At 41.7% G+C, this 72089-nt stretch overlaps 1 protein-coding gene across 1 annotated transcript; it reads left to right on the top strand.

The window, feature by feature from the left end:
* The first annotated feature begins 22965 nt into the window (after nucleotides 1-22965).
* LOC118363123 (cholecystokinin receptor-like) lies at nucleotides 22966-62010 on the top strand. The gene is made up of 5 exons (XM_035743827.2): nucleotides 22966-23236; nucleotides 36518-36766; nucleotides 47750-48011; nucleotides 51593-51720; nucleotides 52139-62010. The coding sequence occupies exons 1-5, from the start codon at nucleotides 23065-23067 to the stop codon at nucleotides 52711-52713; spliced, it is 1386 nt and encodes a 461-aa protein (XP_035599720.1). The 5' UTR covers nucleotides 22966-23064; the 3' UTR covers nucleotides 52714-62010.
* Nucleotides 62011-72089: the final 10079 nt, after the last annotated feature.

The following is a 72089-nucleotide window of genomic DNA, read 5'->3' as shown; positions in this document are numbered from 1 at the left end:
TAAGTACCTAGGTGTCTGGCTAGATGGTAAACTCTCCTTCCAGACTCATATCAAACATCTTCAATCGAAAATCAAATCAAGAGTCGGCTTTCTATTCCGCAACAAAGCCTCCTTCACTCACGCCGCCAAACTTACCCTTGTAAAACTGACTATCCTACCGATCCTCGACTTCGGCGATGTCATCTACAAAATTGCTTCCAACACTCTACTCAGCAAATTGGATGCAGTTTATCACAGTGTCATCCGTTTTGTCACTAAAGCACCTTATACCACCCACCACTGCGACTTGTATGCTCTAGTCGGCTGGCCCTCGCTACGTATTCGTCGCCAGACCCACTGGCTCCAGGTCATCTACAAGTCCATGCTAGGTAAAGCTCCGCCTTATCTCAGTTCACTGGTCACGATGGCAACACCCATCCGTAGCACGCGCTCCAGCAGGTGTATCTCACTGATCATCCCTAAAGCCAACACCTCATTTGGCCGCCTTTCGTTCCAGTTCTCTGCTGCCTATGACTGGAACGAATTGCAAAAATCGCTGAAGTTGGAGACTTTTATCTCCCTCACCAACTTCAAACATCTGCTATCTGAGCAGCTACCCGATCGCTGCAGCTGTACATAGTCTATCGGTAAACAACCCACCCATTTTTACCTACCTCATCCCCATACTGTTTTTATTTATTTACTTTTCTGCTCTTTTGCACACCAATATCTCTACCTGTAAATGACCATCTGATCATTTATCAGTTTTAATCTGCAAAATTGTAATTATTCGCCTACCTCCTCATGCCTTTTGCACACAATGTATATAGACTCCCCTTTTTTTCTCCTACTGTGTTATTGACTTGTTAATTGTTTACTCCATGTGTAACTCTGTGTTGTCTGTTCACACAGCTATGCTTTATCTTGGCCAGGTTGCAGTTGCAAATGAGAACTTGTTCTCAACTAGCCTACCTGGTTAAATAAAGGTGAAAATTAAAAATAAATAAATAAATGTCTCCTTATATGGCTGTGTATGGATCACGAATGAGCTTAGACTTTCTGTCGTTTCCCCAAGGTGTCGACAGCATTGTGATGTATTTGTAGGCAAATCATTGGAAGATTGACCTTAAGAGACTACATCTACCAGGTGGCCGCTTGGTGTCCTCCATTGCAATTATTGCGTAATCTCCAGCTGCGTGTATTTTTCGTTTGCTTCGAGGAGAAACACAGCTGCCACGAATGATGTATCATCGAATAGATATGTGAAAAACACCTTGAGGATTGATTCTAAACAACGTTTGCCATGTTTCTGTCGATATTATGGAGTTAATTTGGTAAAAAGTTTGGCGCTGTAGAGACTGCATTTACGGATTTTTTTCTTAGCCAAACGTGATGAACAAAACGGTGTGATTTCTCCTACACAAGTAATCTTTTTGGAAAAACTGAACATTTGCTATCTAACTGAGAGTCTCCTCATTGAAAACATCCGAAGTTCTTCAAAGGTAAATTATTTTATTTGAATGCTTTTCTTGTTTTTGCGAAAATGTTGCCTGCTGAATGCTGAAGGCTATGCTAGGCTTAATGATATGCTCACTATGAATACTCTTGGTTCTCTATGGTTGAAAAGCATATTTTGAAAATCTGAGATGACAGTGTTGTTAACAAAAGGCTTAGCTTGTGAGTGAATATATTTCTTTCATTTCATTTGCGATTTTCATGAATAGTTAACGTTGCGTTATGGTAATGAGCTTGAGGCTATAATTACGCTACCGGATACGGGATTGCTCGACGCTAAAGGTTAAAACCCCACAAAGGAACACATACGTGAGAATGCTGTTCATTGACTACAGCTCAGGGTTCAACACCATAACGCCCACAGAGCTCATCACTAAGCTAAGGACCTTGGGACTAAACACCTCTCTCTGCAGCTGGAGCTTGCACTTCCATGATGGGCTGTCCCCAAATGGTAAGGGTAGACAACAACACATCTGTAGAACTAATCCTCAACACGCAGGACCCTCACGGGTGCGTGCTTAGTCCCCTTCTGTACTCCTGGTTCCCCCACGACTGTGTGGCCATGCATGACTCCAACATCATCATTAAGTTTGCCGACGACACAACAGTGGTAGTCCTGAGCAACAAATACGATGAGACAGCCAATAGGGAGAAGGTCAGAGACCTGGCAGTGTGGTACCAGGACTACAACCTCTCCCTCATTGTCAGCAAGACAAAGGAGCTGATTATTGACTACAGGAAAAGGAGGGCTGAACATGCCCCCATTCACATCAACAGGGCTGTAGTGGAGCAGGTTGAGGGCACAACAACATCTATTCCCCCTCCAGGAGACTGAAAAAATTTGGCATTGGTTCCCAAATCCTCAAAAAGTTCAATAACTGCACCCTCGAGAGCATGGTTGCATCACCCCCGTCAATGGGACGGGACAGTTGTAAATCATGCAGCACCTTTTAATTTTTTTTTAAATTTTACCTTTATTTAACCAGGCAAGTCAGTTCAGAACACATTCTTATTTTCAATGACAGCCTGGGAACAGTGGGTTAAATGCCTGTTCAGGGGCAGAACGACAGATTTGTACATTGTCAGCTCGGGGGTTTGAACTCGCAACCTCGCAACCGGTTACTAGTCCAATGCTCTAACCACTAGGCTACGCTGCCGCCCCACCTTGTGTCACGATCACAGATTGTAGAGAAACAACAAATATCGGTACTTGTGTCTTCGGCTGAAAGCTTCAATTCTTGTTAATATAACTGCACTGTCCAATTTACAGCAGCTAATTTACAGCAGCTATTACTGCAAAAAAATGACATGCAGGAGAGTTTTAATAAATTCACCTCTGAAGGTGAAATGTGTACTTTCATTCTGAGATCTTGCTCTGATTTATCATCCAAAGGGTCCCAGAGATAACACGAAGTGTCGTTTTGTAAGATTTACAATCCTTTTTCATATCCGTATTCGTAATTTTGTCAAATAAGCACCAATCGAGGTCAAACAAAGCTAGTTCGATAGCTAATGAGCTGGGCTTTAAGCGAGTATCCGGAAACCCCATATCTGTCACAAGATGTAGCTGCTAACCTTGTGCGATAGCAAGACTTCAAACATTATGGATGTCATAAGGTGAATGCACCAATTTGTAAGTCGCTCTGGATAAGAGCGTCTGCTAAATGACTTAAATGTAAATGTAAATGTAAATTATACGAATATGGAGAGTTATGAAGTTTAAAAAACTTGTTGTTTTGCAAATGCTTAACTTATAATATGGCTTCTAATACTGGAAAAGCTGAATCAATGTCCAAGTATACAGATTTGATGATATTCTTCCCGAAAAATGTAATGTGAATGCAAATGTCTCCTTCACGATTTGCCCAAATGTACCTGGGTGACTTCAAACTAAATGTCATGTAGTTTTCTCATACTTCAAGTTATCCATCTGAAACATGACATACACTGCTGCCATGTTGTGGACACCATCAGAATTTCGACCAGAGTGATGGCTTGACGTGGAACCTTTCTGTTGCATTTCAAAGATGGTGGTAGAAATAAAATAGAAAAACTGTAGTTTTTTTCTTTGTATTTTCTTCTACCAGATCTATTGTGTTATATTCGCCTACATTCAATTCACATTTCCACAAATTATAAAGTGTTTTCTTTCAAATGGTACCAAGAATATGCATATCCTTGCCTCAGGGCCAGAGTTAGAAAAAAACAAATCGCATAATAGGTTACATAGACTCACTGTTTGTGAAATAACATGGGTTGACATGATTTTAAAAATGACTAATTCTTCCTATATCTTCCTTACATGCAACATCTGTAAGCTCCCTCAGTCAAGTATTGAATTTAAAAAAGATGGTGGCGTACTGGATGGCCGCCGTTTTTGCAAGCTCTGATCCAACTTTGCTATTTTTCTTACAACCACCAAAGTCTTTTGAACATCACATTGGCAGTTACTTACCTCAATTCCGGCTTCAAATTAGAATTCCGACCAAATTTTTGGGCTTCCAAAGAGGCAAGAGAGGTGAGGATCCTGGCGAGAATTCCACGTCATTAAGACACGTGATGCCCAACTTCTATCAATACATCTCCTTTACCACTAGGGTTGATAGAGTCATAGACCACTGTTATTCTGCACACAAGCAAGCATACAAGTTCCTCCCTCACACACAAACACTCTCTCTCTCTGCACACACTCACTATCTCTTTCGCACTTTCTCGCACTCTCTACCCCTCTTTCTCCCTCTCTCTTCATGTCCTCTCTCGCTTCTGATGATGCAGTTGACCACATCTATTCATTTGTTTTCCTCCGAGTTGTGGAGGCCGGAAGTTTCAAAGTAGAGTTAGCAGACATGGTAAATACCACACATGAAAACAAGATGCTTACTGCTGATGGAAAGGGGTGGTTGGTTTTAAACTTTGTGTCCTGGAGATTCTCCATATTTTAATCCTAATGAACTCCCGTTGTGTATGCTTTCACACACACATATACAACACATGTTTTATTAAACCTTACCAACACCAATGCAAATCACTACCACTTCTACTACTACCACTGTCTATGGGTTGCGGTCCAAACACTTAAAAGACACACCCTATCCCCTCAGCCCTCAAATTAAGTTAACACTTCTGATGACGTATCATGACGTCTGACGAGAATACACTTGCAGGGAAAGGGGTGAGGGAAGAAGGAATGATTTTTAAATGGACCACCCCTGGACGGAAATTCGTCACTCGTTCATCCCGCAATAATTGTGATTTCACCGGTAGTTTGTGGTTACTTTATATGCGCTACAGTCAATTATGAGTGCATGTCTACTTATGTTAAATATATAGGTATTATATATGCCTACTGTATGATAGCTAGCAAATTAATTAGCTAACTAACATTAGCCTGCCTAGCTGGAACTTCTGAAAAAGGAAAATGTTTATTTATACAATTTCTAAAAGTTAACCAAACAAAAAACATTTACTTTTTTATTTAAAAAAATAAATGGTATTTCATCTTTATTTAACCAGGTAGGCTAGTTGAGAACAAGTTCTCATTTACAACTGAGACCTGGCCAAGATAAAGCAAAAGAGTGCAACACAAACAACAACACAGAGTTACACATGGAATAAACAAACATACAGTCAATAATACAATAGAAAAAGTCTATATAGAGTGTGTGCAAATGAGGTAGGATAAGGGAGGTAAGGCCATAGTGGCGAAATAATTACAATATAGAAATTAAACACTGGAGTGATAGATGTGCAGAAGATGAGTGTGCACGTAGAGATACTGGGGTGCAAATTAGCTAAATAAATAACAGTATGGGGATGAGGTAGTTGGGCTATTTACAGATGGGCTATGTACAGGTGCAGTGATCTGTGAGCAGCTCTGACAGCTGGTGCTTAAAGTTAGTGAGGGAGATATGAGTCGTGTTTGTGCCGACATGTGCATTAGTAGCGCAATTTTGAACTTGTTTGCATTCGTATGTTGACTTCACTATTAATGTTATTTTTATGTTTTCGCAGACTTTTTCTTAGCGGATGTACAATCTCTGCTAATTGAATTATGGTGGAGTTTGAACATAATTGTACACTCGCAAATCCGACTAAAAACCGAGGGCTGAGGGGCTTACATTGCAAACTTCCTTTGCTTGGCTAATCATTTGGACCACCCTCCAAGATGGCGACAGTGATTCCCCCGAGGACATAAGGCGAGGGTAAGTGGACAATGTTGTGTCTTTTAAGTGTTTGGACTGCAGCCTATGATTTATTTAAGTGATAATGCCCAAAACGCCCGTGTTTAGAGGATATATTGGAATGGTTGTTGTATTGTCGCAGCAAACGATGCCAATATATCCTGTAAAGACCGGGTTCGAGGGCATTATCACTTTCATACAATGGGTTACCAACATCTTCAAATAATGATTTACATATTTTCATTAAAAACGTTATTTTGATGAATTTATTCATACTATTTCATCCTTCCACAAGATATAGTTGACACAAATCTAGGGTTGCTACCCAAGCCGGCTGGTCGTTCGTTCTATCGGTTTGTTTCCGAGAGACGAGATCCAGTCGTTTAGTATTTTTGCTCTGTATCTATGGACGCGACATTGACGTTCGTTCTAAATGTTCTATTGCCATGCTGGCTGGCTGGCAACATTCTTGTCTCTTCCTTGCTAGCTAGCCCACTACAGATAACTTACAGTCACATCAAACAGTGCAGCTAGAATAAGAACAAAGTAGCTGCATTCGCATTTGTTTCAGCCGTTTTCTAGTGACTTTTATTTGGATACATAAAAACAAGCTTATAAAGAGCAATTTCACCTGGCATAGAAAATGTGCTCTGTCGTCAGGACATTGTTGTTCAGAGGAGCTAGCCAACAACACAGCTAACACATTCACTTCTAACTGAATCTGGAAACACTGAAAACTAGCTGCACTTAATTTCATTTGACCTGTTTTCTATTGATATTTCTTAGTATATAACCATAAAAATTATGCTGATTCGTGATTTCGACTGGCTGAGAAAAGCTGCCTGCCTGTCTTTTTCATCCCGTCTCCTGACACATTCATTTCTATGTGATAGCTGGAGATCGAATTGGAACATCGAATTGGAACATTGAAACAATGTTGCAAATGTAAGATAGACAGACAGCAAGGTTCACACAAATCTCCTCTGTTGAAAACTAAATGTTAGTCTAAAAGAAATGTGAGATAATGTCTACATGTTTTTATATTGGAGATCAAGTTGATAAGTTGCCTGGCTGGGCTGATGAGACAGTGTATTGCGCTGTCAGATGGAACAGAGTAAATAGGCATTTTAACATCATAGATTTAGCCGGAAAAGACACTGGCTGGAATGAGGTTTTAACCAATCAGCATTCAGGATTTGTTTCACCTGTCATTGTGATTGTCTTCACACTCCTCCAGGTTTCTCCCTTCTTCCCCATTGTCCCCTGTGTATTTATAGCTGTGTTCTCTGTTTGTCTGTTGCCAGTTTGTCTTGTTTGTCAAGTCAACCAGCGTTTTTGTTCTCAGCTCCTGCTTTCCCCAGTCTCTCTTTTTCTCGCCCTCCTGGTTTTGACCCTTGCCTGTCCTGACTCTGTGCCCGCCTGCCTGACCACTCTGCCTGCCCCTGACCCTGACCCTGAGCCTGCCTGCCACCCGGTACCATTTCCCCACCTCTGGATTATTGACCTCTGCCTGCCTTGACCTGTATATTGTCTGCCCCTGTTGTATTATTAAACCATTGTTAGTTCGATGTTGTCTGCATCTGGGTCTTACCTTCATACCTGATAGGATTAGACATGATAGGATTATAAATTCTTATATTAAACAAAATCTGAAAATCCATCATTATAGTCTCTCCATGTCTACCCTGGAGGAAATCATGAGAACAGGGGCAATTACATATTTTTTATGTTTAACATAACTAACAAATTACATTTAACAAAAATGTACCCTTGATCCAATATAAACGAATGTACAGAATGTATTACACGAGACAAAATTCAAAAATTCAACAGCAAAATGGCAGAGTCATGTTTTAAGAGTAAAACTAACAATTACTCAATAATCCATGCCTTCAGGGAATGCTATAAAGCCCAAAATGTATGGGCAGTGTTAGAAGGTTGCCTGTCAGAATTATTACAATGTACTTTTAATATGCCTGTTTGCATATTTCAAGACATGGCATTTTAAAGTGCAGTCAGATACCCGATGGGTTGGACTATACTATCTCGACAATAATCTTGAAAAAAATGTAAGTTAAAAACTGTAAATCAACTAATCCTCCACTGTTAACACAATGGAAGTATCACATGCTTTATTATCTAAATGTTCAAAGTCTGTGGGTGACAGAGAAACTAAATTGGAGAGTAATGCAGGCGCTGGAGATGGTGTAATAAGCAGGAGTAATGTTGTGAATGTTTGTGTGCTGTTGTGTATGTTGTTTTTTGTATGTGGATGTTTGTATTGTATATTAAAAAAATCTAAAATAAAAAAAAGTTTTGTTCCACAGAAAACATTAAGATGAAGAAATTAGCACTGTTTCAAATACATACATATAATGAAAATTACTGTAGTGTTACCTAAACACATCGAATTAATAGCGATTACAGTAGCAATTAACAATGAGTTTACATGTCCACACACATGAGTGTCTCAGTTAAAATCACATCTACAAGAAGTCTATTTTAAATGATCTCTTCCGCCTTACGGCATGTGGAGGGGGCAAGTATGCTGTGCATTCAGATACCATTTGTTATCACGCTAACGAACAACCAGGGCCGTACTGCAGGGGCCACGTCAAGACAATGATCATGTTGAATGCCTTGGTTGGTATCATCATCTTGTTAGGAAACCAAATTCAAGGTAAACATTTTAGTCTTTCATTGTATCCAAGTTGTATATAATGTTCTAATTTTGCATATGTATTTTTGATGTATTATAAGTAATTAATGCACGAATGGCACCATTTTTATATTCTTGTTAGTAAAAAATAATGTTGTTTATGTAGGTCTTTATGTTTACTGTTAGAAAATATTATATTTGTTTCTTTCTACATACTACATATTTAAACACTACATACGCACACATAAAACACACACACATACCGACACAACACAAACACGCACACAAACACACACACATACAGTGGATGCTCCACTAAAGGTTTCACGTTTATGCTGCGGGACTTAGAGGTAATTTGTGGTTTAGTAAGGTACCCCGGGTCACCACTTCATTGCTCCACACCAGCGCAAGGGGGAGTTAGCGCACTGATTATGCTTTTGGGTCCTACTGTATCTCTAACTGACAATGAATGGGCGACATTAACCTAAATAGAAACTGATCATTGTCCACGACTTCAGTATTACTTACTAAACTGTTGTTACACTAAGGTTTTTATTATTTTATTTTGTTAGGATTATTTTTCTCTTACTGTAGTACTGTAGCCCACTCTCGATCGGTCATGTTGTACAGTGCCTGAGTGGTGCAATGGTCTAAGAAACTGCATAGCAATGCTACAGATGCAGGTTCTGTGCTGGCCTTGACTGGGAGACCCATGAGATGACTGTAGGTTTTAGGTTTCTCTCCTTCTAAAAACATAAATTAATCATTCTAAATAACCAACTGGCTTTATTTACAAATTGGTAACAATGTCTCACCCATGTTCCAGAATTGCCTTTTTCTCGCTCATTTTACGTTATTTGAAAACAATATAATCGGCAAAATATTGTTATTTTTTAAACAAAGCGAATATTATTATTATTATAAATTTAAAATGATGTAAAAGCTCCTTGGATATTGTCACAGCTATATAATTAACCCTGTTATTAGCAGGACACTATATATTGGTCATATTGATCATGGCTCCTGAGTGGTGCACAATGGGATTGCCTTGCAGTTCTCCAGCTGTATCCACTGAAAGCGTGCGAGGTTCAAGGCACGAGGGCTGGGCCACAGAGCCAAGCACAGAAGACAGACCTTGTCACGCCCTGACCTTATAGAGAGCCTTTTTATGTCTCTATTTGGTTTGGTCAGGGTGTGATTTGGGTGGGCATTCTATGTTCTTTATTTCTATGTTTGGCTGGGTATGGCTCTCAATCAGGGACAGCTGTCTATCTTTGTCTCTGATTGGGAATCATACTTAGGCAGCCCTTTTTCCCACCTGTGATTGTGGGTAGTTGACTTTTCTTAGTGGCACTATAGCCCTGTAAGCTTCACAGTTGTTGCTTCGTTTGTTGTTTTGTTGGCAACATTTTAAATAAAAGGGATAATGTACGCGCACCACTCTGCACTTTGGTCCACTTCTTTCGACGGCCGTGACAGAACTACCCACCACAAAAGGACCAAGCAGCGTGATAAGGGGGACACATGGACATGGGAGGAAATCCTGGACGGTAAAGGACCCTGGAGGCAGGCTGGGGAATATCGCCAACCCAAGGAGGAGCTGGAGGCAGCAAATGCGGAACGACAACGCAACGAGGAGTTGGCTCAACGAGGCGTGCACAAGAGCAGCCCCAAACATTGTTGGGGAGATTGGTGGAGTCGGGATATAGCCCTGAGCCAACTCCGTGCTTACCGTGGGGGTAAGCGAGGTACCTGTCAGGCACCATGTTATGCGGTGGAGCGCACGGTGTCTCCAGTGCGCATTCACAGCCCGGTGCGCTACATCCCAGCTCCCCGCATCTGCCAGGTGAGTGTGAGCATCCAGCCAGGACGGATGGTGCGTCTGCACAGCCCAGTGCGTCCTGTGTGTCAGTGCCCTGCCTGTCCCGGTCGAAATTAACCATCCAGCCAGGACGGGTTGTGCAGGCTCTACGCTCGAGACCTCCAGTGCACCTCCACAGCCCAGTGTATCCGGTGCCCGCCCCACGCACCAGGCCTCCTGTGTGTCTCCCCAGCCTGGTGAGTCCTGTGCCTGCTGCACGAAATAAGCCTCCAGTGATGATCCATGGCACGAAGCCTCCAGTGATGATCCATGACACGAAGCCTCCAGTGATGATCTATGGCAAGAAGCCTCCAGTGATGATCCATGGCAAGAAGCCTCCAGTGATGATCCATGGCAAGAAGCCTCCAGTGATGATCCATGGCACGAAGCCTCCAGTGATAATCCATGGCACGATGCTTCCAGTGATGATCCATGGCAAGAAGCCTCCAGTGATGATCCATGGCACGAAGCCTCCAGTGATGATCCATGGCATGAAGCCTCCAGTGAGGAGTCATAGCACGAAGCCTCCAGCAACAGCCTCCAGTCTGGAGCCTCCAGCGACGGCCTCCAGTCTGGAGCCTCCCGCGACGGTCCGCACACCCCTTTTTGTTCTTGTGCTGTCTCTCCGAGTGCTCATTGACTCTGGGGTTGATGAATATCTTATGGATGCCACGATAGCTTCGGAGATTGGTATTCCCACTCAGCCTCTCTCTGTGCCCATGGATACTAGGGCACTGGACGGCCGCTCTATAGGGGAAGTCACCCATAGTACTGTGCCCGTTCAATTACGGGTTTCTGGTAACCACAATGAGACCATACAGTTCATCATCATTGCTTCTCCCCATGTTCCGGTTGTGCTGTGTTGGGATTTTCCTGGCTACAAAAACACAATCCTGTGATTGACTGCACCACAAGCTCAATCCTGGGTTGGTCCTTTTTTCCATTCCCAGTGCCTTCAAGCAGCATAGCCTTCCCCAAGTCGTCCTCCCCAGGATGTTAGCGAGATTGTGGTTGTCTCTGCTATTCCTACTGAATACCAAGACCTCCTGGAAGTGTTCAGTAAGACACGTGCTACTTCTCTTCCCATGCACCGTCCTTATAATTGTGCCATCAACTACACCAGCTCGGGGTTGGTTTTAGTCTCTGTCCGGACCAGAGACCAAAGCTATGGAGGAGTATATAGAAGAGTCTCTGGCCACTGGGGTCGTCCGTCCTTCTGCATCTCCTGCTTGCGGAGGGGTTTTCTTGTGGAGAAGAAGGACAAGACCCTGCGTCAGTGCATTGACTACAGGAGACTTATTAACGATATCACTGTCACAAATCGTTATCTCTTTTCTCCTCAGCGTTTGAACCTCTCCAGGGAGCTACCATGTTTTCCAAGTTGAACCTTCGGAATGCCTACACAAATCCTCTGCCACACCCTTGACCTCTGAAACAATTCTCCCTACCTCATGGCTTGCTGCCACTGTGGATTGGGGTATTGAGAACCAGGTTCGCAAGGCGCAACGCTCCCAACCTGGACCTGAAGGTGGCCCGGCTAACCGGCTGTTTGTCTCTAACCCAGTCTGGTCCTGTGTCCTGGACTGGGCTCATTCCTCCAGGCTGACTTGTAATCCAGGGTACTGTCGTACCCTAGCCTTCCTTCAACAACGTTTCTGGTGGCCTACAATGGTCCCTGACATCTCTGCCTTCATCACCGCATGTACTGTGTGTGCTCAAAACAAGACTCCACGGCAAGCTCCTTCTGGCCTCCTGCAGCCACTACCAGTTCCTCATCATCCCTGGTCTCAAATATCTCTGGACTTTGTCACTGGGCTCCCTCCGTCTGATGGCAACACTGTCATTCTAACGGTAGTCGACCGGTTCTCCAAGGCCGCCCATTTCATCCCTCTCCCCAAACTACAAGGAGACGGCCCGGCTTATTGTGCAGCATGTCTTCTGGATCCATGGACTCCCGGTAGACATGGTCTCCGCTCAGAGTTCTCGTCTCAGTTCTGGAAGGCATTCTGCACCCTTATTGGGTCGGCGACAGTCACCGGACCCAAGCTCCCTGCTACTGCATTGGGCAGAGGGTATGGCTTTCAACTCGGGATCTGCCCCTTCGGGTAGAGTCCCGCAAGCTGTCTTCCTGGTTCATTGGTCCTTTTCCCATCTCCAGAGTCCTGAGTTCCGCTGCTGTCCATCTTGTGTTACTCCGTACCCTCCGTATTCACCCTTGCATCCATGTTTCTAGGATTAAGCCTGTCCTTTGTCTTCTGTCTCCAGGCCCATCTCTCCCCCCGGGTTATCGGTGGCCAGTAAGCGTATACGGTGAGACGCCTCCTGAAGGTTTGACCACGGTGCAGGGGTTTCCAGTACCTGGTCGACTGGGAGGGATATGGCCCGGAGGAGAGGTGCTGGATTTCTGCTAAAGACATCTTGGACCCAGTCTCCAACCATCTACCTCCTGTGTCTGCATTTGAGTCTCGCCTTGATACTCATATTTGTCTTTTGGAGAATATTATGACTGTTTCTCAGAGATTACAGTGAAACGGAACACTGTGTGGAAGACTTAAGATTAACTGTGCTGTTGCTTTCTGTCCTAACTCATTATCATCATCTGTCTCATGGTGTAAATATGATGAATCAAATAAATGCATTACTCTCAACATTAATGCTCATATTCAATCATGGTGGTGAGATTTGACAAACAGTACGAGGTTGGTATTTCCAGTTTTTAGCAACATATCCAAGGCAGATGCTGGTCTTCACACAACAGTCATGCCATCATTGTTACTGTCTCAGGTAAGTAATTCATTAATCACTGCTCTCAGCTTGTAATACATATTGCATCAGTCAAAGAAATTATGATCTTTAACTTATTTTGTCGCACACAACCTCAGCTTTAATATGGCACCATTATTTGATCCATGAGTCAGTGTTGAGTTGGTCACACTGGGCACACCATGTCAATCAACATGGAAATGTGGGTAATATTTGCTTGAGACATTGTTCAATGAGATTTCAACATTTATTAACCCGCTCAAAAAGATAGCTAGAAGTGTATGGAATTCCCAATGTGTTGTCACACTTTTAAACATCTAAAAATACAACCAAATTTGAGAAAAATTATGGGGGGGGGTTGTTTTGCTAGTGCAAGTTATAAATGGTGTTTCAGATTCTGAACATATTGTTATAACAAGATCTCCACAGAGGAGCGACCTTTACATGCTTTCTTGAACATGCACGCTTTCTATGATTACATAAGAAAACAGGTACAGTTGAAGTAGGAAGTTTACATTCACATATGTTTAAGTCATTAAAACTTGTTTTTCAACCACTCAACAAATGTCTTGTTAACAAACTATAGTTTCGGCGAGTCAGGACATCTGCATGACACAAGTAATTTTTCCAACAATTGTTTACAGACAGATTATTTCACTTATAATTCATTGTATCACAATTCCAGTGGGTCAGAAGTTTAGATATACACTAAGTTGACTGTGCCTTTAAACAGCTTGGAAAATTCCAGAAAATTATGTCATGGCTTTACAAGCTTCTGATAAGCTAATTTACATCATTTGAGTCAATTGGAGATGTACCTGTGGATGTATTTCAAGGTCTACCTTCAAACTCAGTGCCTCTTTTCTTGACATCATTGGAACAACAAAGGAAATCAGCCAAGACCTCAGAAAAAAAAATTGTAGGCCTCCACATGTCTGGTTCATCCTTGGGAGCAATTTCAAAATGCCTGAAGATACCACATTAATCTGTACAAAAAATAGTACGCAAGTATAAACATCATGGGACCACGCAGCCATCATACCGCTCAGGAAGGGACGCATTCTGTTCCCTTGAACGTACTTTGGTGTGAAAAGTGCAAATCATTCCCAGAACAACAGCAAAGGACCTTGTGAAGATGCTGGAGGAAACAGGTACAACAATGTCTGTATCCACAGTAAAACGAGTCCTTTATCGACATAACCTGAACACCATGCCAACCGTGAAGCACGGAGATGGCAGCATCATGTTGTGGGGGTGCTTTTGCTGCAGGAGGGACTGGTGCATTTCACAAAATAAATGGCATCATGAGGCAGGAAAATTTGGTGGATATTATGAAGCAACATCTCAAGACATCAGTCAGGAAGTTAAAGCTTTGTCGCAAATTGGTCTTCCAAATGGACAATGACCCCAAGCATACTTCCAAAGTTGTGGCAAATTGGCATAAAAAGTCAAAGTATTGGAGTGGCCATCCCAAAGCCCTGACCTCAATCCTATAGAACATTTGTGGGCAGAACTGAAAATGTGTGTGCGAGCAAGGAGGCCTACAAACCTGACTCAGTTACAACAGAACTGTCAGGAGGAATGGGCCAAAATTTTTGACTCAAGTTAAACAATTTAAAGGCAATGCTACCAAATACTAATTGATTGTAATGTAATCTTCTGACCCACTGGGAATGATATGAAAGAAATAAAAGCTAAAATAAATCATTCTCTCTACTATGATTCTGACATTTCACATTCTTGAAATAAAGTGGTGATCCTAAATGACCTAAAACAGGGGCTTGTTTCTCTGATTAAATGTCAGTAATTGAGAAAAACTGAGTTTAAATATATGCACACTTCCGACCAACTGTATAACTAAACATTAACCTCAAAATGTGGCCATTGATGTGTTATTCATTTTAAGGATGAATAAACACTGTTCAATTCGTTTTTAAGATCGCCTTATTTACTGTATTACAAAAGTAAGATTGAATTCTTTGGTTGACATCGCAACCAAATCTTAACATTTAAAGGTGATGTATCTAATGCTTCGATCGTTTCTCCGCTGACCTTACTGAACCCATTATCTTTCTCAACCTTCAGTCTCAACCTTGACTGTGATTACTCATAATTATTAATTACGTTGTTTTATTTTACTTGTTTTTTGTTGTTGCTGTACAGCACTTTGAGATGTTTGATTGTTATGAATAGCACTATAAAAGTAGAATCAATTGTTGTTATTATTCATTTTATCTGAACCACTCTCTTAATCTTATTCTTTAACTTTTATTTTTGGTTTAGTTGGAGATGTGAATCCAACATATAATTTCTTAACAAGTTAATAGGCTGTGTATTGCAATAGTGATATTGAATTGTTTTTTTTGTTACCAACGCAACCAAATATGTACATTTGAAGGGAATTTATGACTTAGTCTGGCCTTAATTCCAGTTTGTCTACAAATAAATAATGTATATGGTGGATTCATGCCTCCATCTTAACCATACATGTAAGTTAAATAACAGGACTAAATCAAACCGAACTTTACAGAAAGTGCTTGGAGAAAAAAGAAGGAAGGGAAGCGCTGCTAAGGTATACAATAGTAGGTTTTTGTAGACAGAAGGTACTGTTTGGTAAAAGGGGTAAATTGATCATCAAAACGAAAGGAGAACCAAGGCACACTTCATATAATTGCTTAAAATGTCTTTATTTGTATTGCATGTGGTTACATAATTCATTGGACAACACCTAGTAAGCAATACCATACACATTAAAAAAGTATAATAGATACAATGGTGGAAAAAGTACCCAATTTTCATTCTTGAGTCAAAGTGAAGATACCTTAAAAGAAAATGACTTAAGTAAATGTAAAAGTCACCTAGGAAAATCCCACTTGAGTCAAATCTAAAACTATTTGGTTTTTAATGTACTTAGGTATCAAATTAAAAGTAGAAATCATTTAAAATTCCCTATATTAAGCAAACCAGACAACATGATTTTCTTGTTTGTGTCACGTCCTGACCTTAGTTCCTTTTTTTATGTCTCTGTTTTAGTTTGGTCAGGGCGTGAGTTGGGGTGGGCATTCTATGTTGTGTTTTCTAGGTTTCTATTTCTATGTGTTTGGCCTGGTATGGTTCCCAATCAGAAGCAGCTGGACAGTCGTTGTCTCTGATTGAGAACCATACTTCGGCAGCCTGTTTTTCCACTATGATTTGTGGGTAGTTGTTTTCTGTCTCTGTGTCTGAACCAGACAGAACTGTTCTGTTATTTTTGTGATTTCAGTGTTCATTAAATAATATGGACATATACCACGCTGCACCTTGGTCCTCTCCTTCCAACAGCCGTTACAGTTTGTTAAACTTACGGATAGTCCAGATCACAGTAAAACACACAGACATCATTTACAAACGAAGCATTTGTTTTTAGTGAGTCTGCCATATCAGAGGCAGTAGGGATGATCACCAATGTTCTATTAATAAGTGTGTGAATTGGCAATTTTCCTGTCCTGCTTAGCATTCAAAATATAACAAGTACTTTTGGGTGTCACGGAGTAAAAAGTACATTATTTTATTTCGGAATGTAGTGGAGTAAGAGTCGGCAAACATATAAATAGTAGAGTACAGGTACCCCAAAAAACTACTTGAGTAGTACTTGGAACCTTAGGCCTATTTGTATCGTCTATTTGTAGTTGAATCCTAGGTTTAATAAAAAAAAATAGATGTTGATGACTTCCCATGGAGATGACCACTATGGCTACAGCTGCAGGGGCTGACTCTGCAGAAGACTCATGAGAAGAAGATTATGATGACGGTGAGGGATGCTGATCTGAGAAATACTATACAATAGTATAGTATGGCTAATGGCTAATATTCTGTAACTTCCACCAGTATAGTTTAACTGCAGATTAAGCATTAAAAGTGACATTTCACTTTTAGTTGAACGTTTAATGTTTCTAGACCTCAAAAGGAGACGAGTAGATGTCACGTTCTGACCTTAGTTCTGTTATTATATCTTTGTTTTAGTATGGTCAGGGCATGAGTTGGGTGGGTTGTCTATGTTCGTTTTTCTATCATTTGTGATTTCTGTGTTCGGCCTAGTATGGTTCTCAATCAGAGGCAGCTGTCCCTGATTGAGAATCATACTTAGGTAGCCTGGTTTCACTTTTGAGTTGAGGGTGTTTATTTTCAGTTTAGTGTTTGTGTGACTCGTGTGCACGTTAAAGGTTAACGTGGTTTCCTGTTCGTGGGTTTTTTGCTGGACAGTTTTAGTCCCCGTGTTTGGAACATTTGTTTTTATGTGCGCCCTGTGTTTTCGTGGGGTGGCTTATGTTCGCCGTTTGTGCATTAAATAGCACTACCCTGAACTCTCTGCTTCCTGCACCTGACTTCGCACCCACTATACCCAGATCGTTACAGTAGACTAGTGTTGCGATATGTCAACAAACCCATAAGTTGTGTAGATCCAGCTATAGGCCTCAATCACCAATGAATGGTAAAAATAAATAACTAATTTCCTAGGTTAATTTGGTGCTCATCTTTTCCATTTGTTTGGGGATTGAGGAATATAGCTGGATCGACACAACCAATGGTCTGGGAATAGGATATTCTGTATTTTAACACTAGTTACCCTCTTGCAATCTATTGACTTTGATAAACATCTTCATTCTACATGGAGCTGTATTTCTATATTGAAATCATGATTATTCAATAACATCAGAGGGATTCATTACCTTTTGCTCAAACATCAGGCAGCTTTTGCCACCAACAGAAAATAAGTACTCAGATAGAAACGAACAAAGAAGACAACATATCCCTTCATCCAAATGATAGATGGATGAATCACAGACACACAGGCGCACACACACTGCTGTGATTCACAAGGCTTCTCCGTCAGACTCCCACTCAGATTGGTCCTAAAAATGGTACAATTCAGTGGCTTTCCCTTTTCATTGCTGTCACTCACCATCATTACCCAAGATGCTTAGTGCCCTCTCTGAGTGGTCACTGACTCAACACAAGGTAGTACACAATTGGACAGACAGCAGAGTCTGTACATTCCAAATGGCACCATATTCCTTAGACTAGTGCACCACTTTTGACCAGAGCCCTATAGGCCCTGGTCACAAGTAGTGCTCTAAATATCCACCAATCAATCAAATGTATTTATTAAGCCCTTTTTACATCAGCAGATGTCACAAAGTGGTTATACAGAAACACAGCCTAAAACCCCAAACAGCAAGCAATGCAGATAAATAGGAGAAAGCACTGCTTCCAGCTGTTTGCTTACAAATTCTAGGGACAATAGGGAGGCCGATGTCTTCTAACTGTAGTGTATGTGTAGGTACAGTATGTACCGCAGAACCAAATCAGAGAACAAGTTTGGAGCAAGTCCATGTAATGCTTTATAGGTTATCAATGAAACATTGAAATCATTCCTACCCTTAACAGGAAGGCAGTGTAGAGAGGCTAGCACTGGAGTAATATGATAGATTTTTTTGGTTCTAGTCAATATTCCATCAGCCGTATTTAGCACTAATTTAAGTGTATTTTGTGCTTGATCCAGGTAGCCGGAGAGTAGAGCATTGTAGTAGACTAATCTAGAAGTGAAAAAAGAGTGGATTAGATTTTCTACATAATTATTGGTGGAAAGATGCAAAAAAGCTGCCCTAGAAATATTCTTCATACTGTATGTTCGTCTAAAGAGATATCAGGTTACAGAGTAACACCGAGGTACTTCCATGTGTTATTTTAGACAACTGTACAACCATCAAGTTTAATTGTCAGATCAATTGTCTGATTATATCTTGCGACCTAGAACTATAATCTCTGTTTTGTCCGAGTTTAAAAGTAAAAAATGTGCCTCCATCCACATCCTTATGTCTGAAACACAGGTTTCCAGGGTCGGCAATTTTTTTGCCATCACTATGTTTCATCTATGTTTCATTTAAATCTGTGTGTTATCTGCATATCAGTGAAAGTTGACATTGTGTTTCCGAATGACATCACCAAGAGGTAAAATATTATAGTGAAAACAATAGTGATCTTAAAACGGAACCTTGAGGAACACCAAAACCTACCATTGATTTGTCAGAGAACAAACCATCCACAGATGGTGTCAAAAGCGGCATCGATGGCGCCATCGTCTATGAATTTATTTTGTCCCCCTACACAAAACGCGATCACGACACGCAGGTTAAAATATGAAAACAAACTCTGAACCAATGACATTCATTTTGGGACAGGTCGAAAAGCATTAAACATTTATGGCAATTTAGCTAGCTAGCTTGCTGTTGCAAGCTAATTTGTCCTGGGATATAAACATTAGGTTGTTATTTTACCTGAAATGCACAAGGTCCTCTACTCCAACAATTAATCCACACATAAAAACTGTAAACCGAATAGTTTCTATTAATCTCTCCTCCTTCCAGGCATTTTCATCTTTTAACTTTAACTTTCATAGTATTAACACAATAACTGGCAACAGTTCGTCTTTCAATCACCCACGTGGGTATAACCAATGAGGAGATGGGAGAGGCAGGACTTGCAGCATTGAGATCTGCGTCAGAAATTAAAATTATATTTTAATCCTTGGAAACGCAGACGCTCGTTGGCGCGTGCGATCAGTGTGGGTGCAATAATTGAATAACAGATTTCTAAATGTATTTTGCTCACACACGCGACGCGAGCGGTGTGGTCAGCCTATAAGAGCACAAGGACAGACGACCCTTGGTTTGACGCCATTAAAATGTAATTTACCAACTTCACGAGTGCAGTCTCTATACTTTGAGGGGGTCTAACACTTTTGGATACATTATTTGTCTTCAGGAAGGCAGTGAGTTGCTGCACAACAGCTTTTTCAAACAATTTTGAGAGGAATGGGAGATTCGATACAGGCTGATTGTTTTTATACATTTAAGGAGAGGATTTATTACTGCCAATTTTAGTCAGCTTAGGTAATAGCTCTTTCAGTAGTTTTGTTGGAATAGACAGCTGGAAGGTTTAGAGGCCATTGTTATTTTTGTGAATGTGATGAGAGGTGAAAAAAACTTGTGTCTCAATTGATCCTAGGTCCTGGCAGTTCTGTGCAGACTCAGGACAACTGAGTTTGAGAAATACGAATATTCAAAGAGGATTCCATCATTTTATTTCTAATGATAATTATCTCTTTTTTTCGAAGAAGTATCTTTGCGACAGTAAAAGATACATTTTTGATTGGCTGGAAAAGCAGCAGCGATACTGTACGTTGCTGTCTTTCCAAACTAGTCGGAAGACTTCCAATTTGGTGGAACGCCACTTCCGTTCCAATTTTCTGTATACCAGGGAGCATATTTCTATTGACAAAGTTTTTTTGGTTTTCAGAGGTGCGACTACATCCAGGGTATTATGGATTCCATCATGCCATCATGATGCACAAAACAACCATTTGATGCAATATCAGTATTATAACATATTCTTGTAATTTCTCTCACAGCCCTTGGAGGTGGAGGGAGTCTGAAAGGGAATCTAGGAATCTATGGGTTGTCTGAGATAGTGCGGCTTTTGATAATCCTTGCTTGGGGACTGAGCAGATTATTGGTTGCTATTGCAGACGTTAAAGATGGTGGTCCGATAGTCCAGGAGGAAAAACCTTTAGATCCACAATATTTATTCCACTGGACAAAACTAGATCCAGAGTATGATTGTGGCAATAAGTAGGTCCGGAGACAGGTTGGACAAAACCTACTGAGTTGATAATGGCTTTGAAAGCCTTTTGAAGTGAGTCTATGGACTTTTCCATGTGAATATTGAAGTCACTAAAAAGTAGGATATTACCTGCCATGACTACGAGGTCCAATAGGAATTCAGGGAATTCAGTAATACGCTGAAAAACCGTAACAAGAACAAAATCCTCATCTGTGCCTCAAAGTTGTAAATACCTACCATAACGTTAGCTGGCTAGCTCGTTAGCTAACGTTACGTGACGTGTGTACAACACCCCTTGAATATGGTTGGTGTCAGTAAACGTCTGAAAAAAGACGTAATTGTTGCCAGCAAAGCTGATTAGGCTGTTTTCTTGTTATCCAAAGGTAAACAAATCATCGGTCAGAGCATCAAGTGTGCACTCCAAGAGCGAAATGAGATGGGTGGGCCTAAAGCTTAAGAGGGTGTGAACGATACTGAATAGTTGTAGACAAAGAAGAGCTCTTCACTAGATACCAAAACATTCAAATGCGATTTTCTCAAAAGTGAGTTTACAGGTTGATCATGTTTCAAAGCAAAATTACTTTTCATATTGTTCCTCAAATGCAGTGTATGATATACCATTTTGTAGCTCTGAGTCTCTACTTTTATCCAATGTATAAAAAAAACACAATTTCACATTTTAGTACATGAGACCGAATCCAAGTGGTGAGTCACAATTGTAAAAGACTCCAGCCACCCTAGTCATAGACTATTCTCTCTGCTACCGTACGGCAGATTAAAAAGAAGCCTCGATACTGTAATATTTCTAAACTTTTAAAACCATGACTAGAGAGAGACAGCAAAAAGCTGCTGTTTATGTAAGTTAATGTTTAAGTTGTTATTCAGCACTGTCAACAATTTGTTCAACACTTTTATAAGCCATAAAATGCGCAATCTACCTACTTCCACTCACGTTACAACCAGCACTGCAGCTGCAGTGAATGAGTATAGAAAAGTGCTTAGATAAGCTTGCATTATTATTATTAGCGGCTTGTGTCTTTTTTAATATCAAGGAATATTTCCCTGTCTCTGTTTATAGGAGGAACAATATGATTTGGTGCATGAGGCATAATTAATGCAGTGCAGCTTGAGTTTTGCCTTCAGCTGGAAGACTGTGTCCCCTTTTCTCAACAAAGGTAGGGAGAGCAGAGAGATATTGAGTTGGATGAGTGGCAGCCTCACCACTGCTCCCTCCTTCCCCTCAGACTGACAATCAGATGCAGACCATCAGTCCAGTAACATTTAAAAAGCTCATTATTATACTCACTCAGCTGTGCCTCACAAGAAATACAACAAATTATCTATTATCAGTGTGATCATATACCTCCAATTTTGAAATATTATTTGGCAGGGCAATTTAAGCATAGGCAATATGCCATGGAAATCTATTGTGCCTATAGCCTACTGCACAAACCTCATTGTGTAATGGTTTTCTAATGGTGAAGGAGAGTCGGACCAAACTGCAGCGTGTATATTGCGATCCATGTTTAATAAAACAAACGTAACACGAATCAATACAAAACAAATAAACGAAATGAAAACCGAAACAGCCTAAACTGGTGTCAACTAACACAGCATAAGGACATCAAGACACTAAGGACAATCACCCACGACAAACTCAAAGAATATGGCTGCCTAAATATGGTTCTCAATCAGAGACAACGATAAGCACCTGCCTCTGATTGAGAACCACTCCAGACAGCCATAGACTTTGCTAGATAACCCCACTAGCTACAATCCCAAATACATACACACCAAAACCCCAAGACAAAACACACCACAATACAAAAACTCCATGCCACACCCTGGCCTGACCCAATAGATGAAGAAAAACACAAAATACTTAGACCAGGGCATGACACATTGCTACTTAACTGTTTTTACGTTTTTTAAAGAAATATCTTAATGGAAGATGGCTTGCTTTTGGACTCAGAAGTGATGTTGAGAAAAGGTTGGTGACCACTGGGCTAAGGTGTTATATCTTCCACTGGGAGGCAGTGTCAAGCTACAGTATATACTACTGTGCTGCAGTTAAGTAACTGCATTTCCCCTCATCCCAAACACCCCTCCCCAACGTGTGTTTATAAAGTGATGCATTCTCTCTACATGCCAGAAAATCTCTCCAGTCTCCGCGCAACAATGATGCCAGTGTGCTCTCGTTGACTCTACACACGAATCTGCATCTTTCTGCGGACTGTCAGTGGATTGACATATACGACAGAACAATTTAATGTCAAAACGACAGGAGTGTAAATTGGAAATAATCCTCTGGACCAGATTTGCTACCATGGGCTTTTTTATGATGCTCTCCACAACTGTATAATTATTTCATAGAGATACAACTGATAAGGATGAAAATATATTGATTTGATTAATTGTAATAGTTTGAAGAACAGAGAAAAAACATGGCTTTACAAACTTCTAATGACACTTCTTTGTCAACATTCCTGGACTGTCTGCCACGCCTGCAGAGCAACTCATCCGTGCATGCATCTGGAAATATGAGCAAGGAAGTTACCAATACCACCTGTAGCAATGTGTCTATCATCACAAAAGCCCCATCGGTGCGTCAAAAAGGTAATACTGGAAGATTTCTAAATATTCTCTATAACAATCTCAGTTCTTTTGAGGTTCTTGAAACCTTTTCCTATCATTAAATTAATTACATGAGATTAATTCCTACATTAAATGATATGATGGGTTGCGATTGGCATCGTTTGTCACAGCAGCATAGGATTTAATTAAGTGAGAAATACAGGTTGTTTACACCACATTGAACAATAGGGTAACCTGGAGGAAATGTATATTCACCTTAAGGGAAATGTATATTTTCTGATGGAAATAAAGTTATGTTTGGTAAGATTTAGATATATTGCAAAATGCCCCCTGAAGATTAGTGTGTTAATTGACTCTTAAAAGCTAAAGTCCTGGTATCTTATTTTAATTAAATAAATACAATTTTGGAAAACAAAATTACCTTGCATATGTAAACGACATAATTTTGCTTGCCTAGAGATTACCACTTCCTCCCGATTTGGGGCATGCCTTGCACAAACTCAGGTGCTCTACCTTGCTAGCACAGGTGACACCCTCCTGAAGTGTTTTACCAGTCAGCACCACACAAATCTAGTTATTCACTTACGCAAGTGGGGTAACTAGCACAAAAAAACTGTTTATATACAGTACTAGTCAAAAGCTTGGACACGCCTACTCATTCAAGGGTTTTCCAAAATGTTTACTACTTTCTACATTGTAGAATGATAGTGAATAAATCAAAACTATGAAGTAACACATATGTAATCATGTAATAACCAAAAAAGGGTTAAACAAGTAAAAATATATTTTATATTTGAGATTATTCAAAGTGGCCATCCTTTGCCTTGATGACAGCTTTGCACACTCTTGGCATTCTCTCAACCAGATTCCTCTGGAATGCTCTTCCATCAGTCTTGAAGGAGTTCCCACATATGCTGAGCACTTGTTGGCTGCTTTTCATTCACTCTGCGGTCCAACTCATCCCAAACCATCTTAATTTGGTTGAGGTCGGGTGATTGTGGAGGCTAGGTCATATGATGTAGCACTCCATCACGGTCCTTCCTGGAGGTGTGATGAAAAAAAATTATAGTCCCACTAAATGCAAACCAGATGGGATGGCGTATCGCTGCAGAATGATGTCGTAGCCATGCTGGTTAACTGTGCCTTGAATTCTAAAAAAAATTGTAGACAGTGTCACCAGCAAAGCACCATCACACCTCCTCCACCTTGCTTCACGGTGGGAACCAAACATGTGGAGATCATCCATTCACCTACTCCTGTAGTAGTTGTTTCTTTGCAGCAATTCGACCATGAAGGCCTGATTCACACAGTCTCCTCTGAACAGTTGATGTTGAGATGTGTCTGTTACTTGAACTCTGTGAAACATTTGTTTGGGCTACAATTTCTGAGGCTGGTAACTCTATAGAACTTGTACTCTGCAGCTGAGGTAACTCTGGGTCTTCCTTCCCTGTGGCTGTCTTCATGAGAGCCAGTTTCATCATAGTGCTTGCTGGTTTTTGCAGCTTCACTTGAAGAAATGTTCTACATTGACTGACATTGATTTTAAAGTAATGATGGACTGTCATTTCTCTTCTCTCTATTTTTACCATAATATGTACTTGGTGTTTTACCAAATAGGTCCATCTTCTGTATACCACCCCTACCTTGTCACAACACAACTGATTGGCTCAAACACATTAGGAAAGAAAGAAATTCCACAAATTAACTTTTAACAAGGCACACTTGTTTGATTGAAATGCATTCCAGGTGACTACCTCATGAATTTGGTAGAGAGAACACCAAGAGCTTTCATTACTGCAAAGGGTGGCTACGTTAAAGAATCTCAAACTGTTTTCTATTGATACCCCAACCACATCGATCTCAACACATTCAAATTATATTATTCAATTAAATACACATTTATTCACACGTACGGAAACAAGCGCGCGCGCGCGCGCACACACACATACAGCCCTGACATACCTAATGTAGACTTCATCTGCAGACTCCATGGCTAAAAGGATTTTAGCTGACTTGGCTGTCTCTGAGACAGTGTCACGAGTTCCACCAAAGTCGGCTCCTCTCCTTGTTCGGGCGGCATTCGGCGGTCGACGTCACTGGCCTTCTAGCCATCGCCGCGCCATTTTTTTATTTTTTATTTGTTTTGTCTTGTTCCCCACACACATGGTTTAACTCCCTAATCACATTGTATATATATATATATATATATATATATATATATATATATATATATATATATATATATCCCCCCCATGTCCTTGTGTGGAATTCAGTAAACTGAAATAAAAACACGTAACTGAAGTGAACCCATGCACATGTGGAGATACTGTGTGTGGCTGTGTGAGAGCGAAGTCTTGCATCTCGCTCATCTCAATATCAGCAGTGCTGCTCATCACAAAGTAATTTAGCTGAATCTACTCTCTTAGAATAAGAAGTGACTTGAGGAACTTGAGATTATCAAGGAACCCCTGGAGTTCCTCAAGGAACAATTGCTATTCAATGTTTCATATTTGCACCCTCGGTTGGTTGAGGGTTTCTTGGAGGAACCTAATGGTTCAATGTAGCAACAGGTCCCTGGAAGAACCATGGAGTGGAGGCTTGGCTTATTAGGGGCGTTGCTTTAATATATATTTTTTTTGTGCCAACCGTTAGAGTAAACATCATTCATGTAAATCTTTTCTGTTATATTGTCATCAAGGTTGAACACTGACAGTTTTGTAGCGTCAATGAAGCTAAAAGAGGTTTCTGAGTTCCTCAGGAGCCTATGAAAATCCCAAAGTTGGTTTAGTTACCACTTTATTACTGGATGTAATCAGCAATGTTAATATTATATTTGAATAATTGCATAAATATTCAACGATTATTTTGTTGTTGCAGTGTACACATTTAACATAAATTACATTTACGCTAACAGGGAACCAAAAATAACTATCTTAAAGCCACATCCTCTATATTAAAACGGTTCAACATTGAACTCCTCCATCACAAAAGGTTCCGGTTTGAACCTTTACACAGGGTTTCCTCAAATACCCTTCTCAGAGGGGTTCCTCAAGAAACTTTTTTCAACTGGAAAGGTTCCGCCAGTGTGGCAACACAAAATATTCTTCCAGGCAACTTTACTTCTAAGAGTGTACTTTTAACAAACCTGTTTAAAAAACTAAAACTATAATGAAAATATTATTTTTGACTCCAAAACTAACAAAAATAAAGACCATCATGAGTTATGTTCAGTTTATTTTTTAAAAAACAATGCGACACCGTCATGTATAATATCAGTCTGACGGTATTTTTGACAGTATTTCAATCTGAAGACAGTATGGTTTGAAGTGACTGAAATGCATCAGAAAGGTATTGGGAAGTTCAAAAAATCATGATGTGTGATCCTGTGTAGAAAATAACATTACTAACCACATTTCCATCCACAGTTTTAATGCAAGTAATTTTATGCAGTATCAACTAAAATCATGACAGCTGTGATAGAAACATGAAGTTTCAGAACAATTTTATAAATGCCGACAGATAATTTGTTAATTTGAAATGGTGGGATTTTTTGTGTCTGTACAATTAACAATGCACAAATTGGCTGTGGAAACTCCTTTATGTGTAAATATTGATATAATAACCACCATATCGAAGTAAACTTTGTGTCACGTGATGATATTGTGTGTGGTCTTCCCACAACTACTTGGGAAAGCATACAGTTTATTAGGCTATTACAACTGCAACCAGAGGTTACTGTGGCAACCAGAGGTTACTGATGTAACCCTGGTTCTATGAACCAAGCACACATTTTCACTTGGGAACCAATTTTCAAATCAGGCGACTCCACATGGTGTTGCGACCCCTGATTTGATTAACCCTGATTTTAAGGTAGACTCGGCGCAATGACATTGCCACAAGCAGCACCGCAGTTATTGGGAGTGTTTGAGGGGTAAGGCTAAAGAAAGTGACTGTAGATGAAAGTTGAGGAATGAAGTCGGAGGAGGTGCATCTGTGACAGGCGAAAGTCGGACACTAATGTGGTTTTCCAACAGCAGGGCTCAGATTAACATGGCCGTGTTGCCATTATTTATAAAATGTTTTCTTTACAATGTCGAAATTAACATGTATCTATGCCTCATATCACACACTCACAAACTAAAATCATAATATAATATTATACAATCACTTAGTGAGAGCCTCAAATATCAAATTTATTTGTATATCCACTGTTGTACATATACACCTTGGCAAATTGGTTCCTGTTTGAGTCATGTCTTTGGTCACGTTTGGGTTAGTCAAACAAAACACCCTAATGATTTGTTGACAATAGATACTCCCACAATGCATGCAAAGGCTGCAGGATGAAGTTGGTGAAGGGCAACTGCAGAAGCTTGCAGTCCACTGCAGTCAAAACGTAATGTACTTTGATTACAGGATTCTTGTAAAGTTCATGCAGTTGACATGTAGGTGCAAGGGGACATTGCCCTGCGTCAGGTGCCGTCTTTCAGATGGGATGTTAAACGGGTGTCCTGACTCTCTGTGGCCATTAAAAATCCCATGGCACTTATCGTAAGAGTACAGGTTTTAACCCCAGTGTCATGGCTAAATTCCCAACCTTGTCCAATTCCATCATGGCCATCTAATCACCCCCCTCATTCCTACAATGCATATATCACTCCTCACCTCTCCACCTGATAGCTGATGTGTGGTGAGCGTTCTGGCACAAAAATTAATGGCGTACATCACAGAGGTGGGTGCTGCACATTGGTGGTGGATGAGGTGAGTTTACCCCTTACTATGTAAACTCTTTGAGTACCTCAGTTGGTAGAAAAGCGCTATATACTGTAAATCCAATCCATTTTTATTACTAATCAAGTCTGACAGTTTTCATCCCCAGAATTCAACACACAATGAAAAGCGGTGACCGATGATGGTCCCCAACTTGACAAAAGAGATCCGCTCGAATGCAGCCGTTGAAATGAGCACAATGCAAGACTTTGCTTTCACACAGTCACACAGAGTATCTGCACATGTGCATGGGTATGACTCACATGCTGCTACAACGTCGTAACAATGTGACCAGAACAGCTGAGAGAACTAAATCATCTAAAAATGAAATATAGATATTTTTATAAAACTAGTCAAATGCATCTGAAAACTAACTGAAACTAAACTAAATGTAAAATAAAAACTGTTGAACTAATATAAATAAAACGAATATATATATATATATATATATATATATATATATATATATATATAACACACAAAACGAAAATAATCTTGCTTCCATCACAATCATCGAGTTTAGCTGTCAGTGTCACTATCATTACAGTTGTCATTTTTGATATCATAAAGGCTGTCAGAAGCGTTATGTTCCTCTTACAGCATTTTGGTGATAGAAAGAAGCCACTCGATTGCTATAGGGAACAATGAATCAGATGCATGTCTTTACTCTAAACAGGCAACTGGGTCAGTTAGGCTCAGTTTTGAATTTTCAATCACAATGAATGAGTTTAACATGGACAAGGGAGGGCTGCGCCTCTGAGACACTTCATATGACTCCGGCCACTGATCTAATGCACAGATAAGGAGATTACATGGATTTCCATTGATATAATTGAAAGGGAAAGGGAGTCATTTTCGGAGCTGACACTGTCCTTCTGCATGGTTTAGAAAATAATGTGTCATGAAGCTGATATGATACTGTCAACATTTATTCAAGTCCCCCTCGGGCACCATATATGGGGGAAGAGAGAGGAGAGAGAGCAGCGTTGTACTGCACCATAATAATGCCTAGAAGACCTTGTATCAGGCGCTTTATGTATCAATCAAGTGATACAGACGCCACTTGCTCTCTTACTGGAGGTGGCTTAGAAATGCTGGGACCAAGTGAGTTTCAGGTATCCAGTGAGCATAGATGATCATGGTTTTCGCCTGATAGATTTAATGTGATTGGGGAATTTGATAACTGACTAAATCCTCCTCTCACATCTCCTTCATACAACAGCTCCCAATAATTAAATCCGATCTCAAATAAAAAATATATTTCATTTTTCACATGCTTCATAAACAAGAGGTGTAGACTAACTGTTAAAGGTTTACTTATGGTCCCTTCCCAACCATGCGGAGAGGAAAAAAAGAGAAATAGAAAAATAATAACACAAGGAATAAATGCAAACTGAGTAACAATAACTTGGCTATATACACAAGGTACCAGTACTGAGTCAATGTGCAAGGGTACTAGCTAACTGAGGTAGATACTGTATGTTCATACTATCAAGGAACAAGGCGAGACCCAAATGCAGACACAGGATGCAGATGGTTGGAGTCTTACAGTGTTTATTAATCCAAAGGGGTAGGCAAGAGAATGGTCGTGGACAGACAAAAAGGTCAAAACTAGATCAGAGTCCAGGAGGTACAGAGTGGCAGACAGGCTCGTGATCAAGGCAGGTACAAAGTCCAGAAACAGGCAAGGGTCAAAACTGGGAGGACTAGAAAAAGGAGAATGCAAAAAGCATGAGAACAGGAAAAACACTGGTTGACTTGAAAACATACAAGACTAACTGGCACAGAGAGACAGGAAACACAGGGATAAATACACTGGGGAAAATAAGTGGTGCATCGGTACCGCTTGCCGTGTGACAGCAGATCAGAACAGTTTATGACATGAGTGGCTGGAGTCTGACAATTTTTGGGGCCTTCCTCTCACACCGCCTGGTAAAAAGGTCCATGCGCAAAACCCTCTGTAAAGCCTTTCGGTCAGATGTCAAGCAGTTGCCATACCAACCAGTGATTCAGCCAGTCAAGATGCTCTCAATGGTGTGGCTGTATAACCTTTTGAGGACCCATGAATCATCTTTTCAGCCTTCTTAGGGGGAAGAGGCATTGCCATGCCTTCTTCATGACTGTGTTGGTGTGTGTGGACCATGATAATATCTTAATGATGGGGTGGCAGGGTAGCCTAGTGGTTAGAGTGTTGGACTAGTAACTGAAAGGTTGCAAGTTCATATCCCTGAGCTGACAAGGTACAAATCTATCATTCTGCCCCTGAACAGGCAGTTAACCCACTGTTCCTAGGCCGTCATTGAAAATAAGAATTTGTTCTTAACTGACTTGCCTAGTTTAAATAAAGGTCAAATAAAATAAAAATGATTTGGACACAGAGGAATTTGAAGCTCTCGACCTGCTCCACTACAGCCCTTTGGATGGGGTCATGCAGGGCGCTCCGTTTCCTGTTGTCCACGATCAGCTCCTTTGTCTTGCTGACATTGAAGGAGAGGTGGTTGTCCTGGCACCACACTGCCAGGTCACTGATCAGTTTTTCACAATTCCTAACATTTCATCCTAGTAAAAATTCCCTGTCTTTGGTCAGCTAGGATCACCACTTCATATTAAAAATGTAATAATAATAGTAGAGTGATTTATTTCAGCTTTTATTTCTTTCATCACTTTCCAAGTGGGTCAGAAGTGTACATACACTCAATTAGTATTTGGTAGCATTACCTTTAAATAGTTTAACCTGGGTCAAATGTTTCAGATAGCCTTCCACAAGCTTCCCACAATAAGTTGTGTGTATTTTGGCCCATTCCTCCTGACAGAGCTGGTGTAACTGAGTCAGGTTTGTAGGCCTCCTTGCTTGAACATGCTTTTTCAGTTCTGCCCACAAAATTTCTATAGGATTGAGGTCAGGGCTTTATGATGGCCATTCCAACACCTTGACATTGTTGTCCCTAAGCCATTTTGCCACAACTTTGGAAGTATGCTTGGGGTTATTGTCCACTTGGAAGACCCATTTGCGACCAAGCTTTAACTTCCTGACTGATATCTTGAGATGTTGCTTCAATATATCCACATAATTTCCCTCCTGATGCCATCTATTTTGTGAAGTGCACCAGTCCCTCCTGCAGCAAAGCATCCCCACAACATGATGCTGCCACCCCCATTCTTCACTGTTGGGATGGTGTTCTTCAGGTTGCAAGTCTCCCCCTTTTTCCTCCAAACATAACGATGGTCATTATGGCCAAACAATTCTATTTTTGTTTCATCAGACCAGAGGCAATTTCTCTAAAAAGTATGATCTTTGTCCCCATGTGCAGTTGCAAACCGTAGTCTGGCTTTTTTATGGCGGTTTTGCAACAGTGGCTTCTTCCTTGCTGAGCGGCCTTTCAGTTTATGTCGATATAGGACTTTGTTTTACTGTGGATATAGATACTTTTGTACCTGTTTCCTCCAGTATCTTCACAAGGTTCAATCCCTGTTCTGGGATTGATTTGCACTTTTCTCGCCAAAGTGACAGACTGGGTCTCCTTCCTGAGCGGTATAACGGCTGTGTGGTCCCATGGTGTTAATACTTGCGTACTATTGTTTGTACAGATGAACGTGGTACCTTCAGGCGTTTGGAAATTGCTCACAAGGATGAACCAGGCTTGTGGAGGTCTACAATCATTTTTCTGAGGTCTTCGCTGATTTATTTGGATTTTCCCATGATGTCAAGCAAAGAGGCACTGAGGTTGATGGTAGGCTTTGAAATACATCCACAGGTACACTTCCAATTGACTCAAATGATGTCAATTAGCCTATCAGAAGCTTGTAAAGCCATGACATCATTTACTGGAATTTTCCAAGCTGTTTAAATGCACAGTTAACTTAGTGTATGTAAACTTCTGACCCAACTTCTGTGATATAGTGAATTATAAGTGAAATAATTTGTCTGTAAACAATTGTTGGAAAATTACTTTTGTCACGCACGAAGTAGATGTCCTAACCAACTTGCCAAAACTATAGTTTGTTAACAAGAAATGTGTGGAGTGGTTGAAAAACAAGTTTTAATGATTCAAACCTATGTGTATGTACATTTCCGACACCAACTGTAAGTACCTTACTTTGATTGTGTTAAATTAAAATAGCCCCAAAAAGAATAGTTTCTCAGTAAAAATGTAATTTCTCAAGCAAAAATGTTGCTAGGACTGTCTGGGAGTGGTCTGAGAGAGGGGCCTAATTGGAAGAGCCTAATAGGAGGGAAGTATAACATGAAAACTAACTTTTACAAACCTCTCTTTGTTTTTGGTAAATTAACTTATACCACTTGCTGATGTCACCAGGCAGTCCAAAAAACCCAACCAGGAAAACAAGCAGACATTTTCAGGCTGTCTTTTCAAAAAGCTTTTACACTAAAAGTGCATTATGATAATTTTCTCAATTTCACAGTATTATTCCAACCTCATAGTGTGGAAATATAAATAAAACACAGAAAATGTTTATTTTTACTGCACTGGAAGTCAGGATTTGTTCCGTACATTAAATAACCATGATCTGTTTACGTTACAAATATACAATGCATTCTGAAAGTATTCAGACCACTTGACTTTTTCCACATTTTATTACGTTTCAGCCTCATTCTAAAATGGATGGGAAAAAATACACATAATACCCCATAATTACAAAGCAAATACAGGTTTTTAGAAAACAAGTATTCAAATAAGGCAGCTTTGGTATAGATGGCAGCCTCGTGTCTTCTTGGCTATGACGCTACAAGCTTGGCACACCTGTATGTGTGGAGTTTCTCCCATTCTTCTCTGTAGTTCCTCTCAAGCTCTGTTGGTTGAATGGGGAGCGTCGCTGCACAGCTATTTCCAGGTCTGTCCAGAGAATTTAGATCGGGCTCTGAATACTTTCCGAATGCACTGTTATCGATAAGGTTTTGTTTCTATTGTTTGGATATACAGTACAGCCTAGTGTACATCATATAATAATATCTACCATTTAGCAGATGCTTTTATTCAAAGCAACCTACAGCAGTGTACAACAATGCATTTCAGTACATGTGGCCCCATCAGGAATAAAACACGTGCTTATGTCATTGCTAGCTCCACGCTCTTATCTACTGCGTTAAACAGGACCGGTCAAGTGTAGATTACTTTGCATTATTTGACCTTTTAAAATGTATCTAGATTCAGCTCAGTTCATATTAGAGTAGCCAGGTTTTCTTTGTGTGTTTAGCAAGCATCATGGGTAATTGTATGCATTTTTGGCATGGTGCACAACAAGCAGACATTTTAAAAGTGCCAGCAATAAGACAGCAAAAAATGTTTGGGTTAGTCTTGGCCCCTCTAGGGTTTGCATCGCTCGAACACCAATTCACTTGAATACTGTTGGTTATTCTAACTTATCTTGTTAAAAAGTAGACTATAAAGATAGTTGTTTTTTCTTCGGTGTGTTAAGCTACAGCACATTTTTTAATACTTTATCAATTAACTTAATTGTCAAATGTTGTTATTGGCGAGCTGTCAGGCTGGCTGGCTGTAGATATAAGTATATGCAGTACCAGTCAAAAGTTGACAAACCTATTCAATCAAGTTTCATTTCATCATATTTTCATTCTTACTATTTTCTACATTACAGAATAATAGTGAAGACATCAAAACTATGAAATAATGCAAATACAATCATGTAGTAACCAAAAAAATGTTTAAAAAATAAAAAAAATATTTTTATTTTAGATTCTTCAAAGTAGCCATCCTTTGCCTTGATGACCATTGAAGATATATGGACAGAAACTGAAACCACTACTAGTGTAGGCTGCCTGCTACTTTTCCCCAAGACTTTCTTATGAACAGAATTGCAAAGCGGGGCAGCATTGGTATTTCCAAGCACAAGTGGGGCATTTCGATTTGTTGTGAGCATTATGGTCGAGGAGCTTTGATTTTAGCAAAGAAGTCTATTGATTGTTGAGAGAGTGTAGTGCCCGTGCTGAAAGCCTTACTGGCGTGGCACCAGAGCAACGGGGAGCAGGTAGAGACTGATTAACTGCGGCAGCACTAACGCAGCAATTCTGTAACGGTGTAACCCTTCATTTCCACACACCGGTTCTATTAACCCTGTGGCTCCCCCCATCACAGCCACAGACCAGTCTGATAGGTTACTTGTTTATTTATTTATTCATCCCACACCTAAGGTGCTAGGAAACTATAGTCTGATTTACCTAGCTTTCTAGCCACCAATGGAGTCTCCAGAGTTAACCAATGCATTTTAATTTTAAATCTTAACGGTAATGTTACGTAAGTCGGAAGTTTGTGGCTTTGTAAACAAACAGTGCATAATAATGTGATCTATGATTTCAAAGCAGTCCAGCCAAACTTTTTGTAAAGAATAAATTGATGAGTAACAAACTGTCTCCTTTGATAAAATGAATTGTGCCCTGAAAAACAGCATCCAAAGGTTTAGGAGTAGAGGCAGCTGCACTTTACTAAATTGTATAACAATAATCAAGAGCAGGTATACAGTGCGTGCGGAAAGTATTTTGTTACGTTACAGCCTTATTTTAAAATGGATTCAATTGTTTCCCCCCCCCCCCGCTTCTCAACAATCTACACACAAAATCGCATAATAAAAAAGAGAAATATCACATTTAAATAAGTATTCAGACACTTTACTCAGTACTTTGTTGGAGCACCTTTGGCAGCAATTACAGGTATGGCGCTACAAGCTTGGCACGCCTGTATTTGTGGAGTTTTTCCTATTCTTCTCTGTAGTTCCTCTCAAGCATTGTCAAGTTGGATGGGGAGCGTCGCTGCACAGCTATTTTCAGGTCTGTCCAGAGATGTTAGATCGGGTTCAAGACTGGCTGGGCCATTCAAGGACATTCATAGACTTGTCCCGAAGCCACTCCTGTGTTGTCTTGTCTGTGTGCTTAGGGACATTATCCTGTTGGAAGGTGAACCTTTGCCCCACTCTGAGGTCCTGAGCACTCTGGATACAGCTTTTCATCAAGGATCTCTCTGTACTTTGCTGCGTTCATCTTTCCCTCGATCCTGACTAGTCTCCCAGTCCCTGACGCTGAAAAACCTCCCCACAGCATGATTCTGCCACCCCCATGCTTCTCCGGAAGTGGCTTCCATCTGGCCACTCGACCCTATATATGCATATCTTTTTTTAAATTGAACCTTTATATAACTAGGCAAGTCAGTTAAGAACAAATTATATTTACAATGACAACCTACCCCAGCCAAACACGGACGACGCTGGGCCAATTCTGCGTCCAGCGCTCCCAATCACGGCCGGATGTGATGCAGCCTGGATTCGAACCAGGGACTGTAGTGAGGTCTCTTGCACTGAGATGCAGGGCCTGCTGCGCCACACATAAAGGCCTGATTGGTGGAGTGCTGCAGAGATGGTTGTCCTTCTGGAAGGTTCTCCCATCGCCATAGAGGAATTTTGGAGCTCTGTGAGAGTGACCTTCGGGTTCCTGGCCCTTCTCCAACCCTTAAATAAATAAATCATTTTAAAAATAATTCACAAAGGGTCTTCTCTCCCGATTGCTCAGTTTGGCCCGGGCGGCCAGCTCTAGGACGAGTCTTGGTGGTTCCAAACTTCTTCCACTTAAGAATAATGGAGGCCACTGTGTTCTTGGGGACCTTCAATGCTGCAGAAATGTTTTGGTACTGTTCCCCAGAACTGTGCCTCGACGCAATCCTGTCTCAGAGCTCTACGAACAATTCCTTCGACCTCTTGGCTTGGTTATTAGTCTGACATTCACTGTCAACTGTGGGACCATATATAGACAGGGTTGTGCTTTTTCAAATAATGTCCAAACAATTGAATTTACCACAGGTGTAATCCAATCAAGTTATAGAAACATCTCAAGGATGATCAATGGAAACAAGATGCACCTGAGCTTTTAAAAAAAAATGTTTTCACTTTGTCATTATGGGTTATTGTGTGTAGATTGATGAGAATTTTTTAAATAACGGAACAAAATGTGGAAAAGTGAAAGGGGCTGAATACTTTCTGAATGCACTAAAGGTTGATTGCACAATCTGCTTCCTGTTGACTAGAGAGAAACAAGATATGTTTCTGTATAAAACGGCCACTTTAAATCTAAGTTTCTCAACAAGCTCATTCGTATGCTTTATAAACTATAAGTCATTGTCAAACAATAAGTATTTGAATTATGAGTATGCATCCTGCAGACATTAACCCTTGACTTTGGGGGTGACATTACTCTTGTAATCACTCAGCTCAGCAGATAGTCAATGGTGACCTTGTCCCGTCACATGCTGTCAGCTTCAAGCACAGGGTCCGTGACAGTGTAATGACTAGCATCGACTTCACTGGCATCCTTGGAGCTCTCTGTCCTTGCAGTCATAGATACTCAGTTGCAGACCAGCAGATTGTCTAGATGTATAGAATGTAGAATATATTCCAACTATGGTGTGTTGTGATTATGCTCCGTATACAATTAAATAATACTGATATGTTTTAATATGTGATCATTGTCTTCTCTCTCTCTCTCTCTCCCTCTCTCTCTCTCTCTCTCAGATATGGACTCGGTGCGGATCCTGCTTTACTCTCTCATCTTCCTGCTCAGCGTCTTTGGCAACCTTCTGATCATTGTGGTCCTGACGGTCAACAAGCGCATGCGCACGGTCACCAACTCCTTCCTGCTTTCGCTGGCGGTCAGTGACCTGATGATGGCTGTCTTCTGCATGCCCTTCACACTCATCCCCAACATGCTGGAGGACTTCATCTTTGGAGCCGCCATGTGTAAAACGGTCACCTACTTCATGGGTAAGATTGTGGCTGTGTTCCAGACGGTCTGCAAAGCAGTTGCACTGCACAAATTCACCAATGATTGAATAGCATGTAATCTACATTGCAGTCGAGCATCAGATTGCAATATTATATTGGTGTAGTTACTGACATGGGCAACACTTATCCAGGCATTATGAGATTTGGTGCAATAACAGCTTTGTAGACAGGCTGGATATTACTGGCCTGGAACTGTCACATAGATCTGAAAGCAATGCATTACATATTTTCAGTATTCTTACTAGATATCAGAGCATAATTAGGTTCTGGAGTCAATCATCTTTAAACAGTGGTTTGAGAAGTCTCTTCCTAGTGACATCCTGTTTTGGAGTCGTAACAACAGCCAAAGGGGAATTAAATGTAGCTCATTTATGCTGAGGTCAGGGCGGACACAACCCATCATGCCAGAGCCAGTTGGACTGTCATATGTCCGCAGGAGTGTGACTTACTGATGAGCTGGCCTTTCATCAGGCTGAGCCCAATTGACCACAATGCCTCCCTGAGTCAGAGAGAGAAAAAAGAGAGGAGAGTGAGTAAGAGGGAGTGAGAGTGAGAGAGAGGGGGGAGAGGGGCAGACAGAGAACGAGAGAGAGAGAACACGAGAGAGAGAACACGAGAGAGAGAATGTGAGAGAGAACGAGAGAAAGAGAGAGAGAGAGGAAGTTTCAAATTTCACATTTTATTTGTCATGTAAGGGATAAACATGCTATGCACTGTCCAAGAAAATGCTTATTTGCAGATTCCTTCCTGACAATGCAACAACAATAAGAAATTAAAAATATATAATAATACGAACATGAAGTAAATGACTCCGTAAAATATTTTTTTAAATGTATAGTACAGGACGACACATTTTACAGTCCAACATGTGTTTTGGGGAAGGGGGGATTGGGGGGCAAGTATTTAATTGTGAATAATTTAGCAATCATAATAAGAGTCTGGTAGCAGCAGTTGCGATGTTTGTGTAGCATGAATGTGTGTTGTCGTAGAAATTCATTCTGAGAGAGACTGTCATTTCTTCAAACAATCAAGTTCAAGTTCAAATCCTCGAGCTGACAAGGCACAAATCTGTCGTTTTACCCCTGAACAGGCAGTTAAACCACTGTTCCGAGGCCATCATTGAAAATAAGAATTTGTTCATAACTGACTTGCCTAGATAAATAAAGGTACAATAAAATTCACAAAAATGTAAACTTGTTTTTCAACACTCCACACATTCCTTGTTAATAAACTATTGTTTTGGCAAGTTGGTTAGGACATCTACTTTGTGCATGACACAAGTAATTTTTCCAACAATTGTTTACAGGCAGATTTATACACATATAAATCACTGTATCACAATTCCAGTGGGTCAGAAGTTTACACACACTGAGTTGACTGTGCCTTTAAACAGTTTGGAAAATTCCAGAAAATGATGTCATGGCTTTAGAAGCTTCTAATAGGCTAATTTATGTCATTTGAGTAAATTGGAAGTGTACCTGTGGATGTATTTCAAGGCCTACCTTCAAACGCAGTGCCTCTTTGCTTGACATCATGGGAAAATCATAAGAAATTTGCCAAGACCTCAGAAAAAAAAATGTAGACCTCCACAAATCTGGTTCATGCTTGTGAGCCATTTCCGCCTGAAGGTACCACGTTCATCTGTACAAACAAATGTACACAAGTATAAACACCATGGGACCACGCAGCCATCACACCACTCAGGAAAGAGACGCGTTCTGTCTCCTGGAGATGAATGTACTTTGCGAAAAGTGCAAATCAATCCCAGAACTATAGCAAAGGACCTTGTGAAGATGCTGGAGGAAACAGGAACAAAGGTATCTATATCCAAGATAAAAAGAGTCTTATATCAACATAAACTGAAAGGCCGCTCAGCAAGGAAGAAGCCACTGCTCCAAAACCGCCATTAAAAGGCCAGACTATTGATTGAAACTGCACATGGGGACAAAGATCATACTTTTTGGAGAAATTACCTCTGGTCTGATGGAACAAAAATAGCCATAATGATAATTGTTATGTTTGGAGGAGAAAGGGGGAGGCTTGCAAGCCAAAGAACACCATCCCAAACATGAAGCACGGGGGTGGCAGCATCATGTTTGGGGGGTGATTTACTGATTGAGGGACTGGTGCACATATATGTCAATCATGAGGGAGTAAAATGACGTGGCTGTATTAAAGGAACATCTCAAGATATCAGTCAGGATGTTAAAACTTGGTCGCAAATGGGTCTTCCAAATGGACAATGACCCCAAGCATTCTTCCAAACTTGTTGCAAAATGGCTTAAGGACAACAAAGTCAAGGTATATTGGAGTGGCCATCACAAAGCCCTGACCTCATTCCCATAGAACATTTGTGAGCAGAACTGCAGAAAAAGCAGAAAAAGTGTGCGCGAGCAAGGAGGCCTACAAACCTGACTCAGTTACACCAGCTCTGTCAGGAGGAATGGGCCAAAGTTGTCCCCAACCTATTGTGAGAAGCTTGTGGAAGGCTACCCAAAAAGTTTGACCCAAGTTAAATAATTTAAAGGCAATGTTGCCAAATACTAATTGAGTGTATGTAATCTTCTGACCCACTGTGAATGTGATGAAAGAAATAAAAGCTGAAATAAATAATTCTCTCAACTATTATTCTGACATTTCACATTCTTAAATTAAGTGGTGATCCTAGCTGACCTAAAACAGGGAATTTTTGCTAGGATTAAATGTCAGGAATTGTGAAACACTGAGTTTAAATGTATTTGACTAAGGTGTATGTAAACTTCCGACTTCAACTGTATCTATTTGTGTGATCTGCCTTATTCATATTATGCAGTTAGAAACATCACTCAACATCACTCAACATCACTCAAAAAGTGTATTTCACTGAAGCAGACAAGAAAAATCAATGGGCAAAAGTTTCATCAGCCAAAAGCAATCAATGCACAGGGCTATTATGACTTTCTTTCTGCAGACATTGATTTTGTGCCTAGGCACAGCAAGCAAAATTGCCCATTAATGCCTGCACATAGAGTCGTACCATCAGTCCCAATGACTGGCTAAAGGTAGATGATGTACATTATATAGATGTCCTGTATATATTGATGAAGTGTGTTGTTAACCTCTTGAATAACAGCCCTTACAATGTGAGTTCTTCTTGCACGCGATACCAGGTATGTTGCATTTGCCATTATTCTCTGCACCCCTCACTGCATCAAGACCACATTTTCCTCTTAATATTAGGCTTTACATAACCATTCAATCCCTTATCCCTTCTGCATATGGTAGTAGCAGTGAGTATCTATATTATTATTGATAAATCTCTTATTATTATAATCTATATTATGTTATTATCTGAAAGAGGCTTTGGTGTTAGCCTGTCTGAGTGCGGGGACTTTGGCATGAGTGAGGCAAGGTTGTAGATATAATGAGTTATCTATGGAGCTAGACAGGATTATCTAGATTTATATTTTGGCGTCATCTATGGGCTGAATGTTATGTGGGTAGGCCAGTTATCGATCTCCTTCCAAAACATGGTTACATTTGTATTAACTTAAAGTATTACTAACTACAAACTGCCCTAAAAATGGTTTCACCCAAATCTGGCAACCCCATTTAGCTTTCGCACTACAGCTAGGCTAGGCAGTAGGCTTGTATTTGAGGTGATAATCTGTGAGGTGAAAACATTCATTTGCTTTGTGATTTGTTAGAAACTATAAACGACTTGTCAAGTCATGTGCCCCGGTTCTTGTATTTACTGTAACAAGCACATTGAAGATTTGTACTATGCTGAAAAGTGGCCAAACTAAATTAATCTTATGCAGTCAATGGGTGCAGCCATCTTTGACTTTGTTAATTTGTGTTTTATAGTCAATTGCATTTTGGGGTTAGGGAGTTTTCATTGGTCAAACATAAACAAACATGTCTGCAATCATGAAAATTTTGGCCGCTGTTAGCTTAGCTGACACGTACCTCTATAATATTACATTTCTCCCTTGTGCTCGACAGAGATGTGGTACATTCGGGGCGGCAGCGTAGCCTAGTGGTTAGAGCGTTGGACTAGTAACCGGAAGGTTGCGAGTTCAAACCCCCGAGCTGACAAGGTACAAATCTGTCGTTCTGCCCCTGAACAGGCAGTTAACCCACTGTTCCCAGGCCGTCATTGAACATAAGAATGTGTTCTTAACTGACTTGCCTGGTTAAATAAAGGTAAAATAAAAATAAACATTGTAAACAAGTCTAGCTGTTAGGTTGCAAATGTATGTTTTGTTTTTTTGTCAGCGCAACTTGTTTTTTAGACTGGTTTATGGAATGAGTTTGGCTGTGGATGTGTTCCGTGTGATGCTTGGATGCTAAAGTTTGAACTTACAATAAAAATTGAGGAATAAAGTTGTGAAAACCTTTATTTTCCATCAGTAAGTAACATTGTTTAGATGCTTTTCAGACAACAACGCCATTTAAATGTGTTTGTTATATGTAGACGTTCTGTTACTTCTGTTCCAATCACATATTTGCGATGGTACACTGCAGGGACCAATCAAAAAATATCACAAATATGTGACCGTACGCTTGAAAAGGTTAAGGGTCCAAGGAGCCATTTTTATCTCAATATCAAATCATTTCTGGGTAAGAATGAAGAAGTATCTTAATGTAATTGTTTCCAATTAAAATGAACAAAAATAGCTTCTTAGCAAAGAGCAATTTGTCAAGAAAGAATTTAGCTCGGACTGTCTGGGAGTGGTCTGAATTGTGAGGGGAAAACTGAATGCCGTGGCTGTGAATACAGAGTTTTCTGTCACCTGCCGTCCCGAAGGCTATACAACCTCTGTCTGTTGTAATGGATATTGCAGTTGAACAAGCAGGACACAGTCCCTTAACATCGCATTGGAGCAAAAACATGCCTCTTATAGTTTCTGCCATATTGTAGCCACTAGCCAGAGTTCCTGAAAAAAGAATACTACCACTTTGGTCTGTCTGTCAGTCTCCAGCTTAGCCAATGTTCGGAATGATGATGAAAATATAACATTAAATCGCTTGTGATTGATATGCTACCTAGTTTAGAGGAGCATCAAATTAACACATTCACGCAAGACATCAAAAACAATGAGAATACACAAGGACCTCTCTTGTTTTGGATGGCGACCAGCCACTCGGTAGCTATCAATTTATGAACTACAAACCAATTCAAGGCCACCCCGTAAGGGGATCTTGCAAGAATTCTACTTGGACTGCTGAAATCCCTTGTTGTGGAGAGTTGAAGACCGTTGGTTCCAGACATGATGTACGTAAGAGAATCCATTTCGATCTCACCTATCTTTACCCTGATTGTGTGTAATCTGTATCTGTTGTGTTATTATTACTATGTACACTGAACAAAAAATAAACGCAACATATAAAGTGTTGGTTCCATGTTTAATGAGCTGAAATAAAAGATTCCTGAAATGTTCCATATGCACAAAAAGTGTATTTCTCTAAAATGTTGTACACAAATGTAATTTCATCTAACTCAGCAATAAAATAAGTGTCCTCTCACTGTCAACTGTGTTTATTTTCAGCAAACTTAACATGTGTACCATAACAAGATTCAACAACCGAGACATAAACTGAACAAGTTCCACAGACATGTGACTAACATAAATGGAATAATGTGTCCCTGAACAAAGGGGGAGTCAAAATCAAAAGTAACAGTCAGTATCTGGTGTGGCCACCAGCTACATTAAGTACTGCAGTGCATCTCCTACTCATGGACTGCACCAGATTAGCCTCTTCTTGCTGTGAGATGTTACCCCACTCTTCCACCAAGGCACCTGCAAGTTGCCAGACATTTCTGGGGGGGAATGGCCCTAGCCCTCACCCTCCGATCCAACAGTTCCCAGATGTGCTCAATGTGATTGAGATCCGGGCTCTTCTCTGGCCATGGCAGAACACTGACATTCCTGTCTTGCATGAAATCACGCACAGAACGAGCAATATGGCTGGTGGATTTGTACAGGCCAGAGTCCAGAGTACAGGCCTCGGTGTAATGCTCATTTATTCGACGATAAACGCAAATCTGACCATCACCCCTGGTGAGACAGAACCGCGACTCGTCAGTGAAAAGCACTTTTGCCAGCGAGGGTGGGTTTGTGTCTATAGTCAACGTTGTTGCCGATGATGTCTGCTGAGGACCTGCCTTACAGCAAGCCTACAAGCCTTCAGTCCAGCCTCTCTCAGCCTATTGCGAACAGTCTGAGCACTGATGGAGGGATTGTGTGTTCCTGGTGTAATTCGGGCATTTGTTGCCATCCTGTACCTGTCCCGCAGGTGTGATGTTCAGATGTACCGATTCTGTGCAGGTGTTGTTACACCTGGTCTGCCACTGCGTGGATGATCAGCTGTTCATCCTGTCTCCCTGTAGCGCTGTCGTAGGCGTCTCACAGTACAGACATTGCAATTTATTGCCTTGGCCACATTTGCAGTCCTCATGCCTCCTTGCAGCATGCCTAAGGCACATTCACGCAGATGAGCAGGGACCCTGGGGATCTTTCTTTTGGGGTTTTTCAGAGTCCGTAGAAAGGCCTCTTTAGTGTCTCATAGTACAGTAGTTTTCATAACTGTGACCTTAATTTCCTACCATCTGTAAGCTGTTAGTGTCTTCATGACCGTTCCACAGGTGCATGTTCATGAATTGTTCATGGTTCATTGAACAAGCATGGACAACAGTGTTTAAACCCTTACAATGAAGGACAGGATCCTGAAAAAGGGATGTTTCTTTTATACTGAGTTTATGTTAGGGAGGATTTCTCCTTTGCCAAGATAATCCATCCACCTGACAAGGTGTGGCATGTCAAGAAAGTGCATGATCATTACATAGATGCACCTAGTGCTGGATACAATAAAAGGCCACTGTAAAATATGCAGTATTGTCACACAACACAATGCTACAGATGTCTAAAGTTTTGAGGGAGTGTGCAATTGGCATGCTGACGGCAGGAATGTCCACCAGAGCTATTGGCAGGGAATTGAATGTTAATTTCTCTACCGTAAGCCACTTCCAACGTAGTTTTAGAGAATTTGTGACTAGTGTCACGACTCCCACCGAAGGTGGCTCCTCTTCCTGTTCGGGCGGCGCTCGGCGGTCATCGTCACCGGTCTAACTAGCTGCCACCGATCCCCTTTTCCTTTTCTGTTAGTTTTGTCTTATTGGTTGCACCTGTTCCTCTGTTTGTTTTGTGGTTGTGCCTTTTGCTTGATTTTTTCCGGACTGTTGTGGTCCTGTGTTTGGGCCGGTCTTTTGTATGCGCCTGGCTTTTGGCGTGACCATTTTGTACCGGAATAAATATTACGATTATCCTAAAACCTCTGCTCTCTGCGCCTGACTCCGCACCCACTAGTCCTAGAAGACGTGACAACTAGGCATATTTCGCGCATCATTACTTCACAGGAGAGCCATTTTAACTTATTTTTTTATCAAAATGCATTTTTTGGGCAGAAATCCCTTCTGGAACATTGGAACTTTAATGTGCCGTAATAACAAACGTGTATGCCATCTGTAAATGCAAATGAAAGTATTACATTTCAAGCCAAGGTGGTTTAGCCACAGAAAAAGACAGCAACTTTCTCACTAGCCATGATTGACTGAGATAAATCAAATCAAATCAAATTTGTCACATACACATGGTTAGCAGATGTTAATGCGATTGTAGCGAAATGCTTGTGCTTCTAGTTCCGACAATGCAGTAATAACCAACGAGTAATCTAACCTAACAATTCCACAACTACTACCTTATACACACAAGTGTAAAGGGATAAAGAATATGTACATAAAGATATATAAATGAGTGATGGTACAGAACGGCATAGGCAATATACAGTAGATGGTATAGAGTACAGTATATACATATGAGATGAGTAATGTAGGGTATATAAACATAAAGTGCCATAGTTTAAAGTGGCTAGTGATACATTTTTACATCAATTCCCATCAATTTCCATTATTAAAGTGGCTGGAGTTGAGTCAGTATGTTGGCAGCAGCCACCCAATATTAGTGGTGGCTGTATAACAGTCTGATGGCCTTGAGATAGAAGCTGTTTTTCAGTCTCTCGGTCCCTGCTTTGATGCACCTGTACTGACCTCGCCTTCTGGATGATAGCGGGTGAACAGGAAGTGGCTCGGGTGGTTGTTGTCCTTGATGATATTTATGTCCTTCCTAGTTTGCCCCCGGTGATGCGTTGTGCAGACCTCACTACCCTCTGGAGAGCCTTACGGTTGTGGGCGGAGCAGTTGCCGTACCAGGCGGTAATACAGCCCGACAGGATGCTATTGATTGTGCATCTGTAGAAGTTTGTAAGTGCTTTTGGTGACAATCCGAATTTCTTCAGCCTCCTGAGGTTGAAGAGGCGCTGCTGCGCCTTCTTCACCACGCTGTCTGTGAAGGTGGACCAATTCAGTTTCCCCGTGATGTGTACGCTGAGGAACTTGAAATTTACTACCCTCTCCACTACTGTCCCGTCAATGTGGATAGGGGAGTTCTCCCTCTGCTGTTTCCTGAAGTCCACAATCATCATTTGTTTTGTTGACGTTGAGTGTGAGGTTATTTTCCTGACACCACACTCCGAGGGCCCTCTCCTCCTCCCTGTAGGCCGTATCGTCATTGTTGGTAATCAAGCATGGCCACGCAGTTGTGGGTGAACAGGGAGTACAGGAGAGGAGCTCACAGCACACCCTTGTGGGTCCCCAGAGTTGAGGATCAGTGGAGTGGAGATGTTGTTACTTACCCTCACCACCTGGGCGCGGCCCCAAGTCCAGTACCCAGTTGCACAGGGTGGGGTCGAGAACCAGGGTCTCGAGCTTGATGACGAGTTTGGAGGGTACTATCGTGTTAAATGCTGAGCTGTAGTCGATGAACAGCATTCTCACATAGGTATTCCTCTTGTCCAGATGGGTTAGGGCAGTGTGCAGTGTGGTTGCGATTGTGTCGTCTGTGAACCTATTGGGGCGGTAAGCAAATTGGAGTGGGTCTGGGGTGTCAGGTAGGATGGAGTTGATATGGTCCTTGACTAGTCTCTCAAAGCACTTCATGATGACGTAAGTGAGTGCTACGGGGCGGTAGTCGTTTAGCTCAGTTACCTTAGCTTTCTTGGGAACAGGAACGATGGTGGCCCTCGGAAGCATGTGGGAACAGCAGACTGGGATAAGGATTGATTGAATATGTCCGTAAACACACCAGACAGCTGGTCTGCGCATGCCCTGAGGACGCGGCTGGGGATGCCGTCTGGGCCTGCAGCCTTGCGAGGATTAACACGTTTAAATGTTCTACTCACGTCGGCCACGGAGAAGGAGGGGGGGCCCATAGTCCTTGGTAGCAGGCCACGACGTTGGCACTGTATTATCCTCAAAGTGGGCAAAGAAGGTGTTAAGTTTGTCTGGAAGCAAGACGTACAGTATGTGTCCGTGACGTGTCTGGTTTTCTATTTGTAGTCCGTAATTGCCTGTAGACCCTGTCACATACGTCTTGTGTCTGAGCCGTTGAATTGCGACTCCACTTTGACCCTAAACTGACATTTAGCTTGTTTGATTGCCTTGTGGAGGGAATCACTACACTGTTTGTATTCGGCCGTATTCCCGGTCATCTTTCCATTGTTAAATGTGGTGGTTCGCGCTTTCAGTTTTGCGTGAATGCCGCCATCTATCCATGGTTTCTCGTTAGGGTAGGTTTTAATGGTCACAGTGGGAACAACCTCTCACTTGCTCATCCTTGTAAACTCACACAATGAATCAGCGTAGACATCTATTTTATTCTCTGAGGCTGCCCGGAACATGTCCCAGTCCACGTGATCAAAACAGTCTTGAAGCGTGGATTCTGATTGGTCAGACCAGCGTTGAATGGTTCTTGTCACGGGTAAATCCTGTTTGAATTTCTGCCTATAGGAGGGGAGAAGCAAAATAGAGTCGAGGTCGGATTTGCCAAATGAAGGGCAGAGGAGGGCCTTGTATGCATGGCAGAAGTTAGAGAAGCAGTGATCCAGTGTTTTGCCAGCCCGGGTACTACAATCAATATGCTGATAGAATTTAGGTAGCCTTGTTCTCAAATTTTCTTTGTTAAAATCCCCAGCTACAATAAATGCAGCCTCCGGATATATGGTTTCCAGTTTGCATGGAGTCCAGTGGAGTTCCTCGAGGGCCGTTGTGGTGTTGACTCGGGGGGGATATACAACGCAGTGACAATTACCAATATGAATTCTCGTGGGAGATAATAGGGACGACATTTGATTTTGAGGAATTCTAGGTCCGGTGAACAGAAGGACTTGTGTTCCTGTATATTGTTATTTTTGAATGAGCAGTCGTTCATGTGCAAAGTATTTATTCTCATCAGCATAGTTTCCACATGTATGTACCAGCCCACTCTCTTTGTCTCTCCCGCTCTCTTTATCTTGCCCCTCCCTTTCATTGTGTAACAAGCCGTCATACTGGGTTAGTCCACCATGGACTTTTCATTGAATTATTGAAGTAATCAACCTATAATCTATCCTGTGTGTGTGTGTTTATGTAATTCTGTGTGAGTATTTAGGTAATCTAGAAATCTAACATTGAGCAGGACAGGACGACAATGGTGTGATTCCATCAGTGTGGCGCTATTTGTCTGAAATGTAATGCTCTTCGTGTCTTTACTTAATTATAAGCTAGAGGTTTTACCATTTGTCTTTACTTTTTTGGTGGCCTACGAGCATCTCTCTGATGTGGCAAGCCTGCTCAAATACATAGAAGATGTTTATCACTATCAAACCTGGTAATATAGTATTTGTTTTCCTTAATTAAAATATTTTTCCTGCTTAATTGAACTTCCCTTGCTCAATGGAGACAATGTAATTGTCTCAAAAGTTTAAACCCCGTCCATCAGGCACTCCAGACAGAAAACAAGTACCATTTGAACCCAGGTCTGATCACTGTTGATAGTCATTTTAATCTCTCTTATTGACCCCTACCCCTTCCCTGCATTCCTATAGGGCTCTCCGTCAGCATCTCCACCTTCAGCCTGGTCGCCATAGCAATCGAGAGGTACAGCGCCATCTGCAACCCACTGAAGTCGCGAGTGTGGCAGACTCGTTCCCATGCCTACCGGGTCATCGCCGCCATCTGGGTGTTGTCGTTGGTCATGATGGTGCCCTATCCAGTGTTCAGCCACCTCAAGTCCTTCCCCAAACTCGACCGAACTACGGGACACATGTGCCGCCTGGAATGGCCAAGCGGTGGGGTGGAACAGATGTGGTGAGTGAGTTTCTGACTGGAGACCTCTAGTGCAGTGGTCAGAACTGGTTTCTGACCGGTCCCTGAGTTTCCTGACGCTATAATTAAGTCAGTTCTCAAGAGGTATTTTCAAAGTAAGCCGTTATCAAAGGAACATAGATTGCCAGTCCATTGTACAAAAAAGTATCTTGAGTTTGTTCGGTCTGTTTTTATGTTTGATTGCTTTTATTGAATAGATTTGTTTCAAAATAAATTGTTTTTTTCCCCACATTTCTGATCAGGGAAGCAATGAAGCATTTCATGCTGTTTTCATTATATTTCCACTTATATTCAATTTGCCCAAAAGTAATGCCTTCCCCCTGCAAGACTGAACAGAATCGTCATAGCCGGACATTTCGGAGCACCACAGCAACATCTAAGGCAAAGCAATTATATATATATGCTCTGGCTCCCCAATGGTGGAACACACTCCCTCACGACGCCAGGACAGCGGAGTCAATCACCACCTTCCGGAGACACCTGAAACCCCACCTCTTTAAGGAATACCTAGGATAGGATAAAGTAATCCTTCTCACCCCCCTTAAAAGATTTAGATGCACTATTGTAAAGTGGCTGTTCCACTGGATGTCATAAGGTGAATGCACCAATTTGTAAGTCGCTCTGGATAAGAGCGTCTGCTAAATGACTTAAATGTAAATGTAAATTAGCCGGAGTAGTTCGCATTGACTCAGGGCTAGCGAAGCAGTTTTAGAAGGTAATTACTGTCTAAAGACCAGCAGTTTACTGGTCGACGATTAGTAGTATCGCTAGAATATATCTGCATCTGCAGTTCAAGTTTCGGCTTTTTCTGTAGAAACTGTTACTGTTAAGTTTGGGCACAGAGGACTATTCATCAATTTGCCCATAAACAACCAGAGAGACTGTGGAGTAGAGCAATTACAGGAAGATTGACATTCTCCAGGGGTTCTCCCCAGCCTTATACAGCTCTCTCGTCTCTCTCCTCCAGACCATACTTCTTATCTTTTACACTAAATAAGCTCTCTCTCTGCAGACCTTACTACTTGAATTGTAGTTGTTCACTGATTGCAGCCTGTTAAAACCTTTCCAGACTTTACTTGTTTTTCTTTTACACTACAACCCTACGAGTCCTTTGGGGATCTACAGTGCATTCTGAAAGTATTCAGACATCTTGAATTTTTCCACATTTTGTTGCATTACAGCCTTATTCTAAAATGTATTAAATCATTTTTCCCCTCAGCATTCTACACACAATACCCCATAATAACAAAGCAAAAAACTTTTTTGCATAAATAAATAAAAACGTAAATATCACATTTACGTAAGTATTCAGACCCTTTACTCAGTACTTTGTTGAATCACCTTTGGCAGCTATTACAGCCTTGAGTGTTCTTGGGTATGGTGTTACAAACTTGGCACACCTATATGAGGAGTTTCTCCCATTCTTCTCTTCAGATCCTCTCAAGATCTGTGATGTTACTGCCCAGCTAAGCCACTCCTGCATTGCCTTGGTTGTGTACTCAAAGTCGTTGTCCGGTTGGAAGGTGAACCTTCGCCCCAGTCTGAGGTTCTAAGCACTCTGGAGCAGGCTTTCATCAAGGATCTCTCTTTACTTTGCTCCGTTCATCTTTCCCTCGATCCTGACTAGTCTCCCAGTCCCTGCCGGTGAAAAACATGACTGTAGGGATGGTGCCAGGTTCCCTTCAGACTTGACGCTTGGCATTCAGGCCATTGAGTTCAATCTTGATTTCATCAGACCAGAGATTCTTGTTTCTCATGGTCTGAGAGTCCTTTAGGTGCCTTTTGTCAAACTTCAAGCAGACTGTCTTGTGCCTTTTACTGAGAAGTGGCTTCCATCTGGCCACTCTACCATAAAGGCCTGATTGGTGGAGTGCCGCAGAGATAGTTGTCCATTTGAAAGGTTCTCCCATCTCCACAGAGGAACTGGAGATCTGTCAGAGTGACCATCGGGTTCTTGGTCACCTCTCTGACCAAGGCCCTACTCCCACTATTCTTCAGTTTGACCTGGCGGCCAAATTTCTTCCATTTCTTTGTGTTTCCAAACTTCTTCCATTTCAGAATGATGGAGGCCACTGTGTTCTTGGGAACCTTCAATGCTACAGAAAGTTTTGGTATCCTCGATACAATCATGTCTCGGGATCTACGGACCATTGACCTCATGGCTTGGTTTTTGCTCTGACATGCACTGTCAACTGTTGGACCTCACATAGACAGGTGTGGGCCTTTCCAAATCATGTCCAATCAATTTAATTTACCACAGGTGGAATCAAGTTGTAGAAACATCTTAAGGATGATGAATGGATGCACCTGAGCTCAATTTCAAGTCTCGTAGCAAAGGGTCTGAATATATATTTTTTTATATAGATTTGCAAACATTTCTGAGGATTTATTGTTATTTCTGAGTATTTTTGGTCATTTAATCCATTTTAAAATAAGGCTGTAACCTAACAAAATGTGGAAAAAGGGAAGGAGTCTGAATACTTTCCGAATGCACAATTTCTCTTAACAATGGCAGGCAAAATCATTTTAATAGGATTTATATTTTAATTTGTATTGATATTCAAAAAATGATCAAAGCAGCAGTGACAGTATATGTAATCAACAAGCACACACAATATAATACCTATCATTTTTGAATTATTACAATATACTTCAGAAAATATGCTATTGAAATATAACTTGTGACCTTAGTACTTTTGTACTTTTGGTGACCTCTTTGGTGTAATGGCTAAGGTGTTGGACTGACAGTCACAGGGACTATTTGAGTCCATTATGGGCTACTCCCCAAATTGGCTATTGAATCAGCGTGTCTAATTATACTTACTTATGATGCCGGCCATGAAGAATTGTCAAATAATGTGAAATAGAAGTATTAGTATAGCACTTGCTCCTCGCCCCTTTCCATGTTCTTCTCTGACAATAGAGAATAAGGATCAAAGACTAAACAAAAGATGAACCGAAACCTCATCTATTTACTGCCTCTCTGTATGTCCTTCCTTCCTGTCACCGCTTGTCCCCCAATCCCTGATGTGTGACCCACTATCAAACAGAGTACTGATGAAAAGCTTTGAGTATCAGGGGCTGCATTAATGAATGAATGAATGAGAGCCTAACCTGCTGCAAAGGCTGATGGGAGATTAAAAATGAACCATCCATGGAGGATGTTCAGAGGAAAACACCCACGCACCCATTAGAATTTCACACAACGCAAAATAAAGGCTTCCTCTCTACTAATTCTCAAAGTGTGTGGAATGAACAATAGTGGATTTGTACTTTTTTTGTACACGGCCAAGTTGATAGTATCCGCATTGATGTGAAGATAATTGGAAAAATGTTAATTACCTCCATAGAAATATTATTTTATTTTATTACCACAATGATCAAAGTAACTTTTTTCTCTTCCTGTCTGGCTTCCTGTCCCTCTTTACCTCTGTCTTTCTCTCCCTCTTTCTTTCCCTCCCCTTTTCTCTCAATTTCCCTACCTTTTTCTCTCAATTTCCCTCTTTTTCAATCACTCCATGTTTCCTTCTCTTTCCCTCTTTCTTTCTCTCCTTTTTTCTAAGGTACATGCTGTTGCTTTTAATCTTGTTCTTCATCCCTGGGGTTGTGATGATCGTTGCCTATGGACTCATCTCCAGAGAGCTGTACCGGGGGATGAAGTTTGAGCTGGACCAAAACAGAGAGAACAGTTGTGAGACTCCTACACCACATGTATCTCCTGCCATGGATATGATTGAACAACTAATTTGTTTCTCACAAATAGAAAGTTATGTACATGAAGTTGAGGTTTTGGGTTAGGGATTGGGGTTGGGGTTTTGAAATAGGGTGGTGCTGGGCAGAAGCAATGAGGGCAAGGACTAGGATTATGGTTTTTAAAAAGGCTGGTAAGGCTGGGGCCAGAATAAGGGTTTTGCATTCATACAGTAACTATTTTCTCATAAAGCCTGTTTATTTGTGAATGCATGTTCCCCACAATGCAGGCTTATGTCACCAACTCTTTTCCCATTCTATTATTAGTAATGTGCTCTGTCTTCAACCTACACACTTACTCACCTACACACTTACACCCAATTCAGACCCACTTACACACTTCCATGTACATTCCACAGCACTGAAGAATGGCGTAAACACCACTGTGACCACCAGCAACAACGACACAGACGATGATGGCTGCTACATCCAGATAACGAAGAAGCCACCATCCATGGAGCTGTCCACCCTCACCACCCCTACTCCGGCCCCTCCTAAACCCAAAGTGTCCGCCGAGCACCCTCGAAGCAATACCTCGGAGGCTAAACTCTTGGCCAAGAAGCGTGTGATCCGCATGCTCATTATCACTGCCATTCTCTTCTTCCTCTGCTGGATGCCCCTGTACACGGCCAACACGTGGAAGGCATTTCACATCAGCTCAGCCCACCGGCTCCTCTCGGGGGCACCCATCTCGTTCATCCACCTATTGAGCTACACATCGGTGTGCGTCAACCCCGTTATCTATTGTTTTATGAATACACGCTTCCGCAAGGCGTTGCTCACCACCTTCGCCCACAGCCGTCCGCCCTGCTGTCGGCGCCGCCGGGAGAGGCGGAACGGCGGGGATGATGAGATGACAGTGACGGGGACTATGGGTCCTTTGTCCATGTCCAAGATCAGTTATACCACAGTGAGCACCGCGGGGACCTACTGATTCTTTGTGAAGGGGGCTAGGGGTACAGTGTCCATATTAGGACAGCCTCATTCTCTGCAGGACCTCTTCCTAATATGGACCCTGTATAGGGGAACACAGGGGGCTGTAGCAGTGGGTACACAGGTAGTTGTGACCAGGGATGGCAAATGACAGAATGCTTGTGCATTTTCTTTGCTTGTTCGCTCCTGATTTCTTCACGTTTTATTGTGTTACATACTGAGATTAAAATGTATTTAATTTACATTTTTTTTGTCAACGATCTACTCAAGGCACTCTAATGTCAAAGTGGAAGAAAATGTCTAATGAAAAATAAAACACTAATATATATTATATATAAAACACTAATATATATTGATTTGATAAGTATTCACCCTCCTGACACCTTTGGGGATCATGACTAGACATCAATTTAAAGTCTTGCCATACATCTTCAAGCAGATTTAAGTCAACTGTAACTGGGCCACTCAGGGACATTCACTGTCTTCATGGTAAGCAACTCCAGTGTAGATTTGGCCTTGTGTTGTAGGTTATTGTTCCACGGAATGGTGAATTCCTCTCCCAGTGTCTGGTATTAAGCAGACTTAAGCAGTTTTTCCTGTGCTCAGCTCCATCCCATTTATTTTTGTCAATCATACCTATACCATGATGAAGCCAACACCATACTTGAAAATAAGGTGGCATTTAGTCAATTGTGTGTTTTATTGGATTTACCACTAACATAAGGCTTTGCATTTAGGTCAAAAAGTGTATTCCTGTGCCATGTTTTTTTTCAAGTATTACTTTAGTGCCTTGTTGCATACGTATGCATGTTTTATTCTGTATGTTTGCATTCTTCTTTTCACGCTGTCATCTAGGTCGTTATTGGGGAGTCACTACAATGTTTTTGATCCACCCTCCGTTTTCTCCCATCACAGCCATTTAAATCTGTAGCTGTTTTAAAATCATCAACGGTTTTATCATGGTGACATCCTTGAGCAGTTTTCTTCCTGTTCTGCAGCTCATTTCATTAGGTCAACTGTATCTTTTATGTGTCTGGGTGGTTTAAAACATAATCAACAGCATAATTGTTAACTTTTTTATTTGATGTATTTAACCTTTACATAACCAGGCAAGTCAGTTAAGAATAAATTCTAATTTACAAGGCAAAAGGCCTCCTGCGGGGACGGAGGCTATGTCAGATAGGGGGAGTGAGGCCTAAGAAGGTTTTATAAATAAGCATCAAGCAGTGGGTCTTGCGACGGTTATACAGATATGACCAGTTTACAGAGGAGTATAGAGTACAGTGATGTGTAAGGAGCATTGGTGGCATTTCTGATGGCCGAATGGTAAAGAACATCGAGCCGCTCGAGAGCACCCTTAACTGCCGATCTATAAATTACATCTCCGTAATCTGGCAATGGTAAAATGGTCATCTGAATCAGGGTTAGTTTTGCAGTTGGGATGAAGAGGAGCGATTACGATAGAGGAAACCAAGTCTAGATTTAGCTTTAGCCTGCAGCTTTGATATGCACTGAGAGAGGGACAGTGTACTGTCTAGCCATGCTCCAAAGTACTTGTATGAGGTGACTACCTCAAGCTCTAAACCCTCAGAGGTAGTAATCACACCTGTCGGGAGAGGGGCCTTCTTCTTACCAAACCATATGACCTTTGTTGGGAAAAGATAGGATAAGGCCCATAGTGTACAAAACATTGTGTATGTGTGCCGTTCAGAAATAAGGATAATGGCAGAGAAAGCATGTTGGACACTAAGAAATCTTTGTTTTAGAGTGTTTAACACAAAATCAGGAGGGGCTGTATCATGCATATACAGTACATGGATGAAAGAGCTTCCTACTGCCTACTGCCTGACCTATGTTGTTGATGTAAATTGAGAAGAGTATGGGGCCTAAAATTGAGCCTTGGAGTACTCCCTTGGTGACAGGCAGCGGCTGAGACCGCAGATGTTCTGACATTATACACTGCACGCTTTGAGAAAACTTGATTAAGCTTAAATGTCAGACTTGTTATTGTTACCCATCCATCAATCACTGCCCTTCTTTATGAGGCTTTCAAAAAGCTTCCTGGTCTTTGTAGTTGAGTTTGTGCTAAATTCAATACTTGACTGAGGGGCCTTACAGATGTTGTATGTATGGGGGACAGAGGAAGGGATAGTCATAAAAAAATTATGCCAACCCCTGTTATTTCACACAGTTAGTCCATATATTTTACTACTGAACTGATTTAGGTTTGCCTAAACAAAGGTGGTGAATACTTATGCAACAAATATATTTTAGTTATTTAGGTTTTCCTTTGTACACACAGTTCATTTGTACACATTTGTAGACTTCTCTTTTCACTTTAACAATATGGAGTATTATGTGTAGATCAACGTGTAGATCAACGACAAAAAAAAATCCAAGGGGTGTGAATACTTATGATACCCACTGTATGTGCGGTTTATTTATAGGACTGATTACCTGAACATACAAGGTATTTCAAATACAAAATGGAATGTTGATATTTTATGTAGTACTTAAATGTGTGTGTGCTGTATATGTAATGTAAATGTTTCCGTATTTTTTATTGTTTTTATAAATCAATGCCAAACTGTATCACACAATGAGGAAAAGAGAGCATACGACCACATACACTGAGTGTACAAAACATTGTGTATGTGTGCCATTCAGAGGGTGAATGGGCAAGACAAAAGATTTAAGTGCCTTGTGTGAAGAACTGCAAAGCTGTTGGGTTTTTCACGCTCAACAGTTTCCCGTGTGTATCAAGAATCGTCCACCACCCAAAGGACATCCAGCCAGCTTGACACAACAGTGGGAAGCATTGGAGTCAACATGGGGCAGCCTCCCTTTGGAATGCTTTCAACACCTTGTAGTGTCCATGCCCCAAAGAGTTGAGGGTGTTCTGAGGGCAAAAGGGGGTGCAACTTAATAGGAAGGTGTTCCTAATGTTTTATACACTCAATGTAGAAGTTGTCTGATTACTCATCCTGAATTTAATTTTGCTGGTCTATCAATCGCTCCGTACATCAGTCTGAACCTACTACTTTGGAAGTCGTTTGTGCTGACGTGAAGATGTGTATAGGCCCAACCCATCGGTTTCTAGGGCCAACCAGAACGGTTTGACTTTGTTCGCATTTAAGAAGGCAAAATTCCAAAACTTTAGTGGGTGTGGCATTTGGCCGGAGATGTGGATGGGTAACCAGGCAAACATAGAAGATCTGTCACCCAAAGACTATTGATACAGTAGCTTGGTGGTTGGTGTCTTATAGCTCCCTACCGGAAATGTACAGTATATGTTTAAAACTAGTTGGAAATACTATAATTACACAATAGCACATTTAATTTGAACACAAATTAAATTATTACATATTTTCGTATTTCACCCCCTTTTACTCCCAATTACAATCTTGCCTCATCGCTGCAACTCCCCAAAGGGCTCGGGAGAGACGAAGGTCGAGTCGTACATCCTCCAAAACATGACCCGCCAAAGTGCCCTCCTTAACACCCACCTGCTTAACCTTGAAGCCAGCTGCACCAAACACTGTTCAACTGACGACTGAGGTCAGCCTGCAGGCGCACAGCCCACCACAAAGATCATTAGAGCATGATGAGCCAAGTAATGCGCCCTCGGTCAAACCCTCCCCTAACCTGGACGACGCTGAGCCAATTGTGCGCCACTCTATGGGACTCCCGGTCACAGCTGGTTGTGACATAGCCTGCGATGCAGGGCCTTAGACCACTGCGGCACTCAGGAGGCCCCGAATTGTACCATGTTATATGCATTCTATTCCGCCTTCGCTTTCACAAACAGCTAAAACGCTTGTTTGGAGTGGAGGTTATTTTTTCACGAAATACATTTCAAATGTATTGGAAAGAGGTTATCAAGTCCATTCAAATACATGGAACATGTTGCAATTACAAACATATAAATCTTGTGTGAAATATCCGGTAAAGCTGTTTTCCACAGACAGTTATTACCTCCTCTGAAATGCTGTTGAAGCTTTTTATTGAGGGAAGGTACCACAGCCACAGTGTATCTACCATCCTCGCGTTGAACATATGAAAAACCATGTTGTACCTGCTGTAGCAAGTATTTGCTTTGTTATTTCATGGTCCGAAGGAAAATTCCTGCTAAGAATATGTTTCAATGTACCTGTTTGCAAATTGCAATGTTTCAGATCCATCCATGCATTATGTGATTGGTCTGTATACCGCAGGTGGACTTGCTCTTTGCTCAACGGTGTTCTGGCTATACATGGTACAGAAAAGCTGTTTTAGTCCAAGTCAACCTTCATGCTTGAGTTTCTCTGCAGTGTACTCACCCACCCCATGTCCTCACCCACCAACCGTAGCAGAGGCAAATTGATCGTGCTCAGCTTTAGACATGCTCAAAACTTCGATTTTATGGTTATAGATAAACAGCTGTATTTTGGAGAGCTCCTGCAATGCGGATCTCATTGCTTCCTCATCTTAAACATGTTTACAAATAGCTGTATTATTGACTGTATTATTGACTGTGCCATGGAAAGGACTAAATCCTCCTTTTAGTGTCTGGTAATACACTATACTTTCCAACAATCCACAGTGTAGCAAAGAACTGACACCATTTAGATTATGCTGCTTTACGGTGTCCATATTAGGACAGCCTCTGTCTCATCAGTACTGCTTAGAATAATCATAACACAGTCAAATGAAGTAATGAACCGATGAAACCCAAAATGTGCAGAAACCCCATGAAATCCAAAATGCACAGAAGGTCACACACATTACATGCTTATTTATTTCCACGCCAGTGCACACGCACGCACAGACACACACATACAGACACACACAACACACACACACACACAAAGGATCAGAGCTAAATCCTATGCAGGATTACACAATTATACAATTTCAATGCCCTCGATGTTTCACCTTTACTTTTCCTCCCCTTAGGAAATGAAAATAGGCCTCTTTCCATGTTCTAACCTTATCCCCCTTAGACCTTTTCTCTCTCAGCAGAGAGGCGTTGAATATATGAACGCAATAGAGACACTGCTGTGATATGCTTATGGTCCGTGTTCGATAACAGTATGTCACAGAGACTTTAGGAGATTATTTGACTCCAATGAGCACATGCATAAACTCGCACATACCTTGTAAAAGACATTGTTCAATCGTAGGTGTCTCTTAATCTTGGTATGACAAACGCCTGGGAGGGAATTCGGTAACACTCTACCTATAGCCTGTTGGTGAAATGCTTTATAAGTATTATGAGCCCTACAATGCATTATAACTGCAGGCTTTACGTAAAGTTTTACAGGGAATTCATCACTTGTCTGTCTCTCTCTTCGTTGATCAGCGTGGAGTAGCATGCACCACACTTAGTATCGTTTGCTGCTCTCCCTGGCCTCAATTTGACCTTGTTTATCTACAATCTGTTCCTATTGTTATGATCCTCTGTCCCGGTTACAAAAAGCCAATATCCATTTTAATACTCTGTTTAATTAGTGTTAATCTAAACTTCATCCCTACACACGATATGATTAGCAAACATATCATTGTGTGGTGTGTCTCTCAATTGTGGTGTCAGCTTCACGAATGTTGTACGTATGAGGACCATAAATAACCATTCACAACAACGTTATGACTAAAAATCTGTCTTTCTTTAAAAAACATCTTTATTTCTTTATATTTTTTCCCCAAATTACAAACCTTCCCCTGCCTTTGTAAGAGCAATAGTTTATTGCTAGATATAGATGGAGCTAAGAGGGCAAAGCCAACAATAACTACAAATAACATTTTAATGTTAGGTTCTTATCCTCCAAGATATAAAAACTCGAACACAATTCTCTAATGTAGTTGAAGAAATGGCTCCTGGTAATCGGAAATGGGACCGAGAATAAGACCCTGGTGTTAAAATGTCTGTGGCTGATTCCAGAAACTCTAAAGTCAACATGGCACCCTTAATGGAAATGTAAAATTGAAATGGACCTAGACGAGGTGAACATGTCACTTGTTCCTGTGAGAGCATTTATTCAGGATAAACTCCATGTCTCTCTTCTTTAAATAGGTGTTAAAATAAGAAAAATACAGGCGCCATGGACAAACAATCTTGGTCTCGCCTCGTTTTCCAATAATTGTCTTGTACGTTTCAAGGTACCACGTGGCACCAACTAAATTACCTAGGGGACTTTATTCATTTACAATACATGATTAAACTGCCTTGTTGTCTTTGTCTATCATTTGTTCTTAGTCTGGTGATGCCTGCTTTTTTATTTAGTTAAGGATCTATCGCTGTTTTTCTTTGCTCTATTCCTTCTTGTTATTCGCATTGACAGAGTAATGCATGCAATGTAGTCCAAATGAGAACTTGATTTAAGACAGTATTAAATGATAGTGGCTTTACTGATAGTTCATTCAGGGGTAGCTTGGTTTTGCACAGCAGTGCCAGTGTGTCTTGGATGGAGGGAGAATGGGAGATAGAAAACCTGATTGAAAAGTAATCTTGCACACAAAACCAGACTGACAATTTATACAACAAGTGAAAACTATATTCTTAATACAGGACATGCTGCTTTGCAAACCAAAGCACCAAGACAGACCAACACAAATGTCGGACGTGCGCAATTGATCACTTCTTGGCAGACAACAAACGGTGACGATTCAATATGCAGAATCGTCTGGAAATGAAAGGAAAACGATGGCTGATGTTCTGTGTTTAGAGACGATAGGATGGCCTCTCACTTTACACGACACCCACCCACTTAAACAAACTTCTGAAAGTATTATATGAAATCGAATTAACTGCAATTGATTTAATACAGGATAAATGGGAATCTAAATGTGATTTGATGTATAATTTCCGCCAAATAATAGTAAGCCAATAGCATATTTTCGAAAGATGCTGACATCATATGCATTATGTGAGTCATTCTATGGTTCTGTTTACTGTATAAAAGTTTCTGTGATTAATCTTGGGAAGTCATTTTTACATTATATCAAATGTGTGTTATAGAGACACATTTTTCAAAAACAATTTTCACACAATCTTCCCATATTTTGGAGGATTTTGAATGATTGAGATAGGAGTAAGAGCGGATCATTCATCATCTTGCTCTCTGATGAGTAGAGAAACGCATGATGAATGTTTGAGCCCAAGCTCTAGTGGATGACACACCATCAACCCATTTTTGGAATGGTAAGGTTATGTTATAGCAAGCCAAATTATACTGGGGAAAAACAAACACAGCATGTAAAGTGTTGGTCCCATGTTTCATGAGATGAAATAAAATATCCCAGATTTTTTCCATATGCACTTAAAAGCTTATTTCTCTAAAATATTGCACAAAAATGTGTTTACATCCCTGCTGGTGAACATTTCTCCTTTGCCAAGATAATCCATCCATCTGACAGATGTGGCATATCAAGAAGCTGATTAAACAGCATGATCATTACACAGGTACAACTTGTACTGAGGACAATAAAATGCCACTCTAAAATGTACAATTTTGTCACACAACACAATGCCACAGAAATCTCAAATTTTGAGGGAGCATGCATGTTGACTGCCAGAATGTCCCCCAGAGCTGTTGCCAGAGAATTGAATGCTCATTTATCTACCATAAGCCACCTCCAAGGTCGTTTTAATGAATTTGGCAGTACTTCCAACCTGCCTCACAACTGCAGACCACGCCAGTCCCGGACCTCCATATCTGGCTTCTTCACCTTGTAGGATGGTCTAAGACCAGCCACCCAGACAGGAGTATTTCTGTCTGTAATTAAGCTCTTTTGTAAGGAAAAACTCATTCTGATTGGCTGGGCCTGGCTCCCCAGTGGGTGTGCCTGGCTCTCCAGTGGGTGGGCCTATGCCCTCCCAGGCCCACCCATGGCTGTGCCCCTGCCAAGTCGTGTGAAATCCATAGATTAGGGCCTTATGCGTGTATTTCAATTGACTGATTTCCTTATATGAACTGTAACTCAGTAAAATCATTGAAATTCTTCGTGTTTATAATTGCAATTTCCAACCGTCGACTAGGAGCAACGCGAGTGCCTGCTAATTTGGTCGGATCGCAACAAGCTAGGGCATTGGGGAGGAGGATAAGCTAAAACTATGCGCTATGGCCCCAAGAAATCACAGGTTCAATCCCAGTGTTAGGCATTTCTTTTGTGTTTTAACCCTTTACCAAACCTTAACCATTCAGAATTAATGCCTAACCTTAACCCTAATACCTAAACTTAACCTAGACCTTAACACTTACTCAGTTAATGCCTAAACACATTTTTCCCTTTCGTGCAGTTTGAATGACAGCTAACACATGTGGATAAATAAGATACTTTTGTACATGGTTCCATTCTTACTTGGTTGAATCCTTGAAGTATTTAAGTAACTGCAACCATCAAGTCTGAGCAACTGACTGCCATTAACTTTTGATAGCGTTATACTGCATTATTTTCTGTATCCATCTGATTTGTCCATGCCAGGCCAGCTTTTGGTGTAAATTATTTGGTGTAAATTATTATCTGTAAAATGTTAGTGTCACTTTGCAATGTTTTCAGGATTCTGGTTAGCTTCCCCACTTTGTAATGTTTTCAGGTTTCTGTGTTTATTTGTGTTTCATGTCAAATTATATTTAAAAAACAATAAATGTTTGGGCAACTCAGATAGGCGGTCTGTCATTAAATGTACACTGTGTTTTTGTGTGTGTGTGTCTCTGTCTGTGTGTGTGTGTGTGCATACGTACACACATGTCTGTGGCTGTGTGTACCATAGTGTGCATGCATAGACCTACGGGTGTGTACGTGTTCATGGGAATTTGAATTCCACCAGCACTGAACAGTATCTCCTCATTTGATGTAACTTCTCTGGTTGCTGCTACCATAAAACAGGTTCTCTCGTGTGTCCGTTTATAGGCCTGTGAAAGATTTTGCGTGAGGTCAACACTAAATAGAGCTCATTGGTTCACTCTATAGAGGCCGGTATTTCATGCTAACATCAGGGCCAGGTCTCAAAAGCTCCCATTTGACGTGGTACCCCCTCAGGTGAAGGGCATAAACACTCGGTTTGTACAACTGATGTACAACTCATTTGACAAAACAGACAACACACAATGATTGTGTACAAAAAATTGTGAAGACAAACTGTTGCATCACAAAAATATCAGTATCACGTCCATTATATCAAATGTGTTTTACGTGACCAGTGTGGCTGGATACAATTTGTGTGGGTGTGCGGGAGAGTGTTTTTTGGCAATATTTGTGTGTGTGTGTGTGTGTGTGTGTGTGTGTGTGTGTGTGTGTGTGTGTGTGTGTGTGTGTGTGTGTGTGTGTGTGTGTGTGTGTGTGTGTGTGTGTGTGTGTGTGTGTGTGTGTGTGTGTGTGTGTGTGTGCGTGCGTGCGTGCGTGCGTGCGTGCGTGCGTGTGTGTGTGTATGCATAAATAATGCATGAGATTCCACTTGCTCATCCACACATTTTTCTGACAATGGGAATCTTCAGATATGTGTTTCTCAATCCTCAATTGACCCCATTTTGGTCAATGTTGGAAATGCTTGTCGATTTTCTCTTTCTACTACTTTCTTTTACCCTTTTCACTTGAAGGTTTTTTTCCCAACACTGACTGGGGAAAGCTCATTGTTGAATGGAACAGGACTTTCAGAGAGGTATGGTATAGGAAAAGAAGGGATAACAAAAGAAAAAAAGAAAAAAAAGAACCGCTATAGAATTTATTGCCATAGTAACAAACTTTTTCCCTCAGACTACTTTACTCATAAAACTGGAGCAATATATTTCCAAAAGTTATCTATCAAAGACACTGGTCCCATCACAATAAAAGCAATTCCCAAGAGTGCCAGAGATGATATCGGGATGCAACTAGTCATAGCTTGTCTTTCAGCAGGTGTTTGAAATTGTGTTTCGTTATTTGAGCAGAGTATGTTATTAAGGTATTGAGTGCGGCATAAAGTTTAAAGAATAAATACGTTTTGTCAAAGCACATGGCATATTATCATTAGGCTGATATTTGTCATATTCTTAAACCTGTCAAATCTTCCAGAGTAGATTCAGGTGTAATGCACAATGGATTTCAATAGCGACATGACATGATGTCAATAATGAAGCATATTAACCTTTTTTCCCCATTACCTCTAAACAGTAAATAGTATGTATTTTTCTATAATGTTACACAAACAAAACACGTTTGGAATAGATGCCATTATTACTCCTCTGCCTCCATCCCCATGTGTTATGTCTGTGGGCCGCTCCAGGGTACATTACTCATGTCAGATCCAGCACTCCAAGCAAATAGACTCTCACTCTCCCAATCAGCCTACCTAGACAGACAGAAAGGCTCATTCATCTCTCTCCGGGCCCTGACCCACTCTCAGGTGTACCCCACTCTCCTTTTCTATATAAATTGTTCTCCCCTCTCTTCTTCTCTAATTTCTGTATATACAGTGAATTGCAAAAGTATTCAGCTCTTTGGCGTTTTTTCCTATTTTGTTGCATTACAACCTGTAATTTAAATAGATGTTTTATTTGGATTTCGTGTAATGGACTGTTTTATGAATAATTACTAAACAATATGTATATTTTCAATAGAACTATAACTAATTAAACTCTACTCTGTTTTATTATATCTGATTAATAATATTAATTCATAAGGAAGGGATTGTGGAGCATGAAACAGGGGGTAATAAAATAAAATAAATACCATTCCAGCCAGGTTGTAGAGGACTGGAATTGTGGGTTTTTAACTAAGCAAAAAGGGTCGTTATCCTATGGTTGAACCGACTCAACTTAGCTCTGGGATGTTTAGATAAGGCAGTGTGTGTTTTCTTAGGTTTTCCATTAGCTGGAACTGTCTGCTGAATGGTGATGGATGAAGACTTCAGAAGTTTATTTCAATTTAATTGTGTGTCTGGAGTGAGAGAGAGAAGGGGTGGGAATAAACTTTTGAACTGTTGGGAGAAAGGACAATTTATAACCTATGACGTCATATTTTGTATATAAACTGTTGTTCGTGGTTACATGGCAGCGCACTCCGAGAATAAATAATATTATCTAATTTTGATTAGACTGGTCTCTGTCTATTTTATGCAAATAAGAATCTTCCCTCCTCAATAGACTAAGAGAATTCAATTAATGAAAACATATTGGAATTATGAAATTACATTAACATGGACATACACAAAATAGTCCAAATTAGTGAAGTGAAATTAAAAAATAAAGTTTCAAATAATTATAAAAAATGAAAAACGGAAAGGTGATGCAAGCATTATGTATTCACCCCCTTTGAAATGAAGCCACTAAATAACATCTGGTGCAACTAATTACCTTCAGAAGTCACAATATTAGTTAAATAAATTCCACCTGTGTGCAAGTGTCAATTGATCTGTCACATGATCTCAGTATATATACACCTGTTCTGAAAGGCCCCAGAGTCTGCAACACCACGAAGCAAGGGGCACCACCAAGCAAGTGGCACTATGAAGACCAAGGAGCTCTCCAAACAGGTCAGGGACAAAGTTGTGGACGAGCACAGATCTGGGTTGGGTTATAAAATATTATTATTCAAAACTTTGAACATCCCACGAACACCATTAAATCCATTATTAAAAAATGGAAAGAATATGGCACTACAACAAACCTGCCAAGAGAGGGCCGCCCACCAAAATTCACATTCCATAAGGACCACTTTAAGCCGTACACTCCACAGAGCTGGACTTTATGGAAGAAAAATAAGCAAACATGTTTGGTGTTCGCCAAAAGGCATGTGGGAGACTCCCTAAACATATGGAAGAAGGTACTCTGGACAGATCAAGGAATTTGCCCATCAGCAGGGACTGGGAAACTGGTCAGAATTGAAGGAATGATGGATGCCACTAAATACAGGGAAATTCTTGAGGGAAACCTGTTTCAGTCTTCCAGAGATTGCAGACGAGGACAGAGGTTCACTTTCCAGCAGGACAATGACCCTAAACATACTGCTAAAGCAACAGTTGAGTGGCTTAATGGAAAACATTTAAATGTCTTGGGATGGCCTAGTCAAAGCCCAGACCTCAATCCAATTGAGAATATGTGGTATGATTTAAAGATTGCTTGTACACCAGCAGAACCCATCCAACTTGAAGGAGCTGGAGCAGTTTTGCCTTGAAGAATGGGCAAAAATCCCAGTGGCTAGTTGTGCCAAGCTTATAGAGACATACCCCAAGATACTTGCAGCTGTAATTGCTACAAAAGATATCTCTTCTATGTATTGACTTTGGGGGGGGTGAATTGTTATGCGCGCTTTTTTTTGGTCTAATTTCTTGTTTGTTTCACAATAAAAATATTTTCCATCTTCAAAGTGGTAGGCATGTTGTGTAATTTAAATTATGCAAACCCCCCAACAATCAATTTTAATTCCAGGTTGTAAGGCAACAAAATAGGAAACATACTTTCGCAAGCCACTGTATTCCTCTCTCTCTCTCTTTCTCTCTTTCTTATTTAGATTTCCTCCTCTCTCTCTCTCTCTCTCCTTTCTCCCTCTCTTTTTCTGAAAATGTTTGCTCTTCTCTCTCTTTCCCTCTCCGTCTTTCTAAGGTTCTCGATTCAATCTGTATTGCTCAAGTTCAGCGCTGCAATGTTCGCAGAGGCTGCATTGACGATAAACGCTCCATATTCCGTCTCAGTCTGAATTTACTTTAGTGACGTGGTTTGGAGAAAAGAAAGCAGGAGAACAAAAGGTACTATACATTAGATGCTAAAAAGGTTTGTTAGTATAGTGTTTGTGGAGCTGAATTCAACCAGATTTGATGTATTATTTAAGTATGTGTAAAACAACTGCTGATTTAAGGGATATATCAGTGATGTTAAAATGAATGATAAAATAACTGTAATAAAAATTATTAATTTGATCAATCATTTTGTTATCTTCATGTCTTTTCTGCTTGAAAAAAATAGATTTCTGAACTAGTACTTCCAAATTTGCGGTGGTCTGGAACAAAATGCTTAAGGAGGCCAGGGGAAAGACAGCCTCGCCGTGTGCCTTTCTCCCACCCTTAAAACTCCAAACTCAATGTGAAGCATTGACATGACTTGTGCATGCGTTCTTCTACCTTATACTGCCAGCTAACAGACGGTAAAAGGCAGGCAGAGAGCTTCGCAGCCTTTCATTTGTCAGCATGTATAATTTATTTTCCTTGCACTCAAATAATAAGTGTGCAGGTATATTGGCGTGAAACAAATAACGGGATAGGCAGGAGGATAGGCAGGATGGCTAACATTGTATCTGAACCCATTTTCAAAGTTGGATTTTCTAGCAAAATAGGGCCATGGGTGATAAAGGATGAAAGAACAACAACAACTGAGCTTGGGGACCTACATCAAGGAAGGGACAGAAAATACACAATTATTTCAATCTTAGTGGTAACAATGGAAAGACTGGCTCTGTGGCTGCGGTGCTAGCAGCCGACTACTGCTTTCCCTGCCTTCTTTTCCCCACCAGCAACAGTGTGTGGACAAGAACCGGTTACTGCATCTTGAACAACTTGCCTATAGCACTCAACAAGTATGAGAAATGTGTGTCTCACATCCGAAGGCAGATAGCTCTTAAGACATTTGGCAGCTCACAGATAGATCTGGCATTGAATGAATAACATAGATTGAACATCAGCATGCACAATGCAAAGGTAAATGAGAACCGTGAGATTTTGAAAGATCAAATTAAATAATGCCACCTGCTACCGAAGTAAACATGAGGCAACGATGAGAGTGCCAGCTCATCAAACAGGCCAAGGGAAAGAGGCCCAGGGGCAACCACAGTGAGTGTACAAAACATTATGAACACATGCTCTTTCAATGACATAGACTGACCAGGTGAATCCAGGTGAAATCTATGGTCCCTTATTGATCACTGTAGATGAAGGGGAGGAAACAGGTTAAAGAAGGATTTTTAAGCCTTAAGACTATTGAGACACGGATCGTGTAGGTGTGCCATTCCGAAGGTGAATGGGAAAGACCAGTACCATTGAACGGGGTATGGCAGTAGGTGCCAGGTGCAGGAACTTCAATGCTGCTGGGTTTCCTGTGGGTATCAAGAATGGTCCAGCCATCTTGACACAACTGTGGGAAGCATTGGAGTCAACATGATCTTGTCAGATTGTACAGTTCACAAATGGTACGAGACATTCACCTGGACAGTTCCTCAGCTTGTTGTTCCAGGATGACCTCACACACACTCTTACCTAGGTGACAAAGTTACTGCAGTTGGTCCTCACTATACCAGCTGTTGTTACAGAGGTTATTTTCTGCGCTGAAACAAATATGAATTTATAGTAAAAACTGGACCGATAAAGGACAACTCTCATCCCTTGACATTTTCTCCATCGAGACCGAGACTTCTAAAATTGATGGTCAAACAGGGAGGAGTTTTATAGTCCAGTCACTGATGTCTTTACTCAGAAGGATAAATGAATGGACTTCATTTACAAGTAAACGTAAGTGCAAGCAGGTATTTATTTGGAGTAGAGCCGTCTACTATTATTACATTACAAATCAGTCAAAAGTTTTGGACACACCTACTCATCACAGGGCTTTTCTTTATTTTGACATTTTTTTTACATTGTAGCATAATAGTGAAGACATGAAAACTATGAAACAACACACATGGAATCATATAGTAACCAAAAAAGCTTTAAATAAATCCATAATATATTTTATATTTGAGATTCTTCAAAGTAGCCACCCTCTTCCATGATGACAGCTTTGCACCTTCTTGGCATTCTCTCAACCTGCTGCATGAGGTGGAATGCAATTCAGTTAACAGGTGTTTCTTATTAAAAGTTAATCGGGGACGACCCGGAGGGCGAGGTGCAGGGCAATCCGGATGGAGACGGTGGAATTCTGATAACATGGAAGGATCTAACACGTCCTCCACCGGAACCCAGCATCTCTCCTCCGGCCCATAACCCTCCCAGTCCACGAGGTACTGAAGGCCCCTCGCCCGACATCTCGAATCCAAAATGGATTGAACAGAGTACGCCGGGACCCCCTCGATGTCTAGAGGAGGCGGAGGAACATCACGCACTTCAGCCTCCTGGAGCGGCCCAGCCACCACCGGCATGAGGAGAGACACATGGAACGAGGGGTTAATACGGTAATTAGTGGGCAGTTGTAACCTATAACATACCTCGTTCACTCTCCTCAGGACTTTAAACGGCCCCACAAACCGCAGATCCAGCTTCCGGCAGAGCAGGCGGAGGGGCAGGTTTCGGGTCGAGAGCCTGACCCTGTACCCTGGTGCGAACACTGGGGCCTCACGGCGGCGACAGTCTGCACCAATTTTCTGGCGCCTTATGGCGCGCTGAAGGTGGATGTGGGCTGCCTCCCAGGTTTCCTCAGCGCGCCAAAACCAATTGTCCACCGCAGGAGCCTCGGTCTGGCTCTGATGCCAAGGAGCCAGAACCGGCTGATACCCTAATACACATTGAAAAGGGGTAAGGTTAGTGGAGGAGTGACGTAGTGAGTTCTGAGCCATCTCTGTCCAGGGCACGAACTTCGCCCACTCCCCCGGCCGATCCTGGCAATAAGACCGCAGAAACCTACCCACATCCTGGTTAACTCTCTCCACCTGCCCATTACTCTCAGGGTGAAAACCTGAGGTAAGACTAAACGAGATCCCCAGACGCTCCATGAACGCCTTCCAGACCCTTGATGTGAACTGGGGACCCCGATCAGACACTATATGCTCAGGCACCACATAGTGCCGGAAAACATGTGTAAACAGGGCCTCCGCAGTTTGTACGGCCATAGGGAGACCGGGCAAAGGGAGGAGATGACAGGACTTCGAAAACCGATCCACAACGACCAGGATCGTGATGTAACCCTGTGAAGGTGGAAGATCAGTCAAAAAATCCACTGACAGGTGCGACCACGGCCGTTGAGGAACGGGTAGAGGTTGTAGCTTACCTCTGGGCAGGTGTCTAGGAGCCTTGCACTGGGCGCACACCGAGCAGGAGGAAACATAAATCCTCACATCCTTAGCTAAAGTGGGCCACCAGTACCCCCCATCAAGACAGCGCATCGTCCGACCTATCCCAGGATGACCAGAGGAGGGTGACGTGTGAGCCCAATAGATCAATCGGTCGCGGACAGCAGACGGAACGTACAGACGACCAGCTGCACACTCAGGGGGAGAGGGCTCTGCACGTGACGCCCGCTCAATGTCCGCGTCCAGCTCCCACACTACAGGCGCCACCAAACACGAAGCTGGGAGTATGGGAGTGGGATCCATGGATCGCTCCTCTGTGTCATACAGCCGAGACAATGCGTCTGCCTTAACGTTCTGGGAGCCTGGTCTGTAAGAAAGAGTAAACACAAAACGAGTGAAAAACATGGCCCACCTTGCCTGGCGAGGATTCAGTCTCTTCGCCTGCCGGATGTACTCTAGATTGCGATGGTCAGTCCAGATGAGAAAATGGTGTTTAGCCCCCTTAAGCCAATACCTCCACACCTTCAAGGCTTCTACGACAGCTAACAGCTCTCGGTCCCCCACATCATAGTTTTGCTCCGCTGGGCTGAGCTTCTTCGAAAAGAAAGCACAGGGGCGAAGTTTCAGTGGCGTACCCGAACGCTGAGAGAGCACTGCTCCTATCCCAGCTTCGGATGCGTCCACCTCCACTATGAATGGCAAAGAGGGATCCGGATGAGCCAACACAGTCACCGAGGTAAACAGAGTCTTCAGGTGCCCAAAAGCCCTGTTCGCCTCAGCCGACCACTGCAAGCGCACCGGGCCCCCCTTTAGCAGTGAGGTAATGGGAGCAGCCACCTGACCAAAACTCCGGATAAACCTCCAGTAGTAATTGGCAAACTCTAAAAAAAGCTGCACCTCCTTTACCGTGGTTGGAGTCGGCCAATTACGCACGGCTGTAATGCGGTCGCTCTCCATCTCCACTCCTGAAGTGGAAATCCGATGCCCTACGAAGGAGATGGATTGTTGGAAGAACAAGCATTTCTCAGCCTTGACATATAGACCATGCTCCAACAGGCGACCAAGCACCCTACTACGCACCAGGGACACATGCTCGGCGCGTGTAGCGGAGTATATCAGAATATCATCGATATACACCACTACACCCTGCCCGTGCAGGTCCCTGAAGATCTCATCTACAAATGATTGGAAAACTGATGAAGCATTCATCAACCCATATGGAATGACAAGGTACTCATAATGGCCTGAGGTGGTGCTAAATGCAGTCTTCCACTCATCACCCTTCCGAATACGCACCAGATTGTACGCACTCCTGAGATCAAAGCGTGCCCCGTGCATTAACTCAATAAACGTATTGATCAGAGGTAGCGGGTAACTATATTTCACTGTGATTTTATTTAGACCTCGATAATCAATGCACGGGCGTAAACCGCCCATCCTTTTTTTCACAAAAAAGAAACTCGAAGAGATGGGTGAAATGGATGGCTGAATGAACCCCTGATGCAGGGATTCAGAGACATATGTCTCCATAGCCTCCGTCTCCGCTTGCGACAGGGGACACATGTGACTCTTGGGATAGGCAGCGTCTACCAGGAGATCTATCGCACAATCCCCCCGTCGATGGGGTGGTAATTGAGTCGCCTTCTTTTTACAGAAGGCGAGAGCCAAATCGGCATATTCAGGGGGGAATGCGCACGTTGGAGACCTGGTCTGGACCACCCCATGAGAGCCCTTTGTGGCCAAGAAACAGTGGGGTTATGACAAGCTAACCAGGGTAGGCCTAGCACCACAGAATAGGCAGGAGAATCAATAAGGAAAAGACTAATTCTCCTTGTGACCCTCCTGCGTTATCATACACAAAGGTGCGGTTACCTCCCTGATAAACCCTGACCCTAATGGTCGACTATCTAAGGCATGAATAGGGAAAGGCATATCCACAGAAACAATAGGGATCCCTAAACTATGAGCTAAACTTTTATTAATGAAATTCCCAGCCGCACCTGAATCTACTAGCGCCTTATACTGGGAATGCAGGGGGAAAAAATCAGGAAAAGAGACCGAGACAAACATTAGTGCAACAGAGGGCTCTGGATGACAATGGTGCCTACTCACCTGGGGTGATGCCAGAATGCCCTGCCTGCCTTCTCTATTCCCAGAGGAACCAACCCGGCACCGACCAGCAGTGTGCCCTCTGCGACCATGAATGGTGCTCGAGCGGGAACCCCCTCCGGTCTCCCTGCGCAACATCCCTCCCAATTCCATAGGTTCGGGAGAGAGGGTGCGGGAGGATGGAACAACCAGACCCCGATCTAGACATCCACGAGTAGCCAGCATGTTGTCCAGCTTGTTGGACATGTCCACCAGCTGGTCGAAGGTGAGGGTGGTGTCTCTACAGGCCAGCTCCCGACGGACGTCCTCAAGTAGACTACAACGGTAATGGTCGATCAGGGCCCTGTCGCTCCATCCAGCGCCGGCAGCCAAAGTCCTAAACTCCAAAACAAACTCCTGTGCACTCCTCTTCTCCTGCCTCAGATGATAGAGGAGCTCACCCGCTGCTTTGCCTTCGGGTGGATGGTTGAATACTATCCGGAATTGGCGGGTGAACTCCTCAAAATGGTCCAACGCCGCATCCTCCTTTCTACACACAGCGCTGGCCCATTCCAGGGCTTTCCCGGTGAGGCATGAGACGAGGGCGTAACTCTTCTCACGGTCAGATGGTACTGGGAAGACCGTGGCCAGATACAAGTTCAGCTTCAGGAGGAAACCCTGGCAGGCGGCAGTATCTCCGTTGTATCCCGTGGGTAGGGATAAATGGATCTTCGGTTCCGGAGGGGAAAAAGCGGTCAAGGGAGATTCCGGGATGTGGTGGTGGTGGCGCTGTCTCTCCCAGCGATCCATATTCTGGACAGTGCGATCCATTCCACACATTCCTCCACCTCCATGGGCGTAGTGTCCTCTCCTGCTGACTTCATATTTTTTGGTCAGAGATTCTGGCAGCGCCGTGTGTATAGGTGGCAAGGAAGTCAGGCGCAGGAGAGTCGAAATAGAGTGTAAATGGAGTCTTTTAATAACTGTCCACAGAACATGCTCCATAACACTAAATAGTATAGACATGAAAAAACATGGGTACGAGGACCCGTCGCGCACCAATACAACAAATAAACAACACTGGCAATAAAAGAATCTCTGACAAAGACATGAGGGGAAAGAGAGGGTTAAAAACACAACAGTTAATGAATGGGATAGAAAACAGGTGTGTGAGAAGACAAGACAAAACCAATGGAAAATGAAAAATCGATCAATGATGGCTAGAAGACCGGTGACGTGGAACGCCGAGCACCGCCCGAACAAGGAGAGGCAACGACTTCGGCAGAAGCCGTGACAGACGGCCACAGGAAAGGAAGACCCAGAGTTAGCTTTTCTGAAGAG

The sequence above is a fragment of the Oncorhynchus keta genome, chromosome 30 (assembly GCF_023373465.1).
Source record: "Oncorhynchus keta strain PuntledgeMale-10-30-2019 chromosome 30, Oket_V2, whole genome shotgun sequence".
NCBI lineage: Eukaryota > Metazoa > Chordata > Actinopteri > Salmoniformes > Salmonidae > Oncorhynchus > Oncorhynchus keta.
This window is presented reverse-complemented; position numbering and strand designations above follow the sequence as displayed.

Excerpts from the sequence above, each read along its gene's own strand:
- LOC118363123 (XM_035743827.2), top strand. The coding sequence starts at position 23,065 with ATGGCTTTACAAACTTCTAATGACACTTCTTTGTCAACATTCCTGGAC. Across the intron at positions 23,237-36,517 it reads CCCATCGGTGCGTCAAAAAG|ATATGGACTCGGTGCGGATC; the intron begins GTAATACTGGAA and ends TCTCTCTCTCAG. Across the intron at positions 36,767-47,749 it reads AACGGTCACCTACTTCATGG|GGCTCTCCGTCAGCATCTCC; the intron begins GTAAGATTGTGG and ends GCATTCCTATAG.